This window comes from Muntiacus reevesi, chromosome 9 (genome assembly GCF_963930625.1).
Source record: "Muntiacus reevesi chromosome 9, mMunRee1.1, whole genome shotgun sequence".
Lineage (NCBI taxonomy): Eukaryota > Metazoa > Chordata > Mammalia > Artiodactyla > Cervidae > Muntiacus > Muntiacus reevesi.
This window is the reverse complement of record NC_089257.1, coordinates 28445760-28512593: the sequence shown is the minus strand read 5'-3', so window position 1 is coordinate 28512593 and position 66834 is coordinate 28445760. Positions and strand designations below refer to the sequence as shown.

Genomic DNA, 66834 nt, shown 5'->3' with positions numbered 1-66834 from the left:
CCCAGGAGGACTGGTGTGGAGGAAAACAGGCAAAGTGAAATAAGTATCTGGAGGTTCTACAGTAGATAGACTTTTCCATTTTCATCCCGGTTTAGTAGTGCCATGGAGATGACTGTAGTAAAATATTGATAAACGCACAATCTATCATTGTGATTTTTGAAAACCCGCACACTATAAATTCATCTCAGAACCCAGAACCAGGAGTTTTTCATCGCTGCTGCTATTGGAGCCACTGTTCCTCTCGCTTGGAAACCAATCAAGGTGTTTCCAAAGACCCAAACAGACCCCAAAACTGCGACCCACGGCTCTGCAGACTCCTTGGTCTTGTCCCTCTTGCTGACACATCCCACATTTTGTGCCTGAGCCAAGGCCTCTGAAAACTTTTTTCCTTTCCTCTTACTTGGGAAGCTGAAATCAGTAGGAGGCATTCTGAAGGGTTCAGCGAGGACCTTTATATCAAAGATGCCTTGGGACACCAGGGCGTGGACCTGACATCTGATGAAGGTGGGTCCCAGCCAGTCCCACTGACAGCTGCCATTTCTCCAGGGTGACCTGTGTCCCAGCCCCTTCATTCTCCTGGAGGATCACACAGACGACTGTGGGACAAGTGAGGTTTGGCAGTGACCGACTCCCTGCCCCTCCCAGCTTTGCCCAGCGCTGCCCCCATCTCCTCTCTACAGTGCGGTGGGCCATGGATTGCTGGCTCTGCCTCAGTGCTTCTTGATAAAGGGTTTTATCAAGGCTTTGCCCTGATCACTGCACAGCTGGAGACCTGGCTTCCCTGCCTGAGCATGCCAGCTGAGCATCCCCTTCAGGCTTCTGAACCACTCTGGAGAACAGTGTTGTTATCTGAGCAGAAGCTCAGGTTCAGAAGTCTCAGATCTTGCAGTTTGAGCCGCAGAACCTGTATCTCATTGCTGGGATGCTCCTGGAGGACATGCTGACCCCAAGGCCTCTTTCAACAATCCTCACCCTCTGCCCTGGACCTTTCTAGACCCCTTCTGTCAGAGGAGAATGGAGGGACTGGCCAGAGGCTGGATCAGCAGACAGAACCATCGTGTCTTGCCACTAGCAGTTAGAATTTACTAGACACAGGTGGAGGAGGCATCTTGTGTGGTTCACAGCTGCTTCTCCCAGGGCCCGGGAGTCCCAGTCTAAAAACAGCAGCAGCTCATCTCCACACGACAGCATGGGGAATCTTCCTCAGACAAACTTTGGGGTGTCCACCCAGAGATTTCACAAAGGCATCTTTATCAGGCGGAGCCTGTGAGTGGGGGTCAACTCAGCCTCACTCGGCCTGCTGCTGCCGTGAGGGCGGGTGTGGCCTCGCTGGACTTCTGCCCCCATGAGACCTCCACAAACCTTCCAAGCAGAGCGTGCCCCTCCTTCCCTGCCAGGGGCGAGCTCTGCTGCAGTGGTGGCTGGAAGGAAGGCTATACCCGCACTGAGTGATAAAGCCCACTGACATGGATCATTGTATTTGGAGACCTCAGAAAAATTAGGACAAGAGACAGCTGTGAGAGTCTCCCTGGAACTCCCTCCTTTGGACGCTAAGGGCCCAAAGATGTCTTCCAAACATGAAGACTGCCAGCTGAGACTAAGGGACAAACCTGTCCATGGGACCCGTCCCAAGATTTCCCCCTACCCCCACCATCACCAGACACCAGCAGCTTCCTCCCCCGCCCCCTCCCTCTGACGTAGAGCTGCTTGGGAAAGCAGGATGCTGCTTTTTAAAAGTACTCATTGACCTTGAACTCTTAAATGTGTTTCTCAATTTTCCCCTTTTATCACTGACCGCCTAACATTATGCTATGTCATTTAAGTTCCGGTATTTAATATAAAATATTGAATAAAAACATACTTCACAAACAGCCTCTATCACTGGATATGGGAGGAACATTTTACCAATTACACCTACCCTTCCTCCAGGCACTCGAAAAACATTCCTAGTATCTGAAGAAGCCAGTGGGCAAGAAGACATCACTGCTGTGTTCTCTCAGCACTTCTGTCCTCTAGTTCGTGGGGCCAACATGCTCTGGGACGAGGGGGATAAGTATTGTAAAATGAAGGGGTTAAGAGTGTGGGATCTGAGTCAGAGTTGGGTTTGAATCTCTGCCATACAAGAGCTGTGAGACCCTGTGTGAGGTGTTTCATAGAGCCTCGGTTTCTTTATCTGTAAACTAGGCACATTCTCAATAAGAGAATGCATGTACAGTGGCACTGGCCTGTACATAAAGATCCAGTAAATGGCCCCATTACTATCACTGAGCATCTCCCATCTGGAAAGGCCCTGGGTACACGTTAACAGAGTTGGATGGGTTCACATGGGTGTTGGGCCCTGTCAGACAGAAGCCCTCACTTCCTGTCAGACTTCCCTAACATCCACACTCCATCCCTCATCTTTTTTCCCAGGGTTGTCCCCCTCTTTCCATGCCTCCTTCCTCTTTCTCCTGGACTCCAAACACCTCCTCAGAGTCCCTACTGTGTCAAGCAACGGCCCAGTGTCAACATCAATCTTCCCAGGATGCGCAGAGGAAGAGATGCCATTCGTTTCAACCAACCCACCCTCTACAATGATCTCAGCCCCATCCCCATGGACCATCTCTCAATCCTTCTGAGCTCCATAAAAATACCTTGTGATCTCCAAAAATTACATTTGCTCATTTACCTTAGCTGTTCCTATCTGAGACCCTTCTGTCTGAGGCTCCCACTCAGAGCAGGCTGTTTTTCAACCTGTGCTTAAAGGTGCAAACTTCTCAGTGTCCTCAGGAGTTTGTCCACGTCTCCTCACCAGTCTCTGAAACAAAACTTTATTCAGAAGAGCCTGACTGGGTACGGCTGTCTGGTCTGCTGTGTTTCTGGCCCTCTGAGAAGGGACCCTTCTGTGCTGCCTGCATCTCTTTCCTTCTTAAGATGAGTCTGAGAACTCACAGAATCAGGATTTTGCTTGAAAAATGGAGAAGAACCTAGAACCCTCCACTGAGGCAGCTACTTTCTCAGTGTAAAAAATCAGACCATGTGGTCGTCATTGTGATCACTTACTAAGTTTTGCACAGATTTCAATCATTTGAAATACAATTAAATAATCACTAGAAGCAAAGACCTGAATAAAAAGGGCCAAGCCTTTCACATTTTCTTGGAGATTTGTTTCTTGACTGTGGTTCTTACACATTTACCTGTGACCAATTCCTATGAGGCATTCTGCTGGCTGCAAGGCTCTGAAGAAAAATGTGTCTAGTTGGGAACCACTCTTCTACTTTTATGCACACACACACACCTGTTCCTGACATGCCTGACCTGCTAAGTCCAAAGTCAGTGGTGCAAACACCCCGCAAGGAGCAGAGGGCTCTGGAAGACACTGCCTTCTCCCTTTTCCCTTTGGTATCCAAAGAGCTAAACACTGGCCCCTAGTAGGGACGAGACATGGGGGATTCCTGCCTGGCTCATGGGAAATAAATCCTCTCCAAAAAACTGGAAGGTTTTGGTCTATGGGCACCGGCAATCATGGCATCAGGGAGGGAGAGGTCTGGAGTGGAGATGTGAACGCAGTGGGGTGTGAGGACTGGATCTGCAGGCAGACCGTGCACCATGCTTCTCCTTACCTGGACTTGGGTTGGGGGAGAGGGTGTCTTCTCTGCCTGTGGAACATCACTGTCAGAGGATGGGCAGACTGTGTTTGAAAACAAACCTCTGCAGGGATGGACTCGCCTGCACGCAGCAGCTCTGACCACATTCAACACCAGTGCCTGCCTCTCAGCCCCAGGGCCCATTACAGCAGAGCTCCGGGTCATCTTCATGGTCACTGTCTACAGGCTAATAAGCAGGTTTGGGGTGGTCCTGGGACTGTCAGGTGCAAAACTCAGCAGAAAGTATCTATGGAGCCCAGCCTTTAGGTCTTTGGAAAGTGTGGTCCATCTGAGCCACCAGAAATATAAGAATTCCATGGACAGAGGAGCCTGGCTGGCTGCAGTCCATGGGGTTGTGAAGAGTCAGACACGACTGAGGGACTAACACGAAGTGTGGTCCACAGCCCAGCAGTGTGGGCACGGCCTGGGAACGTGTCAGGAATGTGGTCTCAGGTCCCGCCCCAGAACTTCCAGAATGGCAGACTGTACTTGAACAAATTCCGTTCCATAGGGAATGTCTATGGATAGTAAAAGCTGAGAAGTCCTTGAGAAGTAACATAGGAAGGGAGAGATGATCCACTCCTCTAGGAGCTCACACATGGTTAGGAAGGTATAACTTGCAGATATAAAACTATGAAGCAGAGTGCATGTCTACATCATCAAGCACGTTTTGGAAGGAAAACTGGATACAGAATACCAAGGCCACCCTCAGCCACTACTATCAATGAGCCTTAGCTTCCCCATCTGTAAAGTGGGAATAATACTTATCCTGTCAACTTTACAGACAGACTGTCCTAGACGGGAAAGCACAACACCCATATAAGATGCTATTGAATGTTCTGTACTCCAAGCGCTAGAGAGGTTCCAGGATGAGAGAGTCTGGGAAGAACCACTGAAGGGCAGGAGGCGGCCTTTTAAAGATACTGGACCACACACTTTACTAAAGTTGTGAGGCGAGCAGAAGTAACACAGCTTAGATTAGGAGTAGGCCTTCCTACCTGGTAAGATTATCAGGCCACCTGGATACAACCAATTAGCCAATTAGGACCAATTAGCTTTCACTTAATACTGACCGCTGTTTGCCAATTAGGAAATTAGGAACGGGGAGGAAACCCCCAGGAAAGTCCCGCGCGCGCAAAAGTATTGACCAATGAAATTGCTTTGCAAACGTGTAACCAATCCGCTTCTCACCCTATAAATTTGTGTAACAGCTTGGGCTCCGGGCTCTCTGACCCGCACCACTGCGTTGGTTGCAGCAGAGAGTCCTGGCTCGAGTCAGTAATAAACTTCCCTTTCTGCGAGTTGCATTGTCTTGGAGGCCTTCTCTATTCCTGCTCGGGGATTCGGACATCGGGCATAACAGAGTAAAATGGGAAAATGTACATTTTGACATCTGCACTTCATATAGCCTCTAGCCAGAGCTACAGAGAGCTCCCTGTGACCAACTTTCTTCCTGACAATCTGCTCATGGTCAACAGCACAGGTCTCAGAACACATACCCAACGCCACTGGGTGCATTACCAAACACAAAACCCACAGATGTGGTCTCTGTGGGGAGGCTGACAAGAGCTCTGTTGCTACAAACCTTAACTCTAGTTTGTGAAACGGATTTGTTTGTCATTTGGTGGACTTGACCTGTGAAGATATCTGGATACCGCAAAAGGACACTGGAGGTGGTGGCAGTGTTTAGGGCGAGGAGGTGGGGGAGGGGAGTGGAAAGGAAATTAGCATGAGTTCTTGGGTAATCATTTTCCTAGATGATGTTTATGAAGCCTTTGCTATGTGCTTGAAGTTTTAATGCTTTTCCCCCTATTTAATCCTCACTACAACTATCTGTCAGACAGGGACAAAAGAGTCCCCACTTTACAGATGAGGAAACCAAGGACTCACGATCTGAACCCAGGCTGGTCTGCGTTCCAAAGCCCATGACCTTAACTGCAGGCTGACCTGCTGAGGTGGTGTGAGGCTCTCTGGGCTTCCTCGAGCAGCTGAAACAATGCGGCCGCTTTTGTTGTGAAACCTGGCTCGCTCTGACTCGCTGACGTTTGCCATGCTTGTCCTGAGCTTCTCCAGAGAAATGCTGTCTTCTGGCAGGAAAAGATAAAAACTGCTGATACAAATGAGTCACCACATTCGCTATAATTAACAGTGATGCAAGAGCCAGATGCAAACCAAGTGGGGCCTCAGGACCTGACTTTCAGGCGGCCCCAAACTTTGAGCTGCACTTCAACACAGAAAAATCCCTGCGGTGAGCTGCTGTCTGTTCAAGATACATTTTTAAATGAAGAAATGAAGCCTGGAATGCATGCAAGTTCCCAGATAATGGAGTGGAGAGGAGCGGCACCAAATTAATCTCCTTATTTACAACTGAAAAGCTATCCACCAGAACCAGGAAGAGAGTTTATAGTTTATAGATAATGTAGATCTCTGCTTTCACACTCAGCTGCCCTGGAAAGCCTGAACTGTCTCCAACCTGCTGAGCTACTTCACAGCAACTACAATTGCAAATTCAGTTGTACTAGGTGTTCAGTTTATACCCTCCTGATTGCAGTGTGTACCTGTGAACTTTAAAAAAAAAATAAATAAATAACAGTTATCATTTGCATCTCTCTAGGCTCTTTTGCTGACCTGGAATAAGACGTAATGCAATGATAGCCTGATGAAAATGACTCTGAAAATACAAGTCCCCCCGTCCAGCCAAAAGCCCATGTGATCACAATTACTTGATGATGAGAGGAGGAGGCAGTGCTCTCTGGCTGCTTCTAGGGTCAGTGATTGCCTCCTGAGTTTCAACAGAGAGAAACAAAGAATGGTCAGGACCTGGTTAGTCTTAAGTGGTCACTGATGTCAGTGTCAGCATCTTACCTGGAGAAAAGAGGCTCAACGCTCCCCAAGATGTGAACACAATACAGCTGATAGAATCTTACCACTTTCCTTTTGAATAGATTTTAATTGAGAGCAAAGTGAAAAATGCAGGTTACATTTTTAGTGTTATCATCAATATGTTGGAAGATCAACACCAAAACAGTGATGCATCTAACATTTATACATATCCTAACTTTAGTTGTCAAAGAGCAGATCATTATCAGATATATATATTTACACAATAATTTCAAGCAACAGTAAATAATAAACTCCCTCCCTTAAAAAATAAAAACAGAACACACACACATACACCCAACCACCTTTAAACAATGGATTTCCTCACATGATTAAGTCTCTTTTTTTTTTTCCATATACTTGGAGACCCAAAGTTATTTAAGTTACTTAAGAACAATCTTATCAGTGGAAATTCTGGACCAGCCCTTATGTTCTTTTAGAGTCATTTTAATTTTTACAACTTGAAGCCACATAGCCAGCATGGTCTGTATACTCTGAGGACACTCCAAATGATAAAAATGAATTCCACTTCCTTTGTGTGAGGAGATATGTACATCTCTGAAGATGTATGAGATTACAACTCAAAAAAGTCAAACAGAAACACAAAAACAAAATCTTAAATCCTCAAGCATGATTTCTTAAGAGCACTGTGCTAACGTTAACAATGAATTAACTGAATGCTAAGATTCTTTTAGATATCTCTGCAGAGGTACTGGTTAGTTCTGATTCTTTTTTTTTTTTTATCAGCTGCTTGAAATGCTTGAGTTTTAAAAGTTGCCTGGTCCAGGTTAGCAGCCTGCCTAACCTCCGGAATGTCGGACAGGACTCACCCCCAGTGCCTTGCGCTCTGATTTATTTCTCGCTGTTGCTGTTAGTAAATGGAAACCATGACAAAGTTTACATTAGCAGACACATCCACATGCCCGGGCCCATAAATATTCTATGATGGAAAATGGTACAATGACTCCACTCCTCGTGAAAATGAGCGTAAAGTGAGAAGGGGCGGGGGAACATCACCAACAGTGGCTCTGCTTACAGTGGAAAATCCAGACCAAATGGCGACGGGCTTTTAACTGACCGGACACTGAGAGCCACTTCTCCAGGGCCTTACGCGTCAACTCAAAGTTGGCTGAGCAGAGGCCAACTCCTTTGGGCAAACCTGGTAGAATCCAGTAGTACATGCATCTTGTCTCAGACGCTGGATGAAGAAAGAGCAACCGCCGTTTCCCTCTCTGACAGGCGAGTGAGGAGGAATCTTAAAGTCAGCTTTGAAAGGCGTTCACACTCTGTCCTGCCTGGGACACAGAACGGTGGCCGGTGTGGACCCCTCAGAGCGCCAGCTGAAGCTTGCTCATGTTCCTCTGGTGCATGTTGTGATGGCGGACTAATTCGTCTGAACGGGCAAACTTTTTCTGACAACTGGGCCACCGACAGCTGAAGGGCTTCTCACCTGTTGACACAATGGCCAGTCAGAGACACTTGCCATGGAGAGACGGAGCTGCAAGTTCAACTATCAAAGGCCCGAGTTAAATCATCACAAGGCACCCGCTCCAGATTCCCTCTAGCTCTTTCCCTAAGCTCACACATCTAGTTCATCTCACAAGGCAGCCTTGACATGGCAGCACCTCTGGGGCCTCGAGGATTAAAATGCTGTGACAATGACAAAATGTTACTGAGTCAGAAGACTTGGGAGATGGGAGAGAAGGAGTGAGTCTAGTTAATGGAAATGTCTGGGCACTTCATATTTAATCAAGGGGGAAAACACTTGGTAAAACAAAACCCCTGTCATTAGACGGTTTCGTGAATTGTGTAAATGCTTCCCGTTTGCTGTTTAAGGAGGGAACTGAGCTTAACTGGAAGGCAAGGGACTTAGGATCATCATGCAGGATACCGTTAATGGACAGCCATCCGGCAGCATAGCTGTAACTATGGCTTTAATATCTCTGTCTGTATAGATATTCTGGATGGGCTGGGTGTTTTAAATAAATCACTGAAGTCAGTACACATGGCATTTGCTTCTTTTACCTTAAAGGGTTATTTACATAGTAATACCCATTATATAGAAGATTTGAGGTGAGGCATGGCTTTGAGATTTTTAAAAAGCTTGCCAAAATATCGAGCCTCCTTCTCTATCTAAGGAGGCCTCAGAAGTTTCTTCCAAGTCTCATTTTGGATGGGAAAGATAATTAGCATTTCTGAATGCCCATCTATGTACTAAGCTCTATGCTGGGTATATATACACATACACACACACACACATATAAAATTATATATATTAATTATACATAATATATATAATTTCATGTACTCCTTCCAACAACCTGTAAGGTGAGCATTATTATCCCCATTCTACAGATGAGGCTGGAACCTCAGGTGAGGGCAGACACAGGCAGCACTTCTTAAACCTAGGTCTGTCTGATTCCAAATCAGGTCTGTCTGTAGGATACACTTTGTTGCATCATACTTCCTGGGCCTTGGCATAATGGAAATACAGCTGTGGCTTTATCCTCAGTAAAAGCATCACAGGAGCCAATTCCTTCACCACCTAGGGAGGTTCTCAGGATATAGCTAGTCCTTCTCTGAGAAATGCTGGATGGGACAAACACTGAGAAATAACCCACGGGAGGCACTGTCCCTGGGTCGGAACTGGAGGCTAATCAACTATAGTTCCCAGTTAGATATTAAACAGTTTGCTGGTGACATAGGTCATTATGTACATATACAGATATGCATGAGGTGGGGCGCAGGGTACCGGGGATAACTCTTTCCCACCAAATTATGAGCTCAGGACTAAGGCAAAGAGGTGACATTACAGGTACTCGAGTCAGGGAATGAGTTGTCCATCCCACTGACTCTGGGGCACAGGTACCCTGATTGTCTGCAGGTACAGCCTGCTGGGGCTGAGAATCCAGGACTGCACGGAGGCTCATGGCTCACACTTCCTTCGCCTCCCACTCACTGTCCTTCTGCCCTTCCTGATCTGGCTTCTGTCCCCTGCTCCCACTGCCAACCATGCTGTCAAAGGTTACCTCCTAATGGACAAATCCTAACCTCTTCCCCTGTCAGTCATCATCCTCCTCAAACTCTCAAGGGAACTCAACTCTGCTGACCGGGGGTCTCCTCCTGATTCTCTCTCCTTCCTGGGCCACAAAGTGAACACAGACTCTTTCCCCAATAAAGAAGCAGTGGGTAGGTGGGCTGGGAACAGACAGAACTGGCTACTTACTAGCTTTGGGACTTTAAACAAAGTTATTTCATCATTATGTGCCTCAGTCTCCTCATCTGTAAAATGGGGATGAAATGTTATCTATCCTACTTTTCTTCCAAGGATGTTGTAAAGATAAAATGAGATAACCTAAGCATTGGTCCTCCCTCTAAAGCTAGAAAATACACAACAAAGATGGTGCTATTTTCATTATGAATCACACCAGCCTTGTGGAGAAGCAAAAACTTTTAGCAGCTGTGAATAAATGTCCTTTCTCTATATATTCCTTTTGTTTGTTTAATTTTTAATTTTTGGCCATGCAGCATGTGGGATCTTAGTTCCCTGACCAGGGATTGAACCTGTGCTCCTTGCATTGAAAATGCTGTGTCTTAACCACCGGGCCAAAGAGGAGGAGGGAAGTCCCTCCCTCTATTCTACTATGAAGGAAACAATACCCACACACCAATATGAGTCTGGCAGAAACCATGACTGCTCCTGGGGCATTAACTTTTAGCAGAGCAAAGATTCATGTCTCTGAAAACAGTATTATAAAATGCAAACTTTCATGAGTACAAGTGGTTGGCTTGCTAGAATTTCTGCTGTCTTTCTCCAAGGTTGATTATCCTATCAAACTGAGTGATAAAGATGTGATGCAACAAACTGGGAACAGCAAGGACCTAACTTATCTCTTCACTTCATTCTGCACACTCCTGAAAACACTTCTTTTCACATCTCTTCTCCATACCTCCCACTCCCATTCCTTCTTAAACAATGTTATTATTTAAAGACAGCCATGCACTGTTCTTTCTCTTTCCTGAATCTAAAGCTGTTTAGAACGTTTACACTCATCTTTTCCAATCTCTCACATCACAAGCAACTCCATTCAACAGTAGTTTAAAAAAATAAAGAAAAATAAATGTGAAGAAAAGTTTACGCACTTGTTTTACCTGTATGAGTCCTGGTGTGGGTCTTCAGGTGGTCGGAACGGGAGAACTTTCGCTGACAAGTTTTACACTGGAATGGTTTCACACCTAAACGGACAGAGAAGGTCTAGCCGCGGCCCTAACCACGTGGGGGCATAGCAAGGCCCACAAGGCCTGCTTCCCGGCAGCCTGAGGAGTTGGGCATTTCCAGCCATACCTGCAATCTGGCTCGCCCTCAGATTTCCCCAACACCCCAGGCCCAGCAGGAGTCACCTAATGCTGCTCAGTAATCCTTGAAGACCTGTTGTCTTGGGAACAACTATTGCTTAACCACAAGTGTCCAGCTTCTCAGAGAGGTTTCAGCTGTGTCTGAGACTGAAAAAGTGAATCACACACTACAGATGGGACTTTGCTCTCCACCCACCCGTGTTCTTTACTGAGACTCAGTTGTATCATCAGCAAATTGCTAGTGGGAGTATCATGACTCTGTGGTTTTCAGGGGAAAATGTAGGATGTTTCCTTTCCTTTTCTTTCTTCTTTTTTTTTTATTAAAGAGAAGGTAAATCCCCAGCAATTAGGAGGGAAAATTATTGGAGAAACTTAAAAAAACGGCTGACCCTCTTACACCCATATTGAACAATAAAGAGAATCACAAAATCAACCACGACCCAAGGGAACACACTGCCAGCAACGAGAAGGGAGCCTACAAACCTGTGTGTCTCCTTTGGTGTCTTTTGAGCTGGTCTGAACGAGAAAACCTTCGTTCACAGTCCTTGAAGTCACACTGGTATGGTTTCTCACCTTGGGGAAGACATATATGCCATTGGAAAATGATATTGGAAATAAAGATCTCATTAGAGGCAACTTCTCTTACAGGGACTAAAAGGATCCCGAAATGCTGAAAGGCACTTGGGTGGAAGGTTTCAGGGATATGCTGTCAACCTTAGGCAGCTTCCCAGGTTGCGCTAGCAGTAAAGAACTGGCCTGCCAATGCAGGAGGTGGTAAGAGATGCAGGTTCAATCCCTGGGTCGGGAAGATGCTCTGGAGAAGGGCATGGCAACCCATTCCAATATCTTGCCTGGAGAATCCCCAAGGACAGAGGAGCCTGGCGGGCTATTGTCCATAGGGTCACAGAGTCAGACACGACTGAAGCGATTTAGCATGCATGCATGCCAACCACAGGGTTAGGAGGAAGTGCCACCTACATACATACATTCATGGGCAGGAGGCGCAGAATCAGGGGCTGGGTGAATAAGGCTGAGTTGGAAGCAAAGGGAACTCGGGTCATGGAGTTTGATACAGTGGGGAATATCCAGCTCCTGCTGGGTGAGGTGTCGTTTCCTCACTGTGAAATGGGGCCAATGACCTGACAGCTTCCAAGGACTTATAAACAGATTACAACAGACCATCCACAGAAAGGGCTTAGCTTAGAGACCAGCACAGAGGCAGTGCTCAAAAAATACTGGCAGCTAATATTTAAACAAATAATAAACCAAAGCGGTCTTGAGTCCAAGACTTGAGTTTGTGGCAGAATTCTGGGATGGATGTCCCCTGGAGCTGGCCCCGTGGAGTAAGGACTTGATGTTTTATGGCCTAAGGCGCTGGTGTTCTCTGCTACTGACTTCCCATCCCCAAGTCAGGTATAAACAACTCCAGGGTTGTAAGAGGCTCAGATTAAACTAGGAGCCAGAGCCTTAGAGGTCTGGGTATCCCAGGAATGGGATTACACAACCTCCTGCCTCACAATGGAAAAGCCCCGCCCCTGTCTTTGCAGGAAAAAGTTCAGCCAAATCCCAGGAACTGCGCTCCCTGAGTACACTGAGCAACCCTGGACCGTCCCACCTTCTTATGAGAATTCTGAGTCACCGGCATTCTGGGACAGAGAGCAAGGCAAGCCATCCCAGGATCAGCCGGCTCTCTCTGTTGTCAGGCAGTCCCTGGTTATCTTTCTAGCCTCAGACCTCCTCTGCTTCCCTGATTCATCTACAGAGCTCTACAGAGCTCACCCTTCCTGAACCCCGCCTTGAACTTCGCTCACACTAAATACCCTTAGTCCCTATCTCCAGATTCCTAACCCACCATAAACTCTACGGCACATCCCTCTCAAACGCTGTTTCCTCTGCGATGCCTTCTTGGAAGCTTCATGTTCACATAGAAAGCCTCTCCTTCCCTCATTACAGAATGGCTGACATGGGGCCTTGTCAGATCCACCTTCTGCCACAGGCTGGAAAATCCCGAGAGCAGGAACCTTTCCTCAACTTTCTATTGATATCCAGCCTAGCACCTTAACTTCAGCTCTTCAAGCTGGAAAAAGCAATACTTGTATCCAGTCTCATGTCTTTTTTCTGCCTTTCTCTTCTGCTCATCCTTTACTTCCTCTGCCCGACCCTGCCTACCCTTTAATGGTTAACCCAAGCCCTTCCTTCTCCAAGAAACAAACAATGCTCACTCAAAACAATACCCTCTGAATGAATCTTCTCAGAGCCTCCAGATTCACTCTATCATCACACATTCTCTCCTCCCTTTTCACTTTTGTATGTCTTGTCTCCAAAACAGACCATCAACTCTTTGAGCAAGGGGCTTGTGACTTGGGAGTTAAAAGGCATGAGTTTCAGTCTGGCTTCCCTATACCCTAACCATTGGATAATTGTTCTGTGAGTGAGAATAAAATGAAATAATGAATGTAGAGAATTTGGCCCATGGAAAGTATTTTATAAAAGGTTCTTAACATAATAGTCTGTACTATTATTAGGAATAGATACAAAAAGATGGCACTCTTTCAAGAAGGGAACTTCAGTGATGTTAAATACCCTTCCCTCCTTGTCTTCTGCAAGGAAGAATTTCTTAAAGGTTCCAGCAGGTCTGAGGGTCATGGCTATCTTTCTTACTGCCTTCCCTTCCCACAGACATCTAACCCTTACTGTTTTCTAAGTGCCTCTTTTCCATTATAATTTCTACAACCATATTGCCTTCAATATATTCTCCTGTATTTGTCTAGGCAGAATTTTACTTTATCATTTCTTTACTGTATCATACTTTATCATTTACTTTATCATTACTTTTCAAATGATCTCATTTGGGGAAATACATAACAATATAACATGCAACTTCTCATATTAAGCATCAAAGCAAGTGGTCTACTGAGTGCAAGCTCAGGTCTATGCTGGAATTGTAGGCTTCAGACACAATGGCTTAGCCAAGACCAATGGTCTCAAGAGATCTGAACCCAGTTCATTTTCTTCTTCAGCTTCCCCAAAGAAAAGTCTGCAGTAACAATAAAACAATGAAAGTGAAAGTCGCTCAGTCATGTCCACAGAATGGAGTGGGTAGCCAGTATTCTTCTCCAGGAGATCTTCCCAAGCCAGGGATTGAACCCAGGTCTCCCATATTGCAGGCGGATTCTTTACCAGCTGAGCCACAAGGGAAGCCCAAGAACACCGGAGTGGGCCTACCCCTTCTCCAGCAGATCTTTCCAAGCCAGGAATCAAACCAGGGTCTCCTGCACTGCAAGCGATTCTTTACCAACTGAGCTATGAGGGAAGCAATAATAAACAATAATGGTACTTATAACAAAGAAGCTACCTTCAGTTGTGGAAAAAAATGGTACCAGCTCCCCAATAGGAAAGCCTGCGCTTTGGCCTGATTTCCTGTAGGAAAACTCAGTCACATTCCCATCTAGTGCCCACAAGGCCAACCAAGAACAGAGATTTGTGAAACCGATGTTCACATTCACTGTGGCCAACAACCAAACGTGGCCAGTTCTCTTCCAGAGGCAGACCCTGTGACCTGTGGGAAAATCCAGTATTCTTTAAAACATCATCAAAAATCATCATCTTTTTTTCCAGGTTCAAAACCAAAATTAAACTTAGAAGCCATTTTCCCATTCCTACCTGGTTGGTTATTACTAACCCAAGCAGTTAAGTTCCTCTTCGGATCATCTCATCCTAAGTCTCCAGAATGACCTTGCACATCAAGTTCCTAGAATTATCCAACTACCAAGCTCCCAGGCTAGCTCCTCTCCCTTAAGAGATGTTAATACTATGATAAAACTAATAAGAGCATTTATTCAGACTTATTGACACAGTGAACTGTATGAGATGATTCATATCTCTAATTCCTTTAATTCAATTTGATTTTAGAAGATAATCTAGTCTCAACAATTGTATAAGGGAGGCTATCATCTCCATTTTCCATGTAAGGCACATGAAGTTTGAAGAGTGGTTAGGTAACTTGCTGCAGGTCATACCACCTAGTGGTGAAACCAGACTTCAAGCATAGGTCTCTTTAATTCTGTGAAATTCTCTACCTACTCTGCTCTTCACTTTTTTAATAAAGGATAGAACTTCAGGATACAAAATGGCCTGGCAGCCTTCTTCCATCACCTGAAAGTAGTGCCTACTTTGCATTCTAGAAATCACCTGTGTGCTGGCAGTGACAGCTAGAAGCAGGGGCTCCTAAGCCACCCCTGAGCCACCGGAACCAAGGCTGGACGCTAAATGCACTTACCAGTGTGCTTCCGGCTGTGCATCTGTAAGTGGGACAGCTTAAAATATCTCTTATTGCAGCCTGGGTAAGCACACATGAAGGGGCGTTTCTCACTGGTCTCAGAGGCCGACCGGACAAGAGTCGGGGCCACTCCAGGCACACGCCGCACATCCTGCAAGCAGAGCATAAGATAAACAGAGGCTTTAAGCCACATGTGAACACTCACACTGGTCCCAAGGAAAGCGAACTTTGAAGTACTCCCAAAGCAGGGACAGTGGATGCAATGCCTGAAACCACTCCCTCCCACACTTGAGGTGCCCAAAGCAGACATCGCTAGTGGATGACAGAGCAGCACATCCGACAGTGCAGCGCCCTAAGACCATCACTGCTGATCAACCAGAACCGGGACCCGAGATGAAGTCTGTCTTGGGGCTGCTGATCCAGAGCATCCGGAAAAGAAATGCTGCGCACTGGGAGAGCTCCCAGTCTCAGCTTCTCATCTTGAGGCAAAGAGGTCTGGAAGTCAAAGCCCCAGGTTCTATTCTATGCCCTCCCACTTGGACACCAGGCCACATGACCTTGGGCCCCATCTGCAATGGGTTGGGAAGCCCTTATTAGAGAAAAATGAGCCCCCAACTGAGCAACCTCCCACGTGTGAGTCAATGACAAGGAAGAAGAATGCATCCTGGGAGGTGAGGGTTCTGTCTGTGAAGGGAGCTGAAACCACAGCAAGCCCACAGTGTTGCCAGCACGATCCTTTAATAGAGATACCAGGAAGCGCGTGTGTGCCCTCCGCCCACTTTATATGTCCATCACAGGGCATTCTGTGGATCGCCTTTACCCTGTAGGGGTGTGTGTGCATGGTTGGTCCTCCATGAGAAGAAGCTAAAGGGAAACAGTGAAGCAAATGCTCCTTAGGCTCCGGGGACCGATGAGTCATAGACAAAAGCAATGCAAGTGGCTGAGAGAGCACTGAACCCTGCTTGCTCTCACATAGATTTGCAAGCCAGGGCCCAAGAGAACATCCACAGTTTGTGTTAAGACCCGAGACCACTTCTAAGCTTACCCACTCCTGTTAACTTCCCACACCATCCACAAGCACATGTTCAAGCTCCTATTTCACCTCTTGCTGTGCGATCTTTTTTTAAGTAAACACAGTAGTGTTATACAGCTCTACTACTGATGGGCCAGAGTCTTAAGGCAAAAGGTGGAATAAGCTTAAATGAGGAGCCAGCTGTGTCAGATTGGTTCACTCTATAAGAAAATGAACACAGGCCACAACAGTAAGTCTGATAAACTGGGCTTGGTGAAAAGGAAGGGAAAAGGAGTTTCATAGAGTTCCTTTAATTCACCCCAGAGGCAGCGCACACAGCAACAGGGAATAAAACGGAGTTGTCAGTGTCAGCCGGTTCTGGTGGAGAAGCCCGACAGTACTTGTCTGACTTCCATCAGATGTCCATATTTCTGTCACCCTCACCTTTATTCTCACCATTGGAGGGCTTGGGATGAGGGAACACGCTGTTCTATCCCCACGATGCCTCTGGAAACATTCATCAGAACATCTCAGAGCACTTGCTCCACACATCAAGTGGGAACTTGGCCCACACACAACTTATTTCTAATGTGCTGACTACTCTGGAGAAAGTATCTCAGCCGTTACTCATGTTGTTACAACCACAGAGTCACACGCCAAAGGCACAAACACAAATCCTTGGTAACTGCGTGGTTCTGAACGCCCGAAAGAGGCACCGGGAGATGGCCTTCCGTCCAGTTTCCATTTTACTTTCCTTCCCTCACTCTCCCTTAGCAAAGACAGAGTCTACCTTTGGGCACTTGACTGTGCAGAACAAGTCTTAAAAGTCCAGAGTCCAGGTCATTAATTCAAGCTCATTTAGCCCCAACATAAGATGTGCATAACCTACCCTAGAGATGGTGAATTAAACAGTGAAGAAGGAAAGAAGGGAATTCTGCAGAAAGCACCCTGGTCTGAGTGAGGCGGCTGCATCCACACTGGCCTCTGGAGAGGAGAAGGCCCCCCAGCCTGCCCCAGTGGAAGAGGGGGGATCTCTGCTGACACAGGAGCCGATGGTTAGGAACAGACTTGCCAGGGCCAAACAGCCAGCAGGGAGGAATTAAGAGGCTGTTGGGAAGGAAAGAGGCAGCCGGGGCCCCGGTACTCACCTGAATGCCCCTGAAGACACCGTGGGTGTGTATCCTGTACTGCGCACCGCAGAGGATGGGCGTGGTGTGGTTGTCACTCTCGTAGCCCGTGCCATGGCTGCAAACACAGAGAAGGGAGAAGAGGACTCAGGCTGGTTCACAGGCACACGTCAGGGCCATGCGCCTCTGCAGGGAGAGGAATGTCCTTACAGAGCTCTCGGGACAACTCGGTTGGCTTCTGCCTCCCTCCACTGGGGCTACCCTGGAAGCAGCGCTTTGTGAGAGGAAAAGCTGCTCAATCCTCGGGTGACCCCCACGCCGTGCCTTACCCTCACTCTCTCCAGGGCACACCATCTGGGTCCATGCCTCTCTCAGACAAGCCAGGGAAAAGTCACAGTGGCAGGAGTTCATTCCCAGCAAGTTGTTTACCATCAAGACAGCAGGGCTGACAGCTGTGAATATCTCAGGAATGAGCAGATGCCTCAGATTTCACGCTGAATGCAAGGGATTTTTTGTCGGCACCTCATGACTCAATTTTTACCAGATAGCACCAAGAAAGCGATGACGCTTACAAGAAGAGATGTCACATCCTTAGAAGCGGGGATTACACATCTGGGGCTCTGCTCCACTTCAACCGCAGATCAGGTTTCCAGATCAACTTAACTCTTTGCAGCCAAGCCAGATCCTAGGTGGACACTTCCTCCAGCATTAGACTGACCAGTCCCCGAGCCAGAGCTCAATTAGCCTTGGACTACCAGTGAGAGGTGAGGCATGGAGAAGGTTGGAAAGAAGACCTTGGAAGGGGTGGATGTTCTGCTCTACAAATATTCTCTCCTTTGGGTAAAAGCTGCTCTCTGTTCTTCAGTTGTTTTACTTCCAACTGAGGCCGAGTGGACTTCCCCAGGAGTCCAGTGCTTAAGACGTAGCAGGAGTGAGTTTGATTCCTGGTTGGGGATCTAAGCTCCCGCATGCCACAGGGTGCGGTCAAAGATTACAAAAGCTACAATCACCACCACCAAATGAGGCAAGGTGAGAACTGCAACCCACAGGGCAGCACATTATAATCGCAGCTAGACTCACCATGGGGAGCTTTTATGAAATGCCTCTGTTAAATGGTGAAGCTGCTTTGAACCATGTCTGGTAGTTCCTCAAAAGCTTACATATAAAGTTACCAGGTGACCCAGAAATTCCACATCCAGGTGTATTTTCAGGAGAAATGAAAACATATTTCCCTACAAAGATTTGTACCCATTTGTACCATTTTGTACAATTTGTACCATTTTGTACAACTTGTACCATTACTCATAATAGCCAAAAATGAGAATCAGCCCAAACGTCTATCATCTGATGGTGGATAAACAAAATATGGTATATTCCTAAAATGGAATATTATTTGAGGATAAAAGGAATGAAGTACATGATAATGAAGTGCATGACAAACCTTGAAAACATTATGCTAAGAGAAAGAACTCAGTCACAAAGGACTGCCTGCTATATGATTCTCTTTACAAGAAACGTCCAGAAGAGGCAAATTTATAGAGACAGAAAGCAGACAGGTGGTCGACTGCCAAGGACTGAGGATTTTTAGGGGAAATGGAGAGTGACTGGTGAAGTGAAGCTGAAAGTCACTCAGTTGTGTCCGACTCTTACAGTCCACGGAATTCTCCAGGCCACAACACTGGAGTGGGTAACCTTTCCCTTCTCCAGGGGATCTTCCCAAGCCAGGAATTGAACCCAGATTTCCCACATTGCAGGCAGATTCTTTACCAACTGAGCCACAAGGGAAGCCCAAGAATACTGGAGTGGGTAGCCTATCTCTTCTCCAGTGGATGTCCCTGACCCAGGAATCGAACTGGGGTCTCCTGCATTGCAGGCAGATTCTTTACCAACTAAGCTATCAGGGAAGCCCATGATTGTTAAAAAATGTCCTTCAACTGTGGTACTGGTCATACCAGTCTGTGAATATACTAAAACCCCTGAACTGTAAACTGCAAATGGGTAAATGGTACCCTATGGAAATACAGAAAGCTCTTAAAAAATTAAGGTGGGGAAAAGGATAAACTGGGAGATGGATTGACATACACACATAACCAAATATAAAATAGATAATAAGGCCCACTGGGAACTCTATATTCTCTAATGGCCTAATGGGAAAAGAATCTAAAAAAGAGTAGATACATGTGTATGTATAACTGATACACTATGCTATACAGCAGAAAGTAACATAACATTGTAAATCAACCATACGCTTAATAAAAATTAAAGTGACTGTGCCAAAAAAAATAAAATTGCAAGTATTTATTAAAAAAAAAAACACTTATCTCTGGGGACTGGGGTCCATACATTTTTTTAAGCCTCTGGGTGAAGGCTAACTGTCAGGACTGAGATTTCCCATCCTCTGCCTCTGTTACTCTAGAGATTCCCAGGGGCCCGATATAGGAGGCAGGTAGCCCACTCCATCCAAGGCTGGCTCAGCTCTCACTCACCCAGGGGAGAGAATTCCTGGAAGGGAAGAGTGTCTGTCAGGACCATGCACACCCCTGCGGCCACAGCAGCTGTGGCATTTCACCTCTGGTTCTGGCTCCAGGCTTTCTAGAAAGAACCACCTGTCTCCTTCCTACCAAGTGATGAGAGCAGTTGGGGGAGGTGGGTGGCAGTTCTGCTCCCTCTAACCTCCTACACCTCATCTCCACATCCTTCAGATGATTTTTGACATATCTGGGGGGAAAATGTCCCAAAGAGCCGACCCAGGGTCAGACACACAAAACTGGGAGGAAATGCCCCACTCAGGTAGTGTCTGCCTTTCGGAACTTTAGAACGTGTTTGCCAAAAGAAAAAGGTCCCGTCTGGCCTCCTTACAATTGCATTCTATAGACAGTGGGGAAGGGAGCGCTGATGAGGATGGTGATACAGCAGCAGAAAGAGGACAGACAGAAGAATGGTGCCACCAGAACATTTTGCCTCCCAGGCTGCCTTTGTTTGGTTCAGCCTTCTGCACAGAGCCCAAATGTGACATACATGTTTTCTAGGGCTCAGAGACCCAACAATAGAAGTCTGAATTATTTTCAAGTTCCAGTATCAAAGGGAAAGTTCTTCTCTGGTGGCTCAATGGTGAAGAACCCACCTGCCAATGCAGGAAACCTGGGTTCGATCCCTGGGTTGGGAAGATCCCCCTGGAGGAGGAAATGGCAACCCACTGCGGTATTCTTGCCTGGGAAATCCCATGGACAGAGGAGCCTGGCAGGCTATAGTCTGAGGGGTCGAAAGAGAGTCGGACACAACTAAGCGGCTAAACAACAATAACAAATCAAACGGGAAGAACTTGGAATCTCCTGTCTCAGCAGCTAATCTCTGGATGTTACCCGGATTCCTAGAGGTGGGACACATGGGAAACCGACCTTTCTCAGCCTACTTGTCCCAGGAAATGAAATGCTGCCCCACTCAAATGGGATGCCATGATCTTCGCAACCAGATGCAACCAACAAACAAAAGCAGCAACAAGACTGTACCCGTCAAATATGCCACTAGATTCTTCTAGCAGGTTCGTGAACAAGAAAAACAGCTGGGTCCGTTCTCACTGGCTCCTGGGTCTCCATAAAACAAACACACCAATGCAGTTCCACCTGGTGGAAACCATGCCACCTCACACTCTTTCCAGCATCCCAGAACACTGAGTTCAACCCATGGGCATTCAGCTTGTCAATGACTCTCTCCAGGTAAGAAAAGCAAAGCCAGTTGAGGGGCCTGAACCATAGATTAATAGAGGCAGAAAAGTCAGCTATTCCAACTTCCTCCAGCTCATCTTTATCAGCGGGACTCCATGACCGGTAACTAGTGTTCAAGGCAGCCCACTACACTTGTGTTCTTCCCGACCCAGGGACGGAACTTGGGTATCATGCATTGCAGGCCGATTCTTTACTATCTGAGCCACCAGAGAAGTCTAACTGTTGGGAAAGGCCTTTCTAAACTGAGCAGAAATCCACCTCCTCATTTATGTCTCCTGGAGAACCAAAGTAGTACTATTTTACAGCCATCTGTGTGTGTCTCCTCCACCGTACAGTAAACACAGCCTTGAAAACAGAGACCAAGCTGCTCCTTTCTGCACCTCTCAACTTTGACTCAAGTAAGGTGCATAGTCTAAAAGAGTTCCCTAAGGTGAAACGAATCTAGCTCCTCTTCCACAAGACAACCCTTCGGGTATCTGAAGACAACTCTCCAGACTATAGACCTGTGGCTCTCTCAACTACGACAACGTGAACTGGCATCTCATTTCCATGCCATCCAGAACATCCTCTTCTTCATCCCCTTCATTTTGTTAAGTCCCTCTCAAAGAGTAGGCTTAGGGTGGACCCTAGTCCCAGAGAACTGTATTTATATAAGAGACTGGGAAGGAAGGATCACAGGAGTCTTTAGAATCAGAGGAGTAACAAACACCTAACACTGGAGAGCAATGCCTCACCCAAGGAAATTTCATTCCAAAAATTTTTAAGTCAATATGCTAGTCAATACGATGCATTATGCCCACCAGCTGCCGGGACTCAATCCCTGGGTAGAGGGTCTGGGGCTTCCCCTCTCAACCTGGACAAAGCATTGCTGCTAACACACGTAACAGCACATCCTCTCTTAGCACTCACGTCATGGTGATCTTCCTCAAGTCAAATGCAATCTCCAACTCCCACCCTGGCATGTACCACAATTAAGCCAGGTATTCCAACCTTGAACCTGAAGGCATGATTTTTGTTTTTTACTGCAATTCAGGACCACACATTTATCTTTCAAATTCCATTCTATTTCCTTTAGAGAGTCATCCTCAACTGTTTGACTTCCAAAGCGTTTGCTTTCCATCCCATTTCATGTTATCTCAACATTTGAAAAGTAGCTTTTCAATGTTTTCATAAGAAGAAAGGCTCTTCCTTGTTGCTGCATATATTTATAGTATGTAAAATTGATCTCTGACATTCAGGCAGTGAAAAGATTCTAAAAGGCGTCTCCATGAGACAACCTGAGGTAAGCTACCATAAAGAATCTAGTCACTTAGATGGGGTTAAGTCCAAGAGAGCAAAAATCATCAGCAGCAATCAGTCTGAGAAAGGGCTCAGGAAGACGGCAGCTGCCATTACATCAATAGCCACTGTTAAGAACCAGCTGCTAATTTAAATGGTCAAGTGAAACCAAGCTTTATCCCCAAAGAGATCAGCCACTACATGTTGCAGTAAGTATGTTGTAGATAAACCAAACAGGAGTGAGAGTAGGAATCCTAGAGGTCTGAAACCATTAAGCCTTTCAAGAAGGGCAAGGAGTTACCAGCCTAGAGAAGAAATTTCTGGGGCCAAAGATGCTACTTTCAAGAAAGGAATCACAGAGCCCCAGAGGTGTGATAAAACCTTGTCATGACCCAGAGACAAGGGTGTTATTATTCATGGAGTTAATCGGTATCAGAAGGCAAGTTCTAGAGAGAGCATGAAACCCACCAGTCCCACGTCTCCCTTGGGGTCAAAATGCACACACAGCGACTTCCTTCCAAACCAAATGATGAGAGGAAGGCAAAGGAGCCCCGGAACTATGTACGGCACAGCACATGACCCAAGGCTGAGAGAGGCTGGGCTTTCTTAGGGAAAAAAATGGTGCTTTATAAAATGTTTTCATGCTTTGTTGCCTCGCGAAATACTCTTTGATAGATAAAATGCTAGACTCAGCTGAATGGCAGAGAAAAAGGATTGATGACTCTTTGGCCAAGATGATCACGGAAAGCACAGGGATGGACGGTGAGGTGTAATGAGGGCAGCCCTGGGGCCAGCAGGTGAGCAGAGTCGGTGGGCATGGCGCAGGTGGGGGACCATATGGAAGAGGAATCTGAGGGTAACGCAACTGCTGCTTTCTTCCTACCCTGGAGCACTACATGAGACACCACTCGCCAGGCTGATAAAGATACTGCACACAGCTCCTTACGCTTTGTTGTTCAACGAGGCACAAATCACTCATTTAAGTACTTAGCCAATAGCTATCCACAAAGACATCAAAAAATAACTATCATGTGTCTTTTTGCAATAAAGATCAACTACATTAGTGACCTTCCATGGAGACTAGTAATTCTAGAAACAGACTCAAGCATTGCCTTGTGCATGATTAACACATCTTTCCTCCTAAACTCTTGTTTTTTTCCCTATGTGCTTTCCAAAATCCAGCTTAATAGCTTTACCAACAACTCATGCTAATCTCACTGCTCTATGGTTTCCAGAATCTACTGGTTTTTTTTTTTTCCTTCCTATTTAAAAACTAAGATATTTGCCTCACTTAAGCAAAAACTAAGGCAAAGTCTCAACTCTTCTGTCACCTCGCTCCATGAATTTCCATGATTGTCAGCCAAGGGTCAATGATTTTGCTAATCTGTTCAGAATATGGATTTGGTTTTTTTCCCTTAAGGCAGAGCCACAAACTCAGGTACCTACCTACAGGGGCCAAGCAAGTGAGAAAAATAAATTGACGAAGGTCCTGGAAAGAAAGATGGCATCAAACTGACGGACAGCCAGCCCAGCCACCCAACTCCTGCCCAAAGGAGGCAGCGAGGACCCCCATCTACCAGGCAAGTACTATCGATAACATAACCCCAATGTTGCCAGATCTTTCCATTCTCCAGGAAAGTCAGAAATCACAACTTTTATGTGAGATCACCTGAGTTTTAAATTCTGGGAAATAACTGAAATTGTAAAGAATCCCTGTCAGGTCAAAAAAAATCTATCTCTGGCCTAAGGGCAATCAATTTGCAACCTCTGCTTTAAAGGTTGAGCAGTGAAGTTTAAACTGCAAGCTAGAAAACTCCATCTGGACTCTGTTGCCTCCTCCTACCTGGCAACAGAGTGGAGGTGGGGATGTGTCTGATTCTCTAAGTACTGAGTTATTAGAATCTTCCAAACCCTTGAAAGTTTGAAAGGATGCATACTTGAACAGCAGGAATGGTCAGTGCTGCTAGACCAAAATCCAGAGGTTATCATCTATAGGGGTCAGCGGTTTACCTCTACATATCACTGGCACATTTGAAAGTAGGCTTTAGCACTGACTTACAGATAGAAAACTGCAGTTGCTATGCAGTAAGTTGAAGTATGGGGCTTCCCTGGTGGCTCAGACAATAAAGAATCTGCCTGCAATGCAGAAGACCCAGGCTCAATCCCTGAGTTGGGAAGATTCCCTAGAGAAAGGAACGGCAACCCACTCCAGTATTCTTGCCTGGAGAATTCCATGGACAGAGGAGCCTGGCGGGCTACAGTCCTTAGGGTCGCAAAGAGTTGGAACAACAGAGTTGACTAACACACATACACACACAAGCTGAAGTGTATCTACAGATGCTGTAACAAATTATCACACATTTGGTGGCTTGAAAGGACACAAAATGATGCTCTTACCATTCCGGAGAGCAGAAGTCTAAAATAAGCTTCACTGCACTCAAGTTTATGTGTTGGCAGGGTTATTTTCTTCTGGAGGCTTAAGGGAGAATCTCTTTCCGTGTCTTTTTCAGTTTCCAGAACTCACCTGCATGCCTTGGCCCCTCCTTCACTTCACTACATCACTCTGACCTCCTGCCGCCTTCATCACACCCCCAATCACTCTTCTGTAGTCCAATCTCCCTCTGCCTCCCTTTTATGAGGACACTCATTACAGTGTACAGTACACTCACTCAGGTATTCAGGACAGACTCCCCATCTCAAGATCCCTAACTTAGTCACATCGGCAAAGTCCTTTGTTGCCAGAGAAAGCAACATTCATAGCCTCCAAGAATGAGGACTTGGATATTTTGGGGGTCATTATTCAACCTACCATACCAAAGGAACTGGATTTGTTTGGTTTCTTTCAGATATATTTGACAGAACTAAATTAACCTAGATTCTTTATCTCTAGATTAACCCAAAAGATCAGTCTGAAAGAACATGGGTTTTGCATCTGAATGCCTGTGTTCCAGGCCCAAGCCTATCATTTATTTACTCTGTGGTCACGGGTGAATCATCTAAAATCTGACTCAGATTCCTTCTCTGTAAAATGAAGCAATAACCCATTTTATAAATTTGCTTGAAAAACAAAGAGCTAAGCTATAAGAGGAGCAAAAGTAAAAAAAATCACTCAGTAATCTTATCCTAAGAAAACGTTCAGGTCTACAGTTATATGCACGAGGTGACTAACCACAGGAATTATTTCTCATATTCTTCTTTTAAGCCTGGTGATTGAGATGTGTGTGTGCTTAGCCGCTCAGTCATGTCCGACTCTTTGAGACCCCATAGACTGTAGTCCACCAGGCTCCTCTGTCCATGGAATTCTCCAGGCAAGAATACTGGAGTGGGTTGCCATGCCCTCCTCCAGGGGATCTTTCCAATTCGGGGATTGAACCCAGGTCTTCTGCATTGTAGGCAGATTCTTTATCATCTGAGCCACCAGGGAAGCCTGATTGAGATCTATAAAACATACTTGTTATCCGTAGCAAAATGCTAGGAGTCACTAAAGGCATCACTTGAGGCAAATGACTTGGCCTTCCTGGCCTCAGCTTCGTGCACAATGAGAAAAACAGTACTCCCCATCAGACTGTTACAAATGAGATTAGGTAAGTAAAGCACTGCTTGGGGCATGGTATGCCCTCAACAAATGGCACTTAACAGTGCTATCCCTATTTTAAAGCAAAGAATACTGAGGTTTAAGGAAAGATCAAATTATGTGCCTAAAGTCAGACAGGTGGCAAGCAGCAGACAGGGTGTTGCGTACAGGTCCATTGTAGCTCATCTTCCTTCAAAGCCAGCTGGACAATTCTGGTGGTGCAAGCCCAGCCTGGGTTCACTTCTATCATCATGACACCTGAATAATCCCTAGCTCTTTTCTCCTGGGGTATGAATGAAATTATTCATGTATGAAGGTTTGAAAAACACAGTGGGAGTGGGATAGGAGAATGGGGACTGTGAGGGGCAAGTTCAAATATGTACTCTTAGCACACCTGAGCTTCTGCTTGGAGGCACAATATTTATTTGGTATAAGAAAGGGCAAGGTACACTGAAGGAAATGGTCTGCTTGTGTGCAAGAGAGCAGTTGACAGTGAACAAAAGTTTTACAAGAAAATTTCTTTCTACCTAACTGGGAAAATAAGCTAAGCAGAAGAAATTATCAGCAAAGCATACATCTCATGACTCCACTTTTGGCTGTGACACAGACTGTACATTCTCCTAAACAGCTTTAAAATGCATTAAAATGTATCCTGAGAAAGTTTGCTTTTCCTAGACAGCTTTAAAATACATAATCACGTGCCCTTAGAAAGTTTGTAAAAACAGAAAAATGTCCCTCATATAACACAAGTTATGAGCCCTCTTCCTGCAAAAAAAACTTGTACATTGAGGTTCGACCCAGAAAAAAACTTAACGTTTAAAGAGTAGCTTCTTTAGAAATGATTAATTTTGATATTTCACAGGCACAAGAAGATTAATAAAAAGGAATTGAGGTTTTACAGATGAAGAAAACCAGAGTTGCCCTGAAATCCCTTATCAACAGAAGAGGTTTGAAAAAAGAGAGAGCCTTTTGAGGGCAACTAGCATTTGACATGAATATTCAACAAGGGGAAACCTCCACCTGTGATTTCTCTCTCCCACCTCTAATCTTTGGCCAGGTGAGTAACACCCCCATCTTCACCTCTTTCCTCTTGTCTCTGCAGAATTAATCAGATTTAAAAGGGAAACACATGAGGAAACCTCATACTCTGGTGTATCTAGAAAATGAAATTTATTCATCAACCCTTCTTCTCACTCCATTTTGCTACTTAGGCTTATATATGAGATGCTGAGATACCTGACTTTTTTTTTGGGGGGGGGGTGGTTGAAAATACACAGTGCAAAAAGAAAATACTCTTTGTTGCAAGCCTTGAGAACCATCACCCCTGTCTAATGTGCCAGTTTGGAAGGAAAAGAGCAATGGAATCACGTTTTAAAAGTTCACTTCCTGAAAGTTTAAACACAAGAGATGAGACTGAACATACCACCATTCCTCAATTATTCTTGCCAAAAAAAGAGGAACCCAAATCTAATCAAGCCTCCAGATCTAACTACTTATTTATAGGAAAAACAGGGCACGGACATCCCAAGTTAAAAGACTTTAAGAGGAAGCAATCTGCCAAACCTGATTGTGAAATATTCTACTGACCAATTGACCTGCTATCTTCAACAAATCAGAGTACGAGAGAAAGAGAGGAGGTGGGGGTGGGGAGGGCAGTTACAGCATAAAAGAGATGAGAGAGAACAATTATTAACAAAAAAATGCAACAAAACAATAACCTTATGCACAAATGCTCACCATACACACAGACCAGCCAGAGACAGACAGACTTGAACTGATCAGTCCTAGAGGCTTAGGGTCAAGAAGTCCCCTGGGAAGCCTCCATGGTCACACCAGAATGCTTGGGTCTAAAGTTTTACTGAATGAAAATGTAATTTCCCTATAGCTAGAACAAGCATACTGAAAACAAAGACTGAAAGATGCAGTTTCTTTTACGAATCCAGCATAGAAAGCAGAATATAAAAAATTAAACAACCAAGTTAAACTTGACTGAGTTTTAAAAAAACTTAATACCTGTAAACTGATAATTTATGAGTATAAAATTTCCTCAGTAGTCTGCAGGAAACAATCAGCCATATTTTTACTTGAACAATTTATTTTCTTCCTGCCTTCAGGTGTTTCATTTCAGTTCAGACCTCAAGAAAAAGATGTATTATTTTTTATGTGTAATTAAAATATCTGTATATCATTTTTCATCAAAAATCATATTATACTAATAATTCTTACTATTATGCTTTTTAATGACCACTTTTTCCATGAGCATTAGAAAGAAGGCTCCCCATCCCGACTCCATCCTCATTTTCTATCCAGGTCTTGTACATCCCATATCTGGAGGGGACTAGGACTCACTCCACTTTCACTAACTCTGACTTTTCAAATCCCTCAAATGTCCTTTTATCTTTTTGCCCACCTTCCTCGGGTAACAGACACCTCTTCTCCATTCAGGGAGCCACCCCTCTCAAATCCACCCTCAGGCCCCAGGAGTGAGTACATGCCTAGGGCTTGGCCAATCAGATCACTGCATTCTCTAGCTACATGACCCAATCCTGGCCAATCAGAGTCTTCCCTGAGTCCTTTGGTGGAGAAGAACCAAAAGGGAGGCAGTCTTCTTATGAAACTGTAGGTGCCAAAAACAGTTATTTCTGTCACAACAAAGAGAGCCTGAGAAGACAGCCAACACAAAAGAACAGAGGCAAGGGACAATTAAACAGTGTTCTAAAAAGACACTGTCTCAGCTCCTGAATCCATACACGAGGATTTAAAATACAATACGCCGCTGAATTTAAATTCCCTCTTTGACCTAGGCCAAGTTACAACTGGGGTTCTGCCACGTGCTATAGAAAAATTCCTGCTAATACATAATATAAGTTATCTAAAAGTAATCGGATTTATTTTTCAGCAACCATACCAAAACACGATACCTATACGTGAGCAGTGAGAAAGGTCCTTCAAAGTATCACCTTGTGGAGAATGACCACTTGTTCCAACCATGTTAGCTATTACTACTGAAATTTGTTTGGATTTCTGTTTCAAGAGCTTCTTTACAGCCACAGTTCATGTTTTCACTTCGATGCAGTCTAGTTGTTGGCCACTATTTAATAGGGAATATAGGCTGAGTGGTTAATAGCCTGATAACAACGTTTATATAAATCAGCCATTATGAACCATCAAGCTTTCCTCACCATTTGACATGGTATACAAACCTCCTCCAACTGTCTTTTTTTCTCTTATTTTACACTCAGAGCACAGCTAAAAGCAATTTAAAATCTAGTCTCCCACAACAGTTTGGGGAGAATACAGCTCCCCTTCAAAAGAAATCCCACTCTACTTACTGACTGCTACTGCTGGGAAGAATATTTTCAGGCATGCTTCCCACTTCAACACATACAAACATAGGAACTCACGTTCTCACAGACGACCTCACCAGATAATAAAACAAAGAGCTGGATCTCCCCTTACATGTGTCTGGTAGTGAAGTGCTAGTTCATCAGAATCCCAATTTCATCTAACTCACTGGGTTCTATATTCTCAATGCTTTGGCTCTATGGCCAGAGACTGCCACTAGTTTCACCCTAAGAACAGGTGTCCCAAATTCACATGATAGACAAACTCTATGTCTATAGAAAATTAGCAGGGTCTTTTTCAGCCTGAGTTCTCAAAGGCTCCCACCCAGCTTACTCAAACACTCTTAAATTCTTAAATCTGAAAATTTTTACTCAAGCTACCTAAAAAAAAAAAAATCCCCCCTAAAACCCCAGAATCAAGCTCAGGGGTCTTAAGACTAAGCCCTTTCCTGCCTCTCCAGTTGAAATGGAGATTGGTACATGTCAGGGCCAGTGGACATAATTCTCTCTTTCAAAGGCACCACCTTCCTGCTGACATTAGGGCTCCCCTGGTAGCTCAGTTGGTAAAGAATCTGCCTGCAATGCAGGAGATGCTGGTCTGATTTCTGGGTCGGTAAGATCCACTGCAGAAGGGATAGACTACACACTCCAGTATTCTTGAGCTCCCCTGGTGGCTCGGCTGGTAAAGAATCCACCTGCAATGTGGGAGACCTGGGTTCGATCCCTGGGTTGGGAAGATCCCCTGGAGAAGGGAAAGGCTACCCACTCCAGTATTCTGGCCTGGAGAATTCCATGGACTGTATAGTCCATGGGATCGCAAAGAGTTGGACACGACTGAGCGACTTTCACTTTTTCAGCTGACATTAGTAACATAAAGTATTTCAAGGTGAAGAAGCAGAAGAAAAACCTTGTAATACGTTAAAAGGAATCACACTCATTCTCAAACAGATGTTTGAAGCCAGAGGCATTAAGATCATGAATCTTTTTAAGATTAATCTTGAAAAGGAGGAAATTCAAAATAGGGACATCTGACATACATAGAATGAGACAAAAATTGATAAAGGTAATAAGGATGGATTATTCAAAGCAGTTTGGGGATAGAATTAGTTAGAAATAAATTAAGGTGGAATCCAGTTGTCAAGTAAGTTCAGGATATCAAAAGAATATACCAAAAGATAGAAAGTAAATTAAAAAAAACAAACTTGGAATTGGAAAAATCTTTCTAGGCATAATATAAAAGCCAAATGTTGAAACTATGAAACATAAGCTGATCATTTTTACTATGACAATAAAAATTTCTAACAGAAAAACATTAGTAATGTTAAAATGTAATACAAAACAGAGGAAACATTTGCAGTATATAAGACAAGCAAAGGGTTAATATCCTTAGGAACAAAGAGCTTTTGAAAACCAATATTACCACTAGATAAACTATTTCAGCTCCTAGGTGCCCATGAAGCCTCTTCTCTTTCAAGGGCCCTGTTCTAGCGATTCTATCCCCTCTCATCATTAATTTCACTCTTCTTGAACATGTCTCAATAGCAAACAGGCAATCGCTTCCATCTAAATAGGAATAAAACAATTTTTAAAAATCCAACTTTCCTGACCCTCTCTCCCCACTGAGCTAGAACCCCACTTCTTCGCTTCCTTTTGCTGCAAAACTCCATGGAAATGTGTTGTTTTAATACAATGTCTCCAGCATATCTTCTCCTAGTGCTAGTCCATGCATGCTCAGTCTTGTTCACCTCTTTGCGACCCCATTAACAGTAGTCCACCAGGCTCCTCTGTCCATGGAATTTCCCAGGCAAGACTACTGGAGAACATTGCCCTTTCCTTCTTCAGGGGATCTTCTCGACCCAGGGATCAAACTCACATCTCCAGCATTGCAGGGGATTCTTCACCTGCTGAGCCACTAGGGATCTCTTAAACTCACCTCTATCAGGCTTCTGCCCTTTCCCTCTAATCTTCTCAGAGGCAATGACAGTTAATAGTTCAGTAAATGTTTCCAGAATTTTTTCTCTGCAGATACAAATATACCCCAATATGTTTAAAAACTAGTTATCTCTGTGTGGTGAGATAACACATGACTTTTCTTTTTTCCTTTATAATGTTTTGGTACTGTCTGAATTTTTTTATTATATAATAAGCCTGTGTTACTTTTATAATCAAAGGGGGAAAAGCTGTTTTCATTTTGATAAAGTTACTATCTTAGCCTTAAGAACACTACATCTGTGGCTTTGCTTTTAAAATGAAGCGTTAGAAATATAACTAGAATAAATGAAGGTGTTCACTTTCAATAGGGAAAAAAAAAAAGTCTACTAAAATAGGCAGCAGCCCCTCATCCCAGAGTTGCATTTATTTGGATGACGTTTTATGAGTGTAGCTTCTATACTGGTTTTTCTAGCTAGAGATTATGATAGGGGCGGGTAGATGACAGGGAGAAGAATAAATGGTAAAGCTGCCGCAGATGCTGCTAAGTCGCTTCAGGCGTGTCCGACTCTGTGCAACCCCATAGACGGCAGCCCACCAGGATCCTCCGTCCCTGGGATTCTCCAATCAAGAACACTGGAGTGGGTTGCCATTTCCTTCTCCAATGCATGAAAGTGAAAATTGAAAGTGAAGTCGCTCAGTTGTGTCCGACTCTTAGCGACCCCATGGACTGCAGCCTACCAGGCTCCTCGGTCCATGGGATTTTCCAGGCAAGAGTACTGGAGTGGGGTGCCATTGCCTTCTCTGAAATGGTAGAGCAGAGGGTCTCAAATGATGGAACCATAGACATGAGAGGTCCAAAAGACTCCTTGAGGTCATGAAAGAGATCCTCCATTCACCTGATATACCTTCTCAAACTCCAACACACACCTTTATCAACAGACTGGGACCCTCATTAACCCCTTCCTGCACTGAGTCTTCCATGCTCCTCATTCCCAGCTGGGCCCCCTTCATCACCACCTTCCTTTTGAATGATTCCCACTCCGTCTCTTTCTTCTCCTGACCTGAACAGATCTGTCATTTACCTTTCTGTTTATGAGATAAAATTCATTCCCTGCTTTAAACAGAATAGTTAGAAACACAGTATGGAGGCGATAAGTTTATGAAGTCCAAAATACTTTTTAAAGCGAAGTATTTTTAAGAGGTTGAGAATATTTTCAAGAGCATTCTTATGAAGCTGAAAACACAGAACTCTGCAATGACCTACAGAACTACCTTTGCTGAATCAGATCTAAGTCAAAGCCGATCATTTGTTATAAAAAAGAAAAGGACACAAATGGGAAAAGGTCTGAAGGGTATGCGACATAATATTAACAGTAGTTTCATCGGGGCTGCTGCAGGAAGTGTTAATCTCCTTTCCTATAAAATTGGATTTTCTGTTCTATAAATGTACACATGAATTGAATATATGCCCAAAGAGAAAAGGGGGAAGAGATGAAAAGCTAGAGGAAGGAAAGAAGCAGCAGAGAAGTGAAGTGAAGACAAAGAAACCACTGGACTAGTCCATGCTGAAAAGGAACAGGAGAGATGGGACTAAACCACAGTCCCCATCTCAATCCTGCAAACCCAGGAGAGTTCCCTGCTTTGTTCTGGGAAGTCCGGCTAACGGACTCTAGCCAAGTCCAGCACAGTTGAAATGCATAAATGTAACCATATAAAAGAAGAAATTAACAGCTTTATCCTGGGAGTGGAGGTGGAGGAGTACCCTCAGGAATGCTGATATTCCCAGAGCCGCTTCTCTCCACCTTTGTGTTTGCATCACAAGCTCCAGGAGCCCCTGAAGCTATCCATTTTCGAGAAGTAAATCTCTTGGATGGATACCTTCTGTTCACGGGCTGGAGAGGGAAGGTGCTGGGCTGTGTGTTGGAACTCCCAGCCAGAGAAGACAGCTATCTCTTCTGGCACAGGTTCTCAGGGATGAGACCATGTCTAGTGGGGATTCTCTCCAGATTCGACAGCCTTGGCCCTACCCAAAAACGCAGCTTTGTTTTCACCATACATCACTCATCCTGGGATCTTTCGTTTTTCCTTTCAAGCATCCACAGGTCAAATACTGTGTGTTCCCAACAGTCTGAACTTCTTGGACCAGCAAAGGGGACATTCATTTTGCTCAGCACTCCTTTCACATTTCTATTGTGTTCAATTTCCCACTCCCCCTACCCAAGTCCCCAGAGAATAACTTCTTCCTTGTTTTAACAACTTGGACCACGGTCAAGGTTGATGTGTTTCTCCATTTTGCAGGATATTTTCTTCAGAAGAGACAAAACAGAGGCTGACAGAGGAGCTGGGCTTGGGAGCAGTGTTAGGAAATCAGCAGGCATTAGGAACACACACAAAAAAAATGCTTCTAAAGAAATACAAAGCAGACAACAATGCAAGGTGCCACACACGAAATTATTCAGAAAAGTAGACTAGTGCTGAGAAAGATTTCCCTGCAATTTTTTCTTCCAATGACCCACTTAGAAAATTTAACTTCATTGTTTGTAGGTAAGGAAAGCGGTTAAGAGTTAGGAAAGTAGCTTCATAAAGTATCTTCTCTTTGACTTAAACTGAAATACAACATTCTCCCAGTTGACGTCATAAAAGCAGCTCTGATCCCTATGGGCATGCAGAGATGAAAATGACTAAAGGGAGAAGGAGAGACAGGAGTAAATCAGTGGCAAGATTCTTTCCTCCCCCTTGTGTGGGTGTTTAGTCGTTCAGTCGTGTCCGATTCTTTGCGACCTCATCAACTGTTGCCTGCCAGGCTCCTCTGTCCATGGGATTTTTCAGGCAAGAATACTGGAGTGGTTGCTATTTCCTCCTCCAGGGGACCTTCCCAACCCAGGGATCCAACTTACCTCTCCTGTGTCTCCCACACTGCAGGCAGATCAGGGAAGCCTCTCCTCACCCATGTTTCATGTTTTCTTCTTATCTTGCCCTTGCTCTCCCTAAAACTCTATCCCCACCCAGGATAACACTGCTCCCCAACATCTAATGAAAGATGTCTCTGTGGACTTGCTTGGGACACAAGGAAACAAACTTATTCTTTTTTTAAAAAGTATGATTTTCAAGGAAAGAAGATGTGAACAAATAATTAGTGGGTATTAGTCTCAGGTACACAATCTTTTAATACAAATGCAATGATGCTTCTTTCTTTTATGACTTATTTAGAAATTACATCCTTTTTCCCCCCAAAACATGACTCAGACATCCAGTTTTCCTGTTACAGATCTACGATGTCACCATGACTTTTCACACCACTGACTTCAGATAGTGTCCAGACACTAGTTATGGATTAATGCAAAAATACAGTTAGTTCTCTTTGTCTTTCTTCACAGAGTATCTTTGCCCAAATTTTCCATGAACAGCCTTTTCATACCATGACAAAGGAAAACAAATTTGGTACAGAGAATAAAGACAGCTACTCAGATTATGCACCCCCTGGGGAAATCCACTTTCTACTGGGATATTAATTTCAATTGTATCCAGTTCTCAGCTGTTCATGGGCTTGAAGGAAAGAGCTAAGGAGTTGCTATTTTTAGAGCTAAAAGAGAGGCAATTTGTGGGTCATGATACATTATCAAGTTGTAAAATCACAACCAGCATTTTTTAAGATGATATGCAATAAAGTAGAAAACATCAGTAAGTAAAGCATGTAGTATTGTTTTGTGAAAATGTGTGTGTATGTGTGTGTTGTGTATATTCGGTCTCAGTGTAAAGGTATTTTTAACTGTGGTCACAGTCTAAAAAGTTTAAGAAAAACTCTAACCTAGAGCCCAGGTCCTACAGTCAGACAGAAGTGGGTTCCAACATGGCTCTGACACTTACTCGCTAAGTGAACTTGGTTAGGCAGCATCACCTCTCAAGCCCTCATCTGAAAAGACGTGTGTGACTACAGGATTGTCGTGAAAACAAAAGAGAAGTACATAAAGCCCTTCACATCTAGCCAAATAAGGTTCACATCCACCTTTAGATAAATATTCAATTCCCACACAGAAGCAAACACTTAGCTGACTTACAGTATGTGCCAAAGAGATTAAAAACCCAATGTGAGAGAAGATATTAACAACCGAGACAATTGTAACTTTTTGTTCTCCAAAGAGTTACAGTCCTCTTCAATAAGACTATCTACTGGGAGTCAGTTGATGCTTTTCACACAGCTCTCTGAATAAAGTATTCAAGAAGTACGTTTTAATTTCGAGAATCCTTTTCCAAAATGTAAACACCAGATCAATGAAAACTCTTCTAGTTTTTGTTTCTTATACAGGACTGAACAAAACAAATTTATTCACACTTAGCACTACATCCTTATAGCTTCTGACTCCCTAGCAAGTGATTAATACCATGTGGCTGAAGATCTTAAAAGATACCAGGATTATCTCACCAATGGAAAGACCCAGATTAAAATATATGCCAAGATTCTTTATACATAATTTTTGTAATTAAGTAAACAAACCAATCCTATATTCCATCATGAAGAACTTAAAAAAACTGAAACATACTCCTCACTTCACAATCATATTCTATTCTTGGCATGCAGTTTGGGGAGAGTTACTGAATTCTGAGAGGAGAAGGGAAAAGAAAAGTAAGGGATTCAGAAAGAAAGGCTGGGACCAGGAAAGATAACATAAGTTGCAAGTAGGTGGAAAGATACAATGCTGAAATTGTCATCAACCCTTGGATGGAAGTGGGGAGAGAAAAATTCCCAATCAACAGCAGGCTTTTATACTTTGGGTCTAGAGAAAGAAAGTAGAGATTTGGTTAAAAGAGTTGAAAAACTGGGGGCTAGGTATGGAAAGAAGGCTCTAATAGTTTTAGAAGATGAAAAACAACTTTGCTGATCACCAAAGGATGATCCAAAACACAGCACAGAACCAACAAAAGAAGGGCCAGAAGAGGGAGGCTGGTTCTGGTGTTTAAGCAGAGAAAACAAAATCAAAAGAAACAGTTACAAAAATGTCCCAGGGTTCAGGCTGTTAAGGCTGGGGAAAACACAGATGTTTAGGAATTCTCAAAAGTCTCTGCAGAAAGTCTGACCATAGATTTGGGGTAAAAATTAAGTTCTCCCTGAGAGATTTAAAGGTAAATAGAGAAAAGGCAAGTTAAGTATGGCTGAAAGATTTGACTGATGTAACAGAAATATGTGTAATACCACAAATTAAATATTTTTTGAAACATTTGCCAGGAAATGAGCAGGGTTCCTAAGGCATCATTTCTTAAATTGTTTTCCAGGGGTATGCTGATGAGAAATGTCACCACCTCCATTTTTACCCACATACATATCTACAGTAAATAAGAGGAGGCAGAGAGAGAGAAAAAAAAAAATGGATCGCTTCTTCCCATCCCTGTGCACCAGCTGCTGCCCTGATTACCCGTCATCAGTCCTAACTCCTGCATCACCCCAGCTGCCAGTCAACAAGGCCTACACCGTTTGCTTTGCCATCAACGCATCGTCCACTCACTTGCTCTGCCCTTCTGTCCATTTCACTGAGCTGGAGCTCCCAGCAGCAACTCTAGAAGAAAAGAAGAGGTGGGGATGGGGACTGGAGCGTGCCCGGCTCCAGCACGCCCAGATCCCACAATCCAATGAGAAGCCACGAAATACACGGATTCGAGGGGCCGGCTGGTCAAGAGTGCTGAACTGGGTCCCTGATCCCACTCGGGCCGATGGTGGGGGTGGGGAGTAGAAGGCCCCACGGGGGGACTGGAAAGAGCCTTTGCTTTGGAATCAGAAGCGGACTTGGAGTCGCAGCTCTATCACACACAGTATGATGTGAGCTTGGGAAATTACTTAAATGTCTGAGCTTGACGAACTTCTTTGAAAAACAGGATAACAGTGCCTAGGAGGCATCATAATGCCATCGGGAAGATTGGATGAGGGGACCCAGATGAGTATCTGTTACACCACAAGGGCTTCATGAATGTCATATCCGACGGCCTATCCACTCAGATTCAAAACTAAAAATGACTTCTTTTACTGTTTAAAGCAAGTCCCACCTTGCTTTTTTTCATTTCCAGGTGCAGAGAATTGCCCCTACCTATGTTTGACTGCTGTGTTCTCTGTATTCTGGTTGTGTATCAAATGTGATAAAAGCCTCCTGAGGCAACCAGGTGTGCCCACATCTGACTTTGGATGGTCCAAATCACCTTCAGCTACGAGTTTAGATCTTGGACTTTGTAAACTCAAAGCATTTCTCGGGAGGATGAGGTAATGATTAACCTCGATGATATCACAAGCAAAACATAAATATTAAACAAGGTTGAATGGACACAACTTTGAGGAACTCTAAAACATTCAATAAGGAAAGGCCATATGGAGTTTTCCCAGTATTCTCAACCCCCTCAATCTAGACAAAAACATCCCCTAACTATATTTCTAAAAATTTAATACTGAACAAAACTGATCAACTGGGAGAAGGAGGAAAGCATCCTAATTCTGTAGAGAGCCACGCCTATTCTACAACTGTGCTCTCTTCCTACAGTATAAGGACCTTGGTTCAAACAGGTGCAAGTTGAAGGGGAACAGTAGAGAAGAACTTACCCCTTCAATGTGGCTCCTAAGTTCATCTGATTCCAGGTCATGCATTCAAGTTGGGAGGTCATCTGGTATAAATTGTCACTGTCAGGAAAACGTCCAGAGTTAGAAATTCATACTATACAACATATATATGTGCAATTTTTTTTTCCAAAAAGCAATAGACTTTTAACTTTTCTTTACAGTGAAAGCTTCCCCATTTTCCAGAATGGACAGAATACATGAGTCTAAAATTATTTTTATTTCATCCCACTGATCTCCACATGTCATTCACCTCACAGCAGAAAGGATGTGAGAACAATTTGGAAGCCCTTTAAAAACCTTAGTAGAGCAAACACTGAAGTTTCTAAAGAGGTATTAAACCTCTGAAGGGAAGAGGCTAAAGGGAGTGAAACTTTGAAAGGCAACACAGGCTGGATAGCTCAACATTAAAGTTAAAAGCCTGGAGCTGAAAGTAGAAAGACAGCAGATTAATTATTCGTGAAAAGGCCATTAACTTGTTTTAATCAAAAGGATAAGTATCATGTGGATTATGAGGGCCTGAAAAGTCAAAGAGTGATGGGTGATGGATGGTCTAATACTCAAGGATGTGACAAGCAGAAGAAAGAGGATGATAAACTCTAGATACAACTCAAGGAATCATTCTCTATAAATTTTATGGTCATGGTATAAGTCAAAGGAAGTTTTTTTTTCAAAGGCCCCAACCCAGACCTTTATTATATAATCGAGAACAATGGCTGATCATTTACATTAAGACCCCAAAGGAAAACTGTATCACCATATAAACCAATCAAAAATTATTCTCTTTTTTTCACATACAACTTTTAAAACCATGTTTATTGCATATGTCTTAAAACACTTCTCTAAATGCATTATAGAAGAGCTATCACATTTATTTCCTAAAATAACACTCTTCTCAAAAGTATCCTGCATGGTACAACTCAACATCTTTATTACATGCCTTTATTTTTACTAATTCATTAATTTCATATTTCAATTTCATCTCCTTCCTAGAAAACTAACATAACAACTGATCACCAGAAATCTCCTAAAAAGCCAAGTTCTATTAGGGATACATTTAGTCCTGAAGAAAATGGTTAATTATGAAATTTGAGACCCGAGAGATGAATGGTTTTGTCTGGGAACCTTTGGTCTAAACACATTACAGACCATTTCCATTCCACCTCCATGGCAGAAGGGAAAGAAGGTAAGAAGCTTTCAGTATCTAATGTGTGTGATACCAAATCGCAAATTCTGGACAATCTACACCTTGTCACCGCATTCCTTTGGGCTGCTTCCTCCACCGGGCAGAGGCAACACCAAAGTTTAATTAAGAGAAGGTTTTGTCAGGCCAGCCAAACTGGGAACCTATGGAGGGGTGAGGGAAGTAACAGCATGTATCCCTTGGAATAAATGAACCTTGTGCTCTCTCTCAACATCGCTTGATAAATCACGGTAGAGTCCATCTGCCTCTCATAGAATGACTCTGAAAATTATTTGGAAGTCTTTAGTGGCGGGTACACAGAATAAGGAGGAAATCAGATTCCAGGAGGGAATTTTACATATGAAATGTGAAGTGACTTCAAACTCCAAGTATGTGTAGTTTCATTAGTCAGCGCCTATCTGGACCCCATCATTCATCCCCGTGTCCAACTGGCTATTATGCTACTACAATATACTACATATCAATGAAAAAAAAAGATTAGTTTCTCCGGCAGCTTCTCTGTTCGCAGCAGCGGCCGGTGCTGGTCTGTGCCACTACATTTCGCAATTCCATGAATTCTTGCTGTAAGGCCTGTGTAATTAATTCCTGAAGGACCCCAATTTTTATTAAAAGTGCCAGCCTGCTGTATTTAACACAGAAGAGTTTCTTGAACTTTCTCTGGGCTGACAGTTCATTAATAAGCGGCCTCCTCCACAATCTCTACTGGTTTTTGTTCTTCTGTGCCTTTTCATCAAGCAATCCATTTATTAATCTTGCCATTAATCTCAGCCAACAGGCATTGTATTCCCCAGGCGGCTCTCTGCTTTTGTCACTGATTTTTTAAAAATTGTTCACCAACTAAAATCACTCAGCCCCAGCTGACAATTTTCCTAGGTCCTACTGGAATTGCGATCTTTCTGAAATTATTTCATCCTTGCATAAGACTAACAACATTGTAGTTTTCAAGAGGTCTGAGAAGCAAGGTGAGTGACAGGAGTTTATACATATGGGTCAATGAGTCCCAAATATCTAACTTTATGATTCTGGAATTTTCTCACAGACTTAAAGAATAGTCCAACAGATTCCTAAAGAGAAAATAATTTTTTAAGTACATTTTCTTGGCCCCCAGAAAGCAAACCTTCTTAAATACAGAATCTATGCCTTATATATGTATCTTCCTAGTGGGGGCTTCAAAATCCTCTCTACTGCATTGCTTAATAGGAAGCCACTAGTGAGACATGGCTGTTTAGAACCTGAAATATGGAGAGTGCCACATGCTGAAATAAGAGTTGGGCTCTTGGGGTTAAATAGAATATTTAAAAAATTTTCTGTTTCTAATTTTTTAAATGTGGCTACTGGTAAACTTAAAATTAAGTAGATGACTTGCATTATGTTTCCACTGAGCAGGGTTCCTCTATAAGTTTTAGGACTCTGAGCAAATCAGTTCAGGTCTCTGCACCTCAGTTTTCTCATCTGTTAAATGGGAATTTTAATCTCAGTCGGTCTAACTTTACAGGGATGTTGTGAAGCTCTAATAATAACTCTTTCAAGACTACACAGATAACATATTTCACTTTTTCTAACCCATCAGATTTTGTACAGTACATTCACACATCACCAATATTCCTCATAACAACTCTGTGAGGCAGGCGTAATTATGACTGCCTTATGGTCATCATTTATCAGAGGAGGATGAGGCTCAGAGACTTGCCCAGTGCTGACCGGCCTGATACCCCTGGTGCTCCACCCTGCCCTGCCCTTTTAATGGATTCTTGGCATTATTTGAACTCTGAGCCTTGTTCTTTCTCTGCTATTTAAACAACAGTAAAAACAATACAATAATAATACAGATAGGAGTCTGGAGGTGAAAGAGAATAGAGTGCCAGGGTCCCAGGAGGACCCCCACGTCTGGATTTCAGTAGTCCTGATAATCGTTCAGTCTGCAAATCCTCGTAAGAGGAGAGATGGTGAAAAGGGCCAAAGGAGAAGGGCTTTCAGAAAATTACCAAGCAAAAACCAAACAAAAGACAAGAAACCAAATAGATTTCCTGAGGCTGGCCATAGAATCAGAGCCCAACTTTAACCACATCCTGCCTTCTGCTGGCCGGGGCACCTCAGCGGCTCAGTCAGTCAGCTTGGTTGGCACCGTCTTCCAGCTGGAAGTCAATGACAGTAATGACAATAGCTGCTGCTGGGAGAGAACAAAATGTGAATCTGAGCTAAAAATACTGGCCCGAGCTCTGATCGCTGCAGGCGATCGGTCAACACCCAGCTCTCATCATGAAAACCCACAGAAAGAGGCAGCACCAGTTAAGGAACACATGACCCCTGGCAAACAAAGCATCTAATTACTAAATAACCACTGTAGGTGTCGACCACCTCATTCCCAGAGGAGGCCAGATAAGCAGGTGGTTTGGCTCACAGCGACCGCAGTGGTCACGTAGGCATTTCAGCTCCCCATCTAACTCTGTCTGCTCAGAAAGGAACTCTGAAATTGCCGGCTGCCAAAATATATTCCAAAAGTCATGATGCCTTTTATATTTTCTTTTAAGTAGATCTTGAAATTTAAAAAAAAAGTCACTGTTTTCCTATGTAAGAAATGTTTGAAGTTGGAAGCAAGGGAGAGAGGAAAGAAACTTCTATAACTGGGATTAATGCAAGTTGGAGTAAAATAAAAGGAAGTCAGTCGTAGCAAGAAGGGGAACTTAAAAGGAAATCAGTAGTAGATCATATAGAGTTTGTTTTGGCCTGGACTGCAGGATTACTGAGTTCTCGACCTCTGCACAAAAAGAAAGGAAGAGAAAAGCTCTCTGCTGTTATCTGGACCAGAACTCCCTCACTCTTCAAATGCATGTGTAATTCAAGTACATTTTCATCTTTAAGTGTGTTTAAGTATATTCAGAAGAATGAGGTAGAAAAATCCTTGTTACCACTGGATTGGGACTGCCAAAGACTGATTAAGACTGAAGTCGCCTCTGCCAGATAGTGGTTGTTGTTTAGTCACTGAGTCGTGTCCAACTCTTTGTGACCCCTCGGGCTGCAGCCCACCAGACTCCTCTGTCGATGGGATTTCCCAGGCAAGAGTACTGGAATGGGTTGCCATTTCCTTTTCCAGGGGATCTTCCTGATCCAGGGATCAAACTCACATCTCCTACCCTGCAGGCGGGTTCTTTACCACTGAGCCACCAAGGAAGCCCTCTGCCAGATGGTTATCAGCTGGCAAACCAGCATCTTGGTTGAAGAAAAGTCTTTCCCGGGGTGAAAAAAAAATTCCCAGTAAGAAAAAAGCACATGTAAGTGGCATCTGTGCTCAGAATTCATGTTCCCAGAGTTTTCTGTAATAGCTCTGCCCCACACTTCTACCTGATAACCAAGGCCCATGCACCGAGGCTGCAGCCAAATTTCCACGAAGACCTTTTCCTGCGTTCTTTCCTCCGAGGCGCCATGGAGGCGGCCTGTTCAATAATTTCTGCCCAGCAGGCCATGGTGAAAAATCATTTTACAGTCAATCTCTTGGTATTGTCATTTCTCTCTTGCTCACCAGTGAACCAAAGAAAAACCCACCGGGGCTTTAACTTCTATTCATAAACACTTGATCAGCACAAAAGTTGCAGGAATATTTGAAATTAGGTTTTTCCTGCTCCCTGGAGACAAGTTCAAATCAAGCCTTTCTTTGATAACACTGCCCACCACCCTGGAAACCATTTCAGACTTTCTGCCTTCATGTCTACCTATATGGGAAGTAAGTATTGTCTTCAGTGAAGCTTGTACAGCATATCAAGTATTTGTAGACGTACATGTAAAAAGAGACATTATTAATTATGATTTTATTTCTTCAGGTGAGAGCTCTTCTCTGATTTAATTCTACACTGAAGGCCAACCTAAATGGCAGATCATGTACTTCCCACTGACTGAATTCCCCAGAAGCTCTATAAGCTGCTAGAAACTTCTCTCACACAAAAGACAATCTGTTCCTCACTGGTGAATCATCACCATTCAATCAAAAATATTCAAATCAGCAACTACTGCTTCTGCATTTGAAGTTTTACTTGACAAGGGAACAAAGGAAATAAGCATTCTCGTTTAAATTGGTAGCACAGTTACTAAAAATGGAAACGCAAATCTAGTAAAAGAACAAAATGAAAAGGAAACTATCGTGTCTAAAAAGATTAGTGCGTGTGGGAATATTTTTCAGGCCCAGAACTCCTTTTCAAAGTAGCTGTGAGAATCAACCCATGAAATGGGCATGGTCAAGGACTGCTGGCTTTAAGGGGCTCCGAAAGCAGCGGGAATGAAAGGACTTGTAGAAGAGGATGCAAGGGAAGTGAGTGGGGAAAGCCCTGCAAGCTGCCTGTTGTAGGTCAACATCAGGGGAAAACTGTGCTTCATGGGGTTGGACTTCACTGCTTCTGCCCCTCATAAGAGCATGGAGGTGCCCCCTTCCCTGAGGCCTTGCTCTGGGCAAGCATAGATCAGAGTGGCCTGGAAACTGTTGCTCCGCCGGGGTCTGGATGGATGAAGAGAAAGGTCTCTGCCCTTTCAGCCTGTTTCTTTAGGAGCCTGGACTGAAAACTTCAGTAGTTCTCACTACTGGTAAAGGCAAAGCTGGAGGAGTCTGGAGTTTGAAAGACGGAGGCTTTGTAAGTTAAAGACTTCTTGGAGTGAAAGCTCAAATTAGCTCTTACAATACTCACTGATGAAAATACTGCCTCTGATCCACAGAGCGATTTTGATTGAAAAATGTGGGTAAAACGAAAGGATAATGGGGTTTCTTTCACAGATGTGAGGAATAAAGACCTTCCTCGAGCAAGACCTAGAGCTGACAGCACCTTTGGAAAGGAAAGGGTCCTTAAGCATCAGAACAGGCAGCCGGGGGCAGGGAGAGAGGACGGATGCCAGAGCCTCACACCTGTTCTGTCCCATATTGTGTCTCACCAAGCAAATTCACCTCCAAGGGCCTCAGTTTCCTCTCCTGCAAAATGGGGGTGATAACCTACTGCCTATCTCAAAGAGTCTCAGACTAAATATAAGTCTTACATTTAATTACAGATTAAATGTAAGATTAAATGCTTAGAATGGTTTCGGGAGGTAATAAGCTTATGTAAGCATTTGCTCTTATCAATTATTAACAAAGATGCTATATAAGGGGACTATTTCAGGTGGAGGACAGTGAGTGACCTGGAATCCCTTTGGGCTTTAAAGACAGACACTGAGAATCCAATCCAAGTTCTGATTCTCATTGCTAGGTAACTTGAGCAAGTTACTTTGAGTCTCTGAATCGATCTCTTCTTCAGCAGAATGGGGACTGGAGTACCGACCTCAAAGGTAATCAGAAGAATTAAATGACTCAGTTGAGCGAAGCATGTAGCACACTATGCCGCCGCATAAAATAAGCAATAAAGCCCAGTGATTATGTAATCAGGGCTCGAGCTTTCACCCAGCTATGATTGCTGGGTTCCAGAAGGGCTGAAATCTGGCTCCAGAACCCTTAGTGACCTTCAGAATAAACTCTGCCCACCCGCAATATGTGAGGTGAGGGGGGCAGAGAAGGATGGAGAAAACCATCTCTTAACACTTTCCATAAGTAGACTGGGGTCATTTTTTTATTCACTACTCATCACATCTGTATACAGCTGTACCTCCTCAGATCTGTTACCTGAAAGAGAGGAGTCACTTTACAGTTCTCTCCTAATAGAGAATTTTGAGAATTTTCTCAAAGCAAATTCACATTGTGCAGTGCTTATTTAATGTCAGTGTATATACCAAATACACTAACCCCAGACTAAATCCAAGACTGGGGAGACAGAAGCAGCTTTGGAAGCGCAGGGCAAAGAGTCCTGGCAGGCTGCCTTAGCAAGTGCAACAAGGCAAACAAAATACAAATTCAAAAAATACAAGCAGGCCTTTCCCAGGAGGTCCCAATTTTAGACAGAAAAGGGAACAGAGCCAGGGACCAGCAGAAGAACCACTGAATATCTAAGTGATTAAAGTTTAGTTGTATTTCCTATGTTTTTCAAAAACTATATTCACAAAAGCATTTAAATAACCTTTCAAACTTTTTTAGAAATAGGAAAGAAGGAAATGACACAATAGTAGTAATGAGGATGCACATATCCTAAAACATCCCTACACCTGTACATCCATCATTACTGCAGGGGAAGTATCTGATTTTTGAAAGGTGATTAGAAATGTTGTGAATTTAGGGTGAATGGAGCTTCAAAGACTCAGGCAGCACCAACTTCAAGGGAGCAAGCTTTTCCTACAGGGGTCACAAATTTTTTTTCAGGAGATGTTATTACTTAAGAAATTTTTCTATAACAAGAGAAAATGATATTTTTATGACATTCATACAAAAGTGAGCAAAGAAGTTCCAATTATGCAGAAAGAACAAAGGGATAAGCAAATAACTCTGAAAGATGAACCTGACAAAAGTGCTTTATACAGCAGCCAGTTAGAAGATGGATTAGAAAATGTGAAATTTTTACGTATAAAATGCAATCCAAGTGACTTTTCCTACTTTCATAGCAACCACAAATTCAGCCGTAAGTCAAAATCCACCACAAGGACTCAGTTTGGAGAACTGCTGTTAAGCCAGAGGTTGTGATCACTTTATCCCTGACTCCTTTCTAGGCTGTTCAGTCCCTTCTTAGAGACCCACAGCGTGAACTTAGGTTTGGAAGAGGGGGGAGTAAGAAATGTGGGTAGCTGTGTCACTACTGAACCAGACTCCAAAGCCCCCAAGTCCTCAACCTCCAAGGAGGTATCCCAGCCCATTTAAACAGCACCCATTCCAGTATCATCGTCTTCCTCTCTGCGTGGGGTGAGGCATCAACCAGGAGCCAAGGAGGAAGGACTGGGCCAAGGTCATCCCACCAGGAACCATTCCAAAGCCCGCCCCACCCCAAGGCTAGAATAAGAGCAATGCCAATCTGGAAACAGGCAGAAGCAGCTCCTCACAAAAGATGGCAATGATCCCACCATCTCAGTTTTGCTTGGGGAGGTGCTTCACAACAGAAATTTCAGATTCTGCACCCATTCCAGTGAGCTGAACCATGGCTGCCAGGAGCAGATCCCTGGGCCTGCTGTACAAAGAACAGAACTGGTTCTACCAGCTAGGGAGGGAGACAGGAGGGTGAGAAAGTGTGATCATTCAATCTCTACCTGGGCAAGTGTTAGTAGCTCAGTCGTGTCCTGACTCTTTGCGACCCAATGGACTGTAGGCCACAAGACTCCTCTGTCCCTGGGATTCTCCAGGCAAGAATAGTGGAGTGGGTTGCCATGCCCTTCTCCAGGAGATCTTCCTGAACCTGGGCAAACTGCATGCCTTTTTTTTTTTTTTTCCCTGCCCTCTCTCTCTTAAAAAAAAATCTAGTGGAGGTGGGGCATAAAGAAAGAAAAAAAAAAATAACAAAACGTGATCTTGAATCCAAGATCAGATTAGATATGCCGGATTTCCCCAGTCAAAAGGAAAGGTTTCCGAAATCTGTGTACTCCAGGCCTAGAGAAGTAGGTGGGCTGGACTCTGTCCCTCCCCAGGATGGGAGAATCAGACCAGTGTCCTAGGCTCGGCTTCCTAAACACTCCGGGGCCTTGGGGTTGGGATGAGCCGCTGTGAGCTCGGAAACGAAGACCCCTTCCCCTCCTCCACCTGTGGGACTGGAGGGCCCCCAGGCTCGGCCATTCCTTCCACCAATCTCCCAGGGCAGGCGCTTTTCCTTCCTTCATTACCTCACTACCTCCTTCCCTTGACGTCAGCCCCGGGTCTTCCAACGGAGGGGAGGGAAGATGGAGATGAGTCTGGGGCAGTCCGTATCAGGATCCCCGCAGCACCGGGTCGGGGGTAGGGGTGGAAAATGAGGTAATGCACGCCCAATCCCCGGCCTCCAAAGGCCGCGAGCGGCCACTTCCCTCCCGGCTCCAGCGGGTGTAGTTACTAGGCAACCCTATCGGCGACGCGGGATGCCGGCCAAGTTCACCCAAAGTTGAAGAATAAATTTGGGGGAAGAGAAGGTGGAGGGTGGAGCAAGCGCCGAGGAGGCACGAGGGGCAGGAAAAGAGCTTGGAGGGAGAAGCTGGTTTTCCGCCTCCCGGGAACAGGAAGAAGGGCGGGCGCGGACTGGAGCTGTCTCTCCGGGGGCACCGCAGCCGCCGGCCTGCCATCCCGCACCCAGTCCGGGGCAGCGGGGCGCTGGGGAAGACGCCCCCAGGGCGCTGCTGCAGCCGAGATTCTGGGGGACTGGGGTGGGGAGAAGGGGGTGGCCCGAATGTACGCGCCCTCGAACTGGTCCCAGAGAAAGCTGGCGAGTGTGTCCAGCGCGCGAGGAGGGGGCTGGGAAAGGGAGACAAACTGGGTGACTGGGTGGAAGTGGACCCCGTGTTTAATCCTTGATCCCGAGGAGGCTGAAGTCCTCTTAGAGCCCTTACCAAAAAAAAAAAAAAAAAATCCTCAAAGGTCCGCTCTTCAGCTGCAAACAGTAACCGCCCTTATTGATATTCAAAGTAAGGCCACCGGGAGACCGGGAAACCTACGTCTTTCAGAAAGGAGCCAAGAGATGGGCTTTAATTTGCTTCAAGGAGCCCAGTGGGTTCGAGGCGCCCGTGGCCTCCAGGGCTCGCAGGCGGGGCCGCCCGGCGGCGGACACTCCAGGGCCCGCCAGCTCGAGCACCCCCTCCGGGGTCGCGGGGACGCAGACCCGGTGCGGAGCGCCTTCCTACCTGCTGTAGGGCGTCCTCAGCAGCAGGGCCTGGCTGCCTGTGCAGCTGTCGGTGGGCGTGTGGCAGCCGTAGACTGGCGGCGGCACGGAGTACTGCTGCTCCCCTGCAGAGAGCCAGGAGAGCGGGGTGAGCGCGCGCTGAGGGCCGCGGGCGGGGCTGGGCCCCCAGGCTGTGCAGGGCGCACGGGGGCCTGGATGCCCGGGCCGTGCCGAGAGACGGGCGTCCAGATCACAGCCAGCTAAGCTCCCTTTACCTTCTTGTAAGCAGTCACCGCACAGAACACCGAAAAGACCCTCTGGACATTCGCAGTCCCGTCGGAGTAGAGCTAACATACTTGGGGGTGGGGGAAAACAATCTTTTCTTTTGCGATTAGGCTATTTCTAAAATTCTTCTAGCTGTCCTCTTCTCCCTTCCCCAATTTGCTGTGGGTTGGAAATTCCTGGGGAGGCAGGGGTGGCATGGACGAAGGGGAGAAGGCCCCCACCCCCACCCCGGCTTACCCAGCGAGCCCTGCTGGCCCATGGGGTCCTCGTGCTTGAAGGAGTGGTTGGGGAACTGCGCCGCGTGGTGCGAGGGCGTGTGCCCGTAGCTGGGTGTCCCGTCGAAGGTTACCGTGCTGTATCCTGCGGGCGAGGCCGAGAGAGAAAGAGCGTCAGCGGGGAGTCAGGGACCCTGTGAACCAGAAACCCGGAGAGCAGCGCCCAGTCCCGCATTCGGATCCCGCGCCAATCAGCCCCCAGGGAAGCCGGGCCCAGTGTGACCTCGGGACAGGCTCCCCGCCCTTTCCCGAGTAACACCCAGACCTCCCCAGAGTTTCCCAATTTATTTACGCCCGTCTTTCACGGCGTCCGCGGCTTCTGCACCGAACCTCGCCAGTATGAAAGCTTTCAGCCGCTCGGCGGAGAAAGTCGTTCTCCCCCCAAAACAAAACAGCGCGGTTCTCGCGCAGGGGCAGCGGCGGGCGACCGAAATGGATCTGCTCGGCTGACCCGGCGCTGACTCGGAGCCGTAAATCAGAGGCCCGCGCACCAACTTTCATTAATTACTCGGGGCCAGTTAAACGGCCTGGGCTTTAAATGGGGGAGAGTAATTACTGAGTAATGTTATCTGTCTGAGGCTGCGCGACCCGACACCACTGACACCCAAAGCCCTCGGGAAAGCTGGTGAGGAGAAATAAAGGAAGGGGCCTTTCAAGTTGGGCCCGCGGGCCTCGACCCTGCGCCTTACTCCGTCCTTCCTCGGATCAGCCCTGCGGATCGGACTGTGACCATCACTGCAGGGGCCGACTTCCTTGCGTCCCAGGCCGGGAAACCTGTTTGTTTCAGAGTGTGCCTGAGAGTGTACCTCCCTTTCCCTACATGGTACGCACGGGGATCAATGCCTCAGTTTCCCTACCGGGACACCGAAGGCAATGTCGCGGCATTCTTCCCCAGCTCTCCGAAGGTCGGGGCGGGGGGGTGGGGAGGGGAACACGTGTTGGTGGTTGAAAAAACGTAGACTCCTTCTGTGATTACTGTCACCAAAGTACTTGAAACATTTACCCCACTGGCTTCTGCAAAACTAGCTACCTCTGGGGAAAAAGCATCCTCCAGCTAAGATAAAGATCAGTTCTGAGTCCTGAACCCAATGATCGAGTCCCTTCCTGTGCGCAGGCTCTGTAGTCTCTGAACTGAGGTCCTGGTCAAGTGAGGAATCATATTAGTCCAGAAGCTCACATCGGCTCCCTGCAGGGTCACTGGGCTGAACCCCATCCCCCTACCCCGCCCTCGCTAGGCCCCGCCTCTTGCACTGAGCTGAGCCTCCAACCACCCCCCCTCCTCAATTCTTAGGAGTGGGGTGAGTCAAACAACCCCCCTTCTCCAACTCTTGCCCCAGGCATAATCATGGCTCTACAACAAACGTCCCTGAAGACTTAGATTGAACAGTGAAAGGTAATACCCGCGTCTTTTAAACGCCCCCCCCAAAAAAAAACAAAAACAAAAACCAAGCTTCTACAGTCCACTTCGGGGGATGTGTGTTTTGAGTGGAAGGGAGGGTTGGAGCAGGTCTTAATAAACGAATTTTACAAGTCTGTCGTACCAATTGGCGCCACAGGTTGACAACTTAAGAAGCCACCAGCTTTAGCAATTTGCATGACCCCAGAGGTCTCTATTTCTGGCCTGCTAAGTAGGCAAAGATAACCGCCGGCCCGCTAGCTGTCAGGGTGAGCACGCTGGCGCTTCCAGGCACTTCCTTCTGGGAACGGAGGCCGCGCTGTTTGAGGCCTACCAATCCGCTGACAAGCGAAATTTGGCTCGGAGCGCCCAGTTTTGCAAGGGGAAGGCTGAATGTTCAAAGAACTGCTTTTTAAATAAAGAGGAGAAACAGGAGCGACAAAAAAGTCATCTCTAGACGGAGCCTTCTCCATTCCTGAGCCGGCGGCCGGGGCATCGTGCTGTCCCCGGAGGCGGCCCCGCCACCGTTACGGGAGGCCGCTCCTGCGCGGATCGCCTCGACTCCGCGCCCCGCGAGGCTCCCAAGGCCCCCCTCCCCGGAGAGGGGGTGCACCTCGGTGAAAGCGCCCTCATAGAGGAGGGGAGAAGGCCCTTTAGATTAGAAGCTTATCGGATGCGGGACTGATTAGAGCGCGTGGCCCCGGGGCCTTGCACTGAGCCGAGCGCGGAGAGCGCGGAGGCGGGGGCCGGGGGAGGGACAGCTGCCGGCCAAAGGGGACAGCGTGTTCAAAGATTCCTTGTATTGTTACAGGCCTTAGAGGGAGAGGCTCCAGCGGCCAAGGTAGCGCCTTTCCCACGGTTCCTCTCGGCCGGGCAAAGCAGTGCAACCTTGACCGCGTGGAGCAGCGACACCCGCTTTGCGCTTCTCTCCCCCGCCCGCCGCAGCGGAGGAGTCCGGGAACAGCCTGGCCGGGCCAGGCCCCCGTGGGAGCTGACGGGTGGAGAGGACAGCGGGCTCAATCAGGAAAGTGGTCCCAAGGCCTGAAAATGATGACTCCGCAGCCGCGGCAGCGGCAGCGTACGGGGAAAGCTATCTCGCAACGAAATACCCTCTCCAAAGCGACCCGAAGGGGGCGCCCTCGGCACTAGGGCTGTGCTGGTGTCCCGGTGTGACACTAGGTGGCCGGGTGATAACCAGGTATCCTCCAGGGATAGGTTTCTGCGCGCCAGAGAGGCTGGGGAAATCGCTCAGACTCTCAAGCAGTCTTCCTTTTCCTTTTCCAAATTTCGCACTTAGTTTGGGAATGCAAGTCCTCCCCCTCCTGACAAATCCCCCACCAGTCACACACAGACTACAGTGGGTTCGGTGCCGTCCAGCAGGGAAGAGGAAATCCATTTCAACAGGGGGGCCAAGATCCCTAGAAACGGAGGTTGAAAAAGCCTAGAATGGTCTGGGTTTGAGCCCAAGTTTTGCCAGAGAGAGACCTCCTGGACACCTTATCTCTTAGAGTCTAGATTTCCTCCAGTATCAGGCTGTGAGCGTCTTGCAAAGGCTGAGACATTTCTTTCTTAACATTCAGTTTCCAGTGCCTGGCACAGAATAAGTGCTCAATAAATGTTTCCTGAATGAGTATTTAGAAGCAAGATTAGAATACCGAGTATAATATTTAAGAAACCCGAGGAAAAAAAAAAAAAAACCAACAGAGGTATGATACCTTGGAGTGGGGGGAGTGGGGAGATGCAAGAGTACCAGCAATTGTCTCCTCCCCTGAGCCATTGAAGGTTGCCCTGCCTAGACACTGGGATCCAGAATCTTGACTCCTCTCCCCTGGAACTGGCCTTGGCCAGCTGATGGGCTGTGGGGAAGGAACTCTCGCCCTTGCTTTCCCCAACTCAAGCCTCCCGCCAAGACTCCACATTCCTAGGGGAGCTGCAGGAAGCCCAGAAATCAAGAGAATAAATCTGAAATCTCAGGACCCAATCTGGTTGCCAACACCAGGGCTGAGCCACGAGTGGCTTCTGACATCCCATCCCAGCTCCCAGCTGCCAAGTGACTCACAGAGACTGGGCAAGCGTGACCCCTTATGTTTTTATCACAAGAGAAAACCTAAGCCTAAAGACAGGAACCAGCTTACAGGCTGTGGCCTGGGTCTGTGGCCTCTCTACTGAGTAATTTCCCAGGATGTTGGGGGGGGGGGGTTTCCTTTACCTATTAGTCGTGGTCCCCAGCTCCCAAGTCCCTTTTCCCTTTGACATCTCAGGCCTATCCTCTAGAGAGAAATTGAGATTTTTCCCCTTATGTGTAGTGTAGGCTGGCTAGGAAGCCCACAGTCTCAACCCTGAGACTTGAGTTGATGGAATTCTGAGCATCAGATGACCCTGTAAAAGTTTGAACACAAGGATCCAACCAAAGCCACAGAGTCCTAGTTCCAAAAACCCTATAGAACCTAGATGGACTCAAAATGATAAAGGTATTTGCACACGGGATACTTAGATCAAATGGTTTCTAAGGTGTCTTCAAATAGCACACTACCAGAGACTCGCTCACCTCACACACCTGCCTGCCAGTCTTACCCTTTTAGGTCCAACCAAGTTTAGGTGGCTGCGGCCTTCTGTGTTTAGAACCCGGGTGGGGGCGGACTTCTGTGGCATAGAACTTCAAACCAGAGTCAGACATCAGGTTGGGCATCTGGGCTCTCTTACAAGATAGAGAAACTGAGATCTGGAGATTTACCAATGGTAACACCAACGTGCTAATTAGAGGTGGAACGATCAGAGAACAAGAATCTGCAATCGTCACTGAACTGTTCCAATACTCCTTGAGTTCCAACACTAGTTTTCCTTTATGAAAGATTTAGACTGGAGGGACCTCATGGGTGGGTTTGAGGTTTTCCACAGGACATGGATCCCAGATTCCCCGAAAGAAGAGAGGAGGGTGGTTTCGATTTCGCCAGGGCTTCTGGCGGGCCAGGTGCTCTCGGCTGGGTGTGAATGGGGTCGCGCGTATCAAGACACGCGTTTAGAACTTGCGCGCGAAGGCGGGAAGAACACCGCCCTTCTTCCGCGCTTCTTGGGCGCCCCAGCACCTCCTGCAAACAGTACGCACTCTCCTGCTCCCAACCCACGCATTCCAGAAACAGACTAGTCCTAGGCCCGAGCGAATGTTTGCTCTAGGAAAAGCATCCGCCCCTGCGTTTTTAAAGCATTTCCTAAAACATTGAATCAACCACCATTGGTTTAGGTTCACAACAGCGCTGAAGTCTAATAAAATAAAATGCAGAAGTTCGGCGTGATTGATTCTGCTTTGGTCCCTGAGCAAAAGCGGACGACGGCTCAAGATGAGAAAACCACGGCTGTGTCCCTTGCTGTACGAGGACCGAAAACGGAAAATAAACCTCTCTTTGTTTTAACTTTCAAGTCTTGCAAAAATCTTTCTCCAGCTACGACCCGGGTTCAACGACGAGGAGGCGCCTGAGGCGGACTGGAAGGAAACCGGCGCTCTGGCCTCATTTTACCGCCTGTGGTAGGACCCCGTCGCGCAGAGTTTGGAATCGGATAAACGGGGTTCTGCCCCCCTGGAGCCCGCCGCACCTGAGCTGGTCCCCAGGAGCTATCCACTTCTACACTACTATACACTGGAGCCAAACGCAAACGGGGACATGGATCCAGGAAAGCCACTATTTTGTCTCCAGCTGATTCATTTACTCATTCTAGGGCTCCAAGGTACTTATGGTGCCTCTATTAGGGCCAGAGGAGCTCCTGGCATTTTTGGCGGGTAGACGCAGCAAGGGCTGCTCACCACGCGCTGGTCCCACTCTGAATCCAGGGTCTTAAAACGCCAATGCTTGCAGACGTTTGGTGGTGCCTTAGGCGACAAAACCTCTTCCCGAGGCACAGCCAGGCATTGCACCGGTTCCCGGTTCCCATTTTTATCAGGAGTAGCCTGATAATTTCCTGGGGTCCAAGGGCCCCAGATGACCTCCCGGCTCAAGCGAAGGGCCCGGTTCCCCGCCCTGGAGGATGTCAGGAACCCACGCCATGGACTTCCTCCTTTCCCTGGGCCTCTGGTCTACCCCAGCTGCGGCTTCCTCTACCCTTACAGTCCTTGGGGAGACGACCGGGTTAGAGCTGTGGTCAGGGAAGGGGTAGGACCGGGGAGTGCCCGCGCGCGGTCACAACCCAGCCGCCACCGCCCCGCGTCTAGGGGGCGCTCCCCAGCCCGCTTACCCTGGTTGCGAATAGCGGGCTGGCTCTCGAGGCAGCTGGGCAGGTAGGGCGCGTTGGGGAACATCCTGGCCTGGCCGGACGACGCCTGGCTGGGCGGAGGAGGACCGAAGGGTCCGTAGCGACAAGCTCCAGCCGTGCCGGTAAACTGGCCCGAGAAGTGGACGGTGAAGGCGCTCAAGCACTGCTCCTCGTGCGGCTCCGCGCCTCCCCAGCTCGGCTCCTGTTTGATGAAGGAGTGAGGCGGCGGCGGCGGTGGGGGTGGCGGCGGAGCCGGCGGCGGCGCAGGACCGCCCAAGGACCCGTAAGCCGAGGCGCCCGGGGGCGCAAAGTCCAGCACCGGCGCCCACTGCGCCGCGCCGCTCACGGGCAGGGCGCAACCGCCGCCGCCGCCCAGCGAGGGTACGGCCGGCAGCAGCGCGTTCAGGTCCCGCACGTCGGAGCCCATCTGCTGTGGCTCAACCCCGGACGCTCCGCGGCCCCTCCGGCTTTGCAGACGCTCGGCGCTCGACTCCGCCGCGCCTAACTTGGCCCAGATGCTTTCCGGACCCCGGAACCCCGGCAGCTGGGGCTGCTGAAGGCACCCAGGCGCGGGCGGGAGCGTGTGCGAAGACGCCGGCTCCGGGGCACACGTGGACGCCGGCTCTTGCCGCAGGAGGAAGTCCAGGATCGCGGCGAGGAGGCGGCGGGGCCCCGGCTCCTGGGCTGCCGTCCGGGTTCTGGGTGGGTGGGTGAGTGAATGAGTGGGAGGGAGGACGGGAAGGGGGGAGCGGATAGGCGGTCGAGTTGCGAGAGCCCCCGGGTGTGGGCGCTGCCTTGAACTCCTTACCCCAGCTGCCTGGCTGCCCCCAGCTTCTCAAAGCTCAAATAAGAGGGGCCGGCGGCGGGGGAGGAGGAGGAGTCAGGAGTCTCGGCGGCTCCATTCACACCGCAGCCCTAGCGGATCCAGGCAGGGCGCGCGACTCCTTGGGGGCGTCCTCGCAGTGGGGGTGGGGGGCGGGCCAGAGGGAGCCTCCCTCTCAGAGACACCCTCCTCTCCTACCGCCACGCGCTCTCCGCTGGCCTGTGGGACACAGGCCTCCCCCCCACCTCCCCTTCTCGGCCTTCGCGAGTGTGGGCGCCTCGGGGCACTGGCGAGCCGCTCCAGGTGAGCAGGGAATGTCCCCCCTGCATCCCTGTGTGGTGAGGGTGGGGATGGGGTTGTAAATCGGGGAGGGCGGGTTGGAGGGAGGGGCAGGGGGCTCCACGAGGGCGGGAACTTCGGAAAAGCTGCAGAGAACTTTCCTGGACTTCAAAAAGGCGGATTCCTTGCTTTGCGCCCGCGAGTCCGGCTCTTGCTTCTAGAGCCGTCAGACTGGACTGGTGGTCATGATCTCAGAGTCACTAGGGAGTGGGGTAGCTTTTTGTGGATTCCAGAGGCCAGACTCAGGCGTAGGTGGGTGACCTGGAGGTTGCATCAACTGTAATAAACGGAGCGTAATTCCATTGACTGGTGACATGGTGAGGTTTGCGCCCAGAGAAGGGCGGTTTCCGCGTACCTGAAATCGGTGCCAGCGACACCTCATCTCCCTTTCTAGTGAGAAGTATCTAACTCTTCGACGGTGAAGCCGGCAAAACAGAATGGCGGCTAGTTTGGGAGGAAAGAAAACCCTTAGGGAAATGCCCAGATTCCGGTCGGAGAATCCTGGCGCCGAGGGTGGAGGGTAGGGGGTGAGGAAGGTTTGGATACGAAGTCCTTGGAGGTGAGATTGGCTCCCGGAGCCGCTCCTGCTGAGCTCTGCCTCCGCTCATTCCAGTCGGGAGTTACCACTCTGGATGCGCGGTGACTGCCCAAGAGACACAAGCCAAGTTAAGGGGACGGAGGAGAACCTCAAGCGGCCCAAGGCAGGGTTCTTACCGTTGGGAGCTGCCAGCGCCTGGCGCAGCCAAATCAGGTTCCTGGCTCTACCTAGTCATTCTTTGGGAGTCCCGCGCCCCAGAACAGGTGTTTGAGGTTTTGTGTAGTTTTGTTGGTTTTTCTAAAATAGTCGGCTTCTATCGGAAAAGAGACCCTAGGCTAGAAGCGCCGGGAACCTGGATAGGAGTGCGCTTCAGAGGCGCGTGGAAACGCCCAGGAGGCGGCGGCGACGGCGCAGCCTGGGACTGCCAGGAGCGCGGGCGGGAAGCGGCCGGGTGCCGCCTGGCCTCTGACACGAGGCTGGCCGCGGATGGGGCCCGAAGATTTTCAGCCAAGTCCATGTGAAGGAACAATCAAGGTGGTTGCAGTTTTATAAAGAAGCTGGGCGTTTTTAAAGCCTTGATTTACTCACAAGGAGCTTTGGTTTTAATTAATTTGCACTAAGTAAAAGCCAGGAGTTCTGGGTGCGGAACCGCAGCGTGTGCGGCACCTACACGCTAAGTACATGTCCCTCTGGAGGTCGCTCGTCCTGGAGGCGCAGGAAACCCTGAGGGCAAAGGTCGGGAACAGGCGCCTCCCATTTGATGGCCGGACCACGTTCGCAGTGATGGACACCTCTCTGCGCGACTTTGGTGCCGGACTTTTCGAAGTGTGCGCTCAAAAGTTTTTTCTTTCTCTTCTTTTTAAAGAAGTGAAAAGGCTCTCGAGGCCAGCTCCTTCTCGCCCACACTCCTCTCCCGCACGCCGCATCTGTAAGCCTGCGCGGGGCTCCATCGCTGGGCAGAGGACATGGGCTTTTAGTCTTTTTGATGGAGAAAGGCCTCTCAGAATTCTCAGGCCAAGTTGCCCTCTAGGATGCCCCAAACCCCTGTCTCACACCCTTCACTCTTATTTATACTTCGAAGTAGTTTTTTCTCAAGCGCTGTGAGGGAAAGCAAGCCATTTAGGAAAAGACAGGGATTTCCACCTCTAAACGGGAAAGCTTGAGATTATTTCTTTTTTATCCTTCTTTGCAGTTTGTTGGGGGTATTTGGAGGAGGGTGGCTTGACTGTGACCTTTTGTGGTTTTGAATCCTAGAGAGAGCAAGGGCGCTTAATTCTGACTTTAAGGGGGGGAAAAAGTTTTTGCCTGGGGGTGGGGTGAGAGGAAGGGGAGGGGGCTAGGAAATTTAGGGCTCTACTTGTTGCCTGAAAATTCTTGAGAGAGGGAAAAGCAGTGATGCGATCCCCATTTCGACTCTGGGGTACCCCCTCGCCCCGACCTTGTAGCCCGAAGCGGTGGGAGGAGTCCCCTGCAATCCACAGCGCAGAGAAATAAGTGCTGTGCATCCGAAGCCGCAGCCTCCCCCGAGATGAGATCTTCGAAGGTCCCTCGGTCTCGCCCATGTCCGTGCCCTGAGCCCAGGCGCCCCGGAGCCAACGCCGGGAAACCCGCAAACTACGCGCCCATCCGGCCCTCAGCTCTCCACGTCTCCCTCCGCTAGACAACGTTCTCGGCGGGCGCTCTGCGGTTCCCCAGGCGGACGCGCCCGCTCGGCTAGCCTCCGCGCCCTTAGCCGGGCAGACAGTCTGGTCGGAAAGAAGGTCCAACCTCTGCCCGCCCCAGCAGGTAGGGCGATCGGCGGCATCTCCGGCAGCTCGAGACCCGCCCAAGGTCCCAGGGATCTGGGGGTTGCGGAGACCTGGCTACTCCTTTCTCTCACTCACCTTCCCACCCCCCAGATAGCGAGGAGACCTCTGGCAGAGGATGTGGTCTGAACCACCGATTGACAGAGCTAGAAATTCAACTCCTCGTTCCGCAGAAAAGGAAACTGAGGCCCAGGCAGAGGGCGGAGAGGCAGCTGTGGCGTGCAGTGGTTAAGTGCAAGGGATGGGTGGCCAGAGAAAGGGATCGCAGCTCCCCACCAGGTAACCAGCAGCTGGAGGACCACAGACGCGGTCTGTAGCCGCTGGCAGCCTCAGTTTCCTTAGTGGTCACATGGAATAATGAGTTATTAGTACCCAACCTCAAGGGGTCTTCAGGAGTAGACAAAAGATAGTGTTGGCCTATGTCCTCGATGAAAGTTACAGTTTTTTGTTATTATTGTCCAAGGACATTGAACAAATTAGTGGCAAAACCAAGGAACCCAGGTTCCTCTCGGGGCTTAACCCACCACCTTCGGCCTCTTTAGAGCTAATGAAATGGGGAGTAAAGGAAAGGAGGAAGGGAGATGCTGGAAACCTACGTGGCTTTGGTGTCGTTGGTAAAGTTCATCCTGGCCTGGAAGGGGCTTAATTATTCCAAGATTTTAAAATCGAGGCTGAGTGGGAGGGGGAGGGAGGTCCTCTAACCCCCACCCCCACCCCCACTCTGACCCCGGCGCCGTCAACTGGATCTGACCAAGCGCCCAGCCTGGCCCTGTAGCCGCGGCCCCAGGGACCAGACCGTACTCCGGAGCCGCGCTCCGGGCGTCACCCCCGCGGCCGCCGACAACTGAATAAACACACCAAGGCGCTGCGATCTGTCAAGGGCTGGGGCCGCCTGCCCGCGCCCGGGGCCGCAGACAGCAAAAAGGAGTGGTGGGCTGCCGGGGAGGAACCAGCGCTCGACTTAGCGCCTCGCCCAGAGGCCAGTGCCCGAGCTCCACGCGTCTGACCGCTGCTCCTCTTCTCCCCGCCGACTCCAGCTCTTAGCAGACTGCCTACCCCGGGCCGCGGCAGGCGCTTAGGCTGGTTTCCATCCCCGCGCAGGCGGTGGAAATCCCAGCTTCATTTATCTAAATTGAAAAAAAGAAAAAAAGTAAGAGAAGGGCTTTTGTTATTGTCTACCCCCCGGCCTCCTCTGTTCATTTGAAAATTAACCGGACTTTTTGGCCAATCTCCCATCTACGGTTCAGACTCAGTTGGTTTGGGGTCCCAGGACCCGTGCGCACTACGAGATGCGCAGAGCAGAACTCCCTTTTCCCCCACCCCCGGCTCGCAGTGTCTGAAGCGGTCAGGGTTACCCGTCTGTTCTGATGCCACCGCGAGAGAGTCCCCAATGAAAGGATTCCGCAGCGCTGCCTCTATTATTATACCGTAAATCTTTTTAAATTCTGGAACTAATTATATAGAGGATATGTCTCAATTTGTTCTGCATTAATGCCACAGTGGGGATGGAGGCCGGGCCGTGGCCAGAGCAGATACGCAGGCCTATGAAATTGATGAGCTGAGAGTTGCTTCTAGTCCTGAGCGCACCATCTGGAATTCCAGTCTGAGGTTACAATTAGAACTCCTGACCCCAGATTCAACTTTGCAAACAACAGGGGGAAAAAAAAAGATGGGGAAAAGAAAAAAAACCAAGAGGAAAAAAAAAACCCCGAACTTACTCTGCACCTGTAAAAAAAAATATCCTCACACAATCTTAAAATCTTCTCATCTTAGAAGATTCTTTCCAAGTATTTCTTTTAACCTATAAAAGATAATGGAATATATTTTATAGATTGGATTTTATCTTATCCCCTTTCCCTCTCCAGACTGCACTCGATTTAATAGTTGTCAGTTTTTCCTCAGTGTTGGATTTAATTATATAGGAACAAAACTTTCCTCAGTAAATTAGCTTGCTAAATATTCTGTCACCTTTGTGATTCTGCCTTTGAGAGATAGCTTAATTATCTGGATCTAGGATTTTTTTTTTACTTGCCCCACCTTAACTGTAATCAGAGATGTTATTTGTGTTGTAATTTTATTTGTGTTCTAAATCTGTTGTGCCAATTTCTTCCTTCTTTCTTTAGTAACATGCTGCTTTATTTTCCTCTCACTTTGACCCCCTGAAGAAAACGAAGGACCAGGCAGTAAGGGGGAATCTGTTAAATTTATTAGCATAAATACTTAGACAAAACGAGATATAAATCATTCAGATGAATTAAGCCATAAAATATCCCAATGAAGTCAGTCCCTTGCCAGGGTCCTGGTGTATAAATGTTCATATAAAACAAGGTATCAGTATTATCTTTCAAACTGAATATGTTGTAAAAATATCCAAATGTTAAGCAAGGAATATGGGGGCCATGGCAGGGCACAAAGGGAATATTCTTTAGAGCAGCCTGTTAGCACTGTGGCGCTCAAAATGTGTGACAGAAAGGAAAAATCTGAACAGTTTGCATTTGGAATATTCAGTAAACACTTTTTTTTAAAGGATATAATTGATCCGAAGCACAGGAATAAGGAAAGAAGAGATAAAGAACAAAAGGCATTGCTTTCTATAGAATGTTTGGCTTAAAAAAAAAAATCTGCTCAGAGAGGCACTGACTCTTCATACACATAACGGATGAGCCTTTAGTGTAGGGCCACCTGGGCCTTCGTCTGCGAACCCGGATATGCAGCTGATCAGCAGGAGAGGGATGTGTGTTCACTAGAGGTCGTCTGGGAGAAGAGGTGTGGGGGAGCGAGGGAAGGGAACTGCCAGAATTCCTAGCAGAGGTATACCCAAGACAAAAATCGATAAAATGTTTAAGGAGCGGTGGCTTGAAAAACCCATAACTGAGGCTCTCCGTAAACCTTGGCAAAGCAGGGCACTTTGTTGTTGTTTTGTTTTTAGAATGATTGCTCTGAAGCTTTTTTTTTAAATCATGGAGTCAACCAGAAAAAGGGAATAGTCTCCCCTTATCTCCAGCAGGGGCATCCTTATCCTTTCATTTCCATTCATTTATTCACCACGCAGCAACTCTTCATTGGCACATCTTACGTGACAGGCATTGTAGCAGGGACTGAAACTAAAGCAATGTGGGGACAAGGTCTGCCTTGCTCCCATGGATCTTACATTCCAGTGGGAATGACAGACAAGCTACAAGTCACATGCTTTCATATCGTGATAACTGCTATAAGGAACGAGGAGGCCTGGGGATGGCAGCACCAAATCGCTCTCACTTCATTCTGCCCTCTACCCACACTGCCGTATTCTAACATGCTTAGTAAGTATCCCACCCTACTGCCAAGGTGCAGGGAGATTCTGAAGGATTTGGAATGCTTGGTATAGATAAATCTCTGCCTACCAGGCTGGACTTTACAGAATCGGTTGGGTAGCTGTTTAGGTGGAGCTGTGTTAAAATTGTCAGCGCTAGCTGAGGGACTGAAAGGTACTGAAACTCTGAAAAATGTGACTTTCTCCTTTTCAAAGGTAAAAAAAAACAGCACTTATTCAAGTTGTGAGAACTAGACGAGATAAGGCGTGTAAACGTTTTAGCCCAAAGGAAGCACTTCATAAATGGTGGCTGTTATCTATATTAACATACAGTCTGGTTTTCTGTTGCTTTGCCTTTTGCTTCTAACTATGACGAACTAATGAGTTCTAGACTTAGAGCTGGTATTGGTGTGAGTTAAGAAAAGGTAGCAATCTTTGTTCTTGCTGGATCGGGGAGAAGGCCAGGAAGGGAAGCCCTTTGCTCAAGAGTCTGATCTCAGGCAAGGATGTTGCCACCTTAAAAGTAAATTGAAATCATTGTGCCCTACACCTGGGCCCTGAAACAGGAAATATGTAACTTTGCTTCAAAATCAACTTTTTTCCTTTCAGTACAGAAAGCTCAAGGCTAAAGTCAACTTGAAAAGTTTAGGATTGCCTTCTTCCTTGTAGTTACATTTCAGGTATGCAGCCAGGTCCAGAATAAAGAATCCCAGGCTAGCCACAAGAAAACCTGGACTTAAATCCTGTCTCTGCCAAAGACCATGGCCTTGGAGAAATAACTTAGGGTCTTGATTTTTCAGTACCCTTATCTGGAAAAGAAGGATAATGAAAACAATGAGATAAAGTATACAGAGTGATCTGAAAACTGTAAAGTGCTAGGCAATGCCCAGAACTATCAGGATGATCTGTAACATGAAAGCGAACAGTGGAAAGGAATACTCTTGGAAGCACTGGGGTCCATCATTTGCTCTCATGTTTTTCTTCATTTGAAACGTGGGCCTTTCTCTTGTGTTTGTTGTGAGAATTAAATGACATACATGTAAACAATACTCGGCAGAGAGTGTGTGCTATATGGATGTTGCTGTTACTGTTATTGTTATCCTTCTCTGGTCATTTTCCTAGGCTCAGAGGTGGGCCCTACACTTTCACACCAGTAGCTTCTTACTCTGGAGGCGCAGACTAGTATAAAGAATCTGACTTAAGGATAGGATGACTGGGGCTTAAATCCTCCTCTGCTACTTATTTTCTGTAGACTTTGGCTGACTTTTGTATTCTCTCTGAGCCTTAATTTTTGTAACTGTAAAATGGGGCTAATAATACCTTTGCCTCACAGGTATCTGTTTTGAGAACAGATTAACACAACGCGTGTAAAGTGCCTACAGGGTGTCTGGCATGTGGTCAGAAATCTAAATGGTAGTAATTAAATTTTAATTTGTCTAATTGGAGAATATTAGCTGACTTCAAAAGACAAATCAGCCCTTAAGGACTTGAATTATAACATGATTCTGAGCATTCACACAGAAACAAGTTCCTATCTTCTTTTAAACTACCTGGGGCTGCATAGATATCTCACTCTTTCATTTGTGAAAAACTTTGCAATCAAGGCATTGACAGTGTTTCCTTTTTGACTATAAGCTCTTTAGGATAAAATTTAGAATTTTATTTAGTTCCACTGGGATCTTTGCAGAATATCTGACATATATTAAAGATGTTGGTCATCCCATGCTTTTTCAAAATAAGCAGGAAACTGTTTTCAGCCAGTGGAGAGAAAAAGCAGTTTGACTGTCTTCCTGGAGTTACCACACAGCATTTATTAATAGTTCTATAAACAGGCTTGAACATAGTATTAGCTGGCTGCTCAAGATATTATAAAAGTTTATGAGAAGTTGCTTAGGAAAAACAAGATAGAGTCATTAGAAATCTGATACTGGTCAATAGTGCATTTAATTCCAAGTCTCCATAAATCACAAACAGATGAAACTTCTATTGTGATCACTGTTCCAGATCTGAAGGATCCCCGCCTCTTCCCTTTAGTAGAAATTAAATAGATTAAGAATGCCTAAATTTTTTTCCCACTACTAATATATAGGCTAATTACAACATTTCCCAAGGGATAATAAATGTTAAACTCTAATCAACAGATTGACACATGATAAATAAGAAAGAAGCACATAACTGACTTTCTATTTAGGGCACATGTTTATCTTTAATTATCCCCAACCTGGGAATGGAGTAATTGCTGTTATCTATTTATTATGTGTTTCTAGAATGACATCACATTTTGAATTTGCCCAGGGAAGCTTCAGTTTAAGCTGTTGTCTCAGCTTAGTTATTATTTTCCCTTTACTTCCAAAAGCATCCTGGTTTTGATGGTAAGTGATAAGGACTCCACTTGCTTAAAATTTTATTTTATAAAAAAGATGGATTTAAGAAAGCTGTTAGAGCAAAGGTGAAAGATAAGAGTTAAGTGGAGCTAGTGGAGGAAAGATTGGACTGATGTTAGAAATGAAAGAATGAGAATAGCTACTGCAACTGAACATAAATCTTAGCTCTGAGCTTCCTGACAGCCAACTCAAAAAGGGAAAATAAAACTAGTTACATATCTCTCTTTATGCAATAGAAGGAAGAAACCCAGTTTTTCGGAAGAGACCAACTTTTCTAGCATCAAAAGGAGCTTATCATTTGAGAGGAACTTACATCACTGAATTTTCTATAAGGGTTATCAGCAATGGTTAGTAATTTCAACACTAATGTTTCTAAAGTTGCAGAGACAGTCTCTAAACTTGTGTATTCTCACTTCAACTCAATAGTGTGGTATTAAAATTATAGTTCTATAAGCCTTTTTTTAAGAGGGACAAGGCAATAATATACACTCCTATTAAAATGTTCTGAGGATCTGCTGCTGTTGCTAAGTCGCTTCAGTCGTGTCTGACTCTGTGCGACCCCATGGACTGCAGCCTACCACGCTCCTCCGTCCATGGGATTTTCCAGGCAAGAGTACTTGATTCAAATTAACCTAGTGTTAATTTTTAGAAACTCCCAACTGATAATTTTTTAAAAACATCTTTTATTCGTTAATCTTCAAATAACTTAGAACATGAACCAAAGTACTACTAAGGACCTGATCATTGTTCTCCAGCATCAGTGATCTGATTTGGGAAGAACTGTAGGGCAGTGGTTAACTGAGGTGATTTGCCCTGAACCCGGGGTTGGTGTTGGGGGAGAGGACAGCTGGCAATATCTAGAGACATCTGTGATTGTCACAACTCTGTGGGAGTAGGAAGGTGGATGCCACTGGCATCTAGTGAGTAGCTGCCAGGGATGCTGCTGAACATTCTTAAATGTACAGGGCATTCCCCCCACGACAAAAAATTATTTAGCCTAAAATAGCAAGTGCTGAGGTTGAGAAATTCTGCCCTAGAATATTATCAGTAGAAGAGATCGTTATTGCTAGCTGGGATGGAAAGGCAAATTCTTCTTAGAGGAGTGGGACTTGAACTAGAGTACCCCACCCCACCCCAGAGGAGCTGGAGGATCCGTGTCCCCAGATTCAAGAAACGGCAGCAATAGAAATAGGCAGGCAAGAATGTTGTAAGGTGAGGCATGTTGTAGAGATGCCATCCACAAAGGGAATTGTTGGGTAAACTAATTTGGCTAGAAAAGAGGGAGAATCCATGTGGAGCAAGTAAGAGAGAAAGCCAGAGAGTACACGCAAATTTAGGGCAGAGTTTCTATTCTGATGTTATGCTCCAAGATCCCTAAATATTGCGAGTGCATTTTAAAAAAGTCACACAAATCAGAGGCAGCATAAACTTTTATGTTCACAAAGATCATCTTTTGGACACTGGTGTATGGTGTGTATATAGATAGGCACATGTTTGCTTCTTCTCCCCCGCATCATTTTTCATCACTTACATATTAGAGATTCCTTGGAACTCAGTTTTATATCACATTAAATTTTTAAAAATGGATGCCTGTTTATTAAAAATACAACCCATCAAGGCACAGAAAATTCTGAACCGCTGCTGTAATTAATAGAACATTGCAGGAATTGCCATTAAGAAATATTATTCTGACCTGGTTTGCTGTGTCACGCTGCAGATTGTCCTTTTCTTAAATCGTGGAACAATTTGTGAGAAAAGACCACAAAACTGGGTCCCTCGATATTAGCCATCTCACCCCTCAAAAGTTCAGCCAGGAGTGGGACAAAACCCTGCTTACCATGTTGACATGTTTATTTCTGGCGTAAGAAAATATAACTGTTGCCCAAATTTGGTTTTCCAGTCCATTCATTTGCCTGAAGTCATATAGTTTATTCTTTCCTTTGATGACTTACAAATAAATTAGCATGATCTGCTAAGGTCTCCCAACATATATCCGTTATTGGAGAAATCTAAGATGTTGAAAAATGATTGCAATTTATCCTATCCCAATACTTCCTTCTTAAGGACCAAATAAATAGCATTAGCTAGTTTATACACCTGACATGTTTATTGCAGGATTCCCGCTGAGTACTTTCCATTGTCATGTGTTCTCACACATTGTTTTCACAAATTGTATTTTGAAAGAAGTCAAGGGAAATTCAAGCCAGAGAAACAAGATGTTATCTTTTGGAAAGGATGAGCCAACTCTAATGGAAGAGGATAATCCATTCAGAGGTTTAGAGAGCCAGTGTCCTCCATTGGGTGTGATAAATCCACAGGATCTGAATCCAGGATTTTGCACTGGGACCTTGAAGTCAGCAGGAACAGTTTAATCGGTGTCCAAATAAACACAGTGTATCATTATTATTATTGGACATGAACATCTGTTAGGTCAATTTAGCCCCATCTCCTCAAGGCAGTTGTATTTGCTAAACGCATTTCTAATTATGTCTATCACAGATAGATCTAAAGTGAACCTATTAATGCCATAACTGCTGCTTGATCATCTCTCTGTTTGAGGCTGGGTTTAAAAAAAAAAAAATTCACCTGCTCCTCTCAGATAGGTTACGTGCATAGAGAACTCCGTAGAGACTTCAGTTACCCTGTGGATTCTATCAACAGAACCGTTTTCAAAAGATGAGAATATTTGAGACAGCTGGACTTTTTCATTTTGCACGTGCTTTAAGTAATCATTTGGGGCAAGAGAAATCTAAATATCGCCTACTAAGAAGTTTTTCACCATGTCCTTTTCCTGACTCAATATGGTGCCTTACCAGGTACCACTCATTGCACACAGGATATAGAAGATAAATTCTCTCTGCTAAAGCTGCAGATTGCGGCAGGTTCCAGCTGCGAGGAACTTTAAAAAGCTTCTAGCCCTACCCCTTATTTTTCAGATAAGACATTACATAATTAACCCAGGATTATACAGCTAGGTAGTGGCAGAGCTGTCCCCAAGGCCAAGCTGGTGGTGGATGAGAACCATCTTTGTATAATAGCATTCACTCATCCAGGGCTTCCTGGGTGTTGCAGTGATAAAGAATCTGTCTGCCAGTGCAGGAGACGCAAGAGACATGGGTTCGATCCCTAGGTCGGGAAGATCCCTCACAGTAGGAAATGACAATCCACTCCATTATGCTTGCCTGGAAAATTCCATGGACAGAGGGGACTGGCAGCCTACAGTCCATAGGTCACAAGGAGTTGGCCGCAAGTGAGCGACTAACATGTATTATTTATTCACTTATTCACACTTACTGTGTGCCTGTTATGGGCCCAGCAACTGAACTGGCAAGACACAGTTCTTGCTCTCAACTTGCTCACTGTCTGGCTATGCTGTAGGACTCGGTCACAGCGGAAGCAGCATGTGGAATTTGTGCTGTAGGAAGTCTCCTTGTAACAGGTCTCACTTAGATCAAGTCCAAGAATTCTCTTAAACTCAGTATGGTGATCAGGGAGACTAAAGGCCACTTCGTTAGGTTTTAGAGAGAGGGCCTCTAGTGGCCTGTGACATAATTAGCTAACCACAGTATTATTAAAATTAGGAAAGAATCATTGTACTTTAAGGAGGACTTGACAAGATACCTAATATGCTGACAGCATCTTTTCACTTAAAAGTAGTCAACGATGCCTCATACAGATTTAGCAACAAAGATGCCCCAAGGGGGAGCTCTTCTGGGTTGGAACTGAATTGAAGTGAGTGGCTGATCAAACGCCAAAGCACAACAAGCCTCTTTCAGAGTTGCATTTGGTAGCATAGTCAAGGAAGATAACCAGAAATCCACAAAGAAACCATTAATTCTCTCCACCGT

At 46.2% G+C, this 66834-nt stretch overlaps 1 protein-coding gene across 4 annotated transcripts; it reads right to left on the bottom strand.

Annotated features, from left to right (window-relative positions):
* Nucleotides 1-6566: 6566 nt before the first annotated feature.
* On the bottom strand, nt 6567-54633 carry WT1 (WT1 transcription factor). Of its 4 annotated transcripts, none has more exons than XM_065944255.1 (10): nt 53788-54633; nt 48127-48249; nt 47627-47729; nt 37714-37791; nt 36635-36685; nt 17302-17398; nt 15142-15292; nt 11346-11435; nt 10659-10742; nt 6567-7956 (listed from the first exon to the last, which is right to left on the bottom strand). In XM_065944255.1, the coding sequence occupies exons 1-10, from the start codon at nt 54230-54232 to the stop codon at nt 7835-7837; spliced, it is 1344 nt and encodes a 447-aa protein (XP_065800327.1). In that variant the 5' UTR covers nt 54233-54633; the 3' UTR covers nt 6567-7834. The 4 variants fall into 4 exon arrangements, with proteins under 4 accessions (XP_065800327.1, XP_065800326.1, XP_065800328.1 ...); XM_065944254.1 differs by having other exon boundaries at nt 10650-10742; nt 53788-54381; XM_065944256.1 differs by lacking the exon at nt 36635-36685 and having other exon boundaries at nt 10650-10742.
* Between the last annotated feature and the right edge of the window lie 12201 nt (nt 54634-66834).

Bases quoted from the DNA above. Each gene is read 5' to 3' on its own strand.
- WT1 (XM_065944254.1), bottom strand. From the start codon at position 54,232: ATGGGCTCCGACGTGCGGGACCTGAACGCGCTGCTGCCGGCCGTACCC. The intron at 37,792-47,626 runs GTAGGAAGGCGC...TTTTCCTGACAG, and splicing joins CTGAGGACGCCCTACAGCAG to TGACAATTTATACCAGATGA. The intron at 11,436-15,141 runs GTAAGTGCATTT...GTCTTCCCCAAG, and splicing joins GCACAGCCGGAAGCACACTG to GTGAGAAACCATACCAGTGT.